We start from the raw sequence: 72,089 nt of genomic DNA, 5'->3' as shown, positions 1-72,089 counted from the left end.
GCCCATGGTCCACATCGCTCACATAAACAACAGTTCATTGTAACATTCTATTTTGTAGCATATGCTATTTCTTTTTAAAACTTAGAACCCCTTTGTGGGGCCCCAGTATTGGTCCGTAGATTATTGTTGGCTTTAACAATTTCGAATCTACAATTTTTTGCTTGTCTACATAGTAATTTCACAAACTGTAAATTTGTAGTTCTCGAAAAGATTAATATATTTCTTTGTTAAACTTTGAACCCCTTTCGGGCCCCAGTATTAGTCCAGTGGTCACAACCTTATTGATTTAGAATCTACATTATTTAAGGATGCTTGCATGGTAAATTCACAAATTGAAGCATTTATTCTACAAATTTAAACTCTGAATCCCACTTCGGACCCAATTTTTGTTCGGAGGCCACCATATTTCAATTATATAAACTAGCTTTTGGATATTTATAAGCATTTCTGGTGATTTTTAGATTTTTAGACATTTTTCCTGCGTATTTCTTTGTTAAACTTTGAACCACAGTTTAATTCGAAGGTCACGATTTTAACAATTTAGAATTTTCAGTATATAAGCAAGCTTTTTTTGTAAATATTGGTACTTCTAATGCAATGCTTCTTGAGAAAAACAAGAGGCCAATTGGCCTTAACGGTCACCTGAGTAGCATATATCCAATACACAAACTTGTCATGGAGTCTCATATATATGCATCTAATTAATTATGTTTCATACTGGAGTAGAAAAATTATAAATTTGTAATGACAACCAAATTTAATTCAAAAAGAATTGTGAAACCTATAATTCTGGTGAAAAACTAAAAGATCTGGTCTACAAAATAATGAATTCAGTTTTCCTTTCAGGTGTGTGGGAGTAAAGAAGATAATTTTTTAACGTTATATGCATTAACACCCCAGGGGACATGAAAATTAAAATTTCAGTAGAGGACTTCCTGGTAAACATAATTATTAGTCGTTTTTTTTATACAGATGTGTGAGAAAAGAGAAGAAGATTTTTAAACATATGCATTAACACTTTATTGCCATATTGCCCCCCCCCCCCCCCCCTCATGTCCTGAACCCCTGACCCAGGGGCCATGAATTTCACAATTTAGGTAAAGGAGATTGTGGATATCATAATCATGTATTCAGTTTTTTGCCCACATGTGTGGGAGTAGAGAAGAAGATTTTTTAAGATTTCAATCATTTTTACTATATGGCCATATTTGCCCCACCCCGGAGCATGAACACCTAACAAAGGGGTCATGAATTTCACAAATTTAGTAGAGAGCCTCATGGACATCATAACCATGCATTTAGTTTTTAACAAATATATATGGGAGTAGACAAGAAGATTTTCTAAGATTTAATACATTTTTACTATTTGGCCATATTGGCCCCACCCTAGAGCCTGAACCCCTGACCCAGGGGTCATGAATTTCACAATTAAGGTAGAGGGCTTCATGGACATCATAATCATGCATTTAGTTTTTAACAAATATATATGATAGAAGAGAAGAAGACTTTCTAAGATTTAATACATTTTTACTATATGGCAATATTGGCCCCACCCTAGAGCCAGAACCCCTGACCCAGGGGCCATAAATTTCACAATTTTGGTAGAAGGCCTCATGGACATCATAACCATGCATTCAGTTTTTTCCTCACATGTGTGGAAGTAGAGAAGAAGATTTTTGAAAATTTCGCTTTTTTTGCATATTTGGCCCCGCCCGTGGCACCCCAGGGGTGATAGAGCAATAAATTTCACAATTTAGATTCTTCTTACCATAGAGATGCTTCACACCAAAAATGGTAACAATTGACCTGGTAGTTTTCAAGAAGAAGTTAAAAATGTAAAATTGTTAACGCACGACGACGGACGAAGACCAATTGCAATAGGTCACCTGAGTGACTCAGGTGACCTAAAAACTTACATATTTTTCCGACATATTTCTAATTTAAAACTTTGAACCCCGCCTGGGGCCCCAGTTTTGGTCTTAGGGTCACGATTTTTACAGTATTAAAACAAGCTTTGGAAAAAATATTGGTATTCCTGGTGTTGTAGTTCTTGAGAAGAAGAGTTTTAAACATTTTACCTTATGTATTTCTACGTTAAACTTTGAACCCCGCATAAGGCCCTGTATTGGTCCGAGGGTCACGATTTTTACAATTTGGAATCTTTACTACACATGCAAGCTTTGGTGTTAATATTGACATTTCTAGTGAAGTGTTTCTTGAGAAGATTTTTAAACAGTTTTCCTACGTATTTCTATGTTAAACTTTGAACTACAACTACAGAAGAAGATTTTTGAAGACACACATCCTATACAGACTATTTTGCAATTATCTCCCTTTAAAAATGGGTTACGCCCTTTTAATTTAACAATTTATAATCCCTTTCCCATAAGGATGCTTTGTACCAAGTTTGGTTAAATTTGGCTAAGTGGTTTTAGAGAAGAAGTCGAAAAGATGAGATAGACAGACGGACGGACGGACAACGAACAACAGGTGATCAGAAAGGCTCACTTGAACCTTTTACTTCAGGTGAGCTAAACATGTATAAAATTTATATTTGCCTTAGAGTTCTGTGAACCTGCAACATTTTTTAGAAAATTAGATCCAAATGTCGAAAGCGAATATATCCAGGTAGTACATGACTGAAGCAGAAATTTGACCATTTCTACAAAAAGTTGTCTAGTGATCTAAAATACGTCAAATAATTTTAAAATATGAGATTAAAAAAAAGAGCCTGACAAATATTTTCTAATTTAAACTATAGTCCCTAATTTATTCAACGCATGACCCCAAAACACAGTTTCTTCTAATATTTAATAGAATATCTTTAAGGTTGCAGCATTTTTCGTAAACTTTGATATAAATACATAAATTTGCGAATTTAAATATGTATATGTCCTTGCAATATTAATTTTTGAATTATCTTTGCATCAGGAAAATCTGTAGATTTATTAAAATTCGCGGGGGCCCATTGTCGTGGATTGCTTAGGTTTTACAGGTTTGGGGGGACGCAATTTATTGTATTCCCTTGTACCTACAAAAACTCTTACTTTACAATTCACCAAAACAATGATGCCTGAAAATTTGTTTAAATAAATATGTTTTAAAGTGTTTGAGATTACTTGACGCGTACAACATTAAGATCAATGACCAACAGTGTGTTTTTTGCGGTATATATTTTAAAAAAAATATTGTTAAAAATATCATCAACTGCTGTGAAACATTTATACCCGTCCGAAGCACAAAAATCAACTGTCCCATAAGTTGGGGACGACTCTCCCATTCATATTGTCGTCTCTGTTGCGATGTGGAATGTATACGTTAATAGTGTATAAAAGTGTACATCAGTTTGTAACAATTTATCCAACAAAGAATTAATGCATAAACATCATACCATAAATGCATTTAAATGTGGGGCATTGTCGGGAGGGGACATATATTCTAATGCATTACATTCAAAATGGTGGATTTTACAATGACGATATCATGTCTGAAATCTACACATGCTTGATTGTTCTTTACAATTAACTTAAGTTTATCATTCTTATGTAGAAAATGTGCTGACTATTTCCGGAATTTTTGTGTCTTTTTTTGGGCGGTTCCTTGTTATGCCTCCCCTTTCAACAGGGACATTGTTTTTGTCGATTTTTTTTCTTCCTTAAAATTTTGTACGGGCCGTCATTTAAATACTTTTTGACATTAATGCTTTCTAACTTGGAACATGGATGATATTAAGAAGGAGTGCACGCCACCAAAACAATTGACCTTGACCTGGGTCTTGAAGTCAATTATATTCTTAAAATGTTTGGTCCATAACACGAGATTCCTTTAACAACAGACTTTAAACTTGTATCAAAGCTGAAACATATCAAAAATTTTTTAAAAATTAATAAAATCAAAGTCAAATAAAAAAAAAAACATTCTCTGACATTTCCTTATTTTAATTTCACAGAGGAACTTCAAACTTTAGGCAAAGAACAATAATAAGATTCTGAGACATTGTGTTGTAAATCTGTTCAGTTTTTCTTTTCTTTTTTCACCTTTGTTTACTTAAGGTCAAGCAAAAAAAAATCCATTTTTTAAGACCATAACTTGACCAAAACCCTTGATAGACTTCAAACTTTGTTTTGTTTCATAATCTAGAGGGATAGTGAACTTTACCAAACTTTTTGATCTTGACCTATTGTATTTCAAGGTCAATCATCATATGAAAATTATTGTCTAGGCCAACACATAAGATAACTTTATCAAACAGTTATCAAAATTATATCATAAATAGATTATACAATACGTTGCAAAATGTTGCCATTTTTATTGTCAATATTAACCTATTCTGTCTTTCGAAGTCGAACATTATCTGAGAAATATTGTCGGGGTCATAACATGAGATTTCTTAATATTTCAAACTCTAAACTTGTACTATATATAGATGGTATAAACCCTGGTTGAACCAAACCAAAATAGTTAACGTTGACCTAATTTTGTTTTAATTAATTTGGTTTAATTAGAAGAAGAAAAAACAATCTGTCATTTCCTGATCATACACTGACAGAACATTGAACAAATAATATTAATAATAATACATTTAGAAATACTGTTGTTAAATTTTTGACGTCAACCTTCTTCTTATCTCTAAGTCAGTAGCCCTTTTCACAAAAAAATCTTACGATTAATTTTTATTGTAAGTAAAAACGTAGGTTTTTGTTTATTTCCAAAAAAAATCTTTTAAGATTTTTACGTGTAAAATATATCATACCTTTACGATAGCACATACACTCTCGTGAGTATTTCAAAACTGTCATTAATAATCGTATTATGTAAAATACAAGATAAACAGCTTAATTTAATGTTTTGAGGCACATAAACCTTTATTTCGCATTATATAACAGTTATTGTTGAAAAATTACACAAAAAAACTCTCCAAAAAATTTTACGGCATATTTTTCTCGTAAGATCTTCATACGTAACATTAAGGGTGTTGTTTAATCAGGGTTTGAGTTCTCAAATTCGGATTGTTATAAAGTTCAATGTAATGAGTAAAATTTGTTAAAAACAAAAAAAGTATTAATAAAATGAATTATTATTGACAAAACATTTGATATTTTTACTTTATTACGGAATTAGGCTTCAACAAAAATATACTTTTAGCCAAACAGAGGTAATTCGGACTAAATTTTGCAGATTTTGTTTTCCGCTAAAACATTTTTGGCAGTACTCTAATATTGAAAGCTAAGATTTTATATTTTAGTCTATATAATTTTTCATATTTTCTGCTGGTTTTACCTCACTTATTCATTAAAATAATTGATTGGCACGAATTGCGAAAATATTTTAAAAATGCTTAAAAACGATAAAAGACACCATATCTCAAAATTTTGATCATTGACCTCATATAAATTTTATGCCAACAGAATAAGGTCAATATAAGTAGTTCAATGCTATAAATGTTTTTGTATTATCATCATTCAATTTTTTGTTAACTTAGATCAAAAATGGGTGAGAACCTAGTAAGTTGCAAGAACTTGTGTTCGACCCCTTTTATATTATATATACAATAAAATATGTTCAAACCAAAAATGGGTAGGAATTTGAAAACTGATAGAGGAAATTCGGACTGGAATATTATTTCGAATAATGTTTTGAACCTATTTAGTGCCACTGCCATTCATAAAATGTATTAAATGTTTTATAGTGTTTTAATTATTTGAAATATATTTTCAATTAAGAAAATTTCAATTGTAGTGTAAAATTTTATAGGATTTTTCTTGATTTTTCAAAAAATATTCAATGGCCATTTACTCAAAAAAGAGGTCATTGACCTACTTTTTTGAAAGTGAAAAATAACACTACAACCAAAGGTCTATAACATACAGTAGATGGGATTTCATTATCATCAGTGGAATTTTTTTTCATTCTGAGTAAACGTCATCCTTAAACAGACATTGTGATTGTGACGTAATATTTTGATTTCTACTACATGTACATCACATTGATTTCACTCAATGTAAGTGGCATATAATTCCAGTTATGCATCCTTTTTATGAGAATGGTGATTTATTCATATGTTTCTCCTATTTTACAAGTGAATTCAGATTGTTGCCAGGTCAACTTAAGGATAACTCGTAAGTCAATTCTGAAGTGAAACCTGTTACGAAAAGCACTTAGATTTTTTGTGAAAAGTGCTATACATATTACGAAAATTATAGGAATATGTTGTCAAAATAAACCTTTTTGTCTGAAAGTCTTCACACTTGAAGCAAAGACTGATGATAAAAAAATGAGTTAAATTTAGGAAATCTGTGATTTGATAACGAATAATTTAGAATCTCGACGTCTTTAATAATTTAAAAAATGTTATCAAAGTACAGGTGCTACATGTACGCAAGGGGTAAACCGTAAAGATATTTCGTTTTTAAAATTTGTAATAAAGAGCGTGAATTAAAGTTTATACGATACTTGTTTGGTATTAGATATGTATATTGTTTTTATTACAAAACATGTCGACATTTTTACCGGGTTTTCCAACGGAAAAATCCGGTTATTAAAATGGTGAAAATGGCGGGCGGGTGGGCGGGCGGCTGCCAAAAGGGTACCCTCATTGTACGGATAACTCCTCCTACAGTTTTCAAGATAGGAAGTTGTTCTTTTGCAGATCAATTGTACATATATCAGAGGTGTGCATATTGCAAGGATTTTGATTTCCGATAATTTATCGAAAAAATACCAGGTTTTGAGCTTAGTCATTTTTTGTCAAAATGTTGCATATAGGGTACCCTCATTGTACGGATAACTCCTCCTACAGTTTTTAAGATAGGAAGTTGTTCTTTTGCAGATCAATTGTACATATATCAGAGGCGTGCATATTGCTAGGATTTTGATTTCTGATAATTTATGAAAAAAATACCAGCTTTTGAACTTAGTCATTTTTTGGCAAAATATTGCATATAGGGTACCCTCATTGTACGGATAACTCCTCCTACAGTTCTCAAGATAGGAAGTTGTTCTTTTGCAGATCAATTGTACATATATCTCATAGGTGTGCATTTCGCTAGGATTTTGATTTCTGATAATTTATGAAAAAAATACCAGCTTTTGAACTTAGTCATTTTTTTGGCAAAATATTTCATATAGGGTACCCTCATTGTACGGATAACTCCTCCTACAGTTCTCAAGATAGGAAGTTGTTCTTTTGCAGATCAATTGTTCATATATCAGAGGTGTGCATATTGCTACGATTTTGATTTCTGATAATTTATCAAAAAAATACCAGCTTTTGAACTTAGTCATTATTTGGCAAAATGTTGCATATAGGGTACTCTATTTCACTGGATACGTGTTGATAGGATTATGGATACAGTTCACATAAAAGAAAACCCGGTTTGCTGTCACATTGACAGCTTTTCTCTTGTTAAAAATATATTTCAATCTCCAAATCCAAGTCTTCAGGAGAGATTCCACATCCAAAGCATTAAAACCAAGAACGTCCAAAGAAATCTGGTCCTAATATTGTTTCAACATAGGAACAAATAGTACCTATTCAACATTGGAACATATCTAGCAAAAAACCTCTTTTCGAGAACTATTTGATTTGCAATAAGTTTAAGGTATCGTGATGAAAGGAAAATAGTCGCCCGCTTTTTTCGTCCCTTTGCCCTCGTTTTCAGCGGGCGTATTCCGATGTCTAAAAAGAACTGTATACAGTACCATTGTCTATCCACCTACTGTAGTCAATTAATGTATATTTTCATTAGATATAAATGATTTGTTCGAACAAAGAGAGATTACTTTAAAATATCTAATTTCATAAAAGAAGCTAACGGATAACGGATAAAAGAAAAAAAGATTTTTAAGCCACCCCCACCCCCATGAAACAAAAATCCTTTTGGGGGAAGGGGGTTAAATATTGTTTTTCAGCATATTCTTACCAAAGGGTTTGTTGTTTCAGGAGAGGAGTGGGGTGGGGCATTAGTCTACAGACCGAAATACATTCCAAACAAAGCACTTTGCTTTGTAACATTTCTAAAGATTATTCAAAAATATGAAATCAATTAAGATAAAAAAATTATTTTAATACCTAGCGTAAGCATGTGATTATTAAGTTTTATGCACATATCGGCCGCTAAATAATATCTTCCTCACATATAGAGACTGATTTAAATGAAAACATATATAGAGATCCCCCGTAAGCAAACTTTTCGTTTAAAAATAATTTGTTGAGTACACATTTTATTTTAATATAAATCAGTAGGTTATACTTTTTTATAGATTATTTGTTTTTTGAAAATCTGACAGAAACTCCGCAGTCCTTATCTCTTTATAAACAACGGTGTCTTTACGAATTCAACACGGGGTAAAACTTTCTTCAAGCGAAAAAAGGGCGAAAGTTACATCGAGTGAAAATAAACTAAAATTGAGAACTTCGGAGCATAAATAAGCCTTAAAGGGATTCAAGGGTGTTTGTAGTAATATGTGGGGCTAAGCTTAGAAGATATTTTTCGTTATATCTACAGAGTAAGAGTTTGTAAAAAAAAAAGAAAAAAAAAAAAAGAAATAATAGCATTCTTATATACATGTAGTTGAACATATTTGTTAAAAAAGTGAAGCAACGTTCATTTCATAAGTCATAATTAATCCAACTTACTTTTTTCGTGTTCAATCTTTTTCTGAAGATCTCAAACAATCTGCTCGATCATTTCAAATGGTCTGATCTTGTTTCATATATACAGATCAATATATAAATACCCACCTAGTGATGAGCAGTCCTTATCAGTATGCATGTAGGTACACGTTATGTACACGGCCGTATACCTGACTGTGCTTACAGCCCTTATCAGGATTTATGTTTACAAAGAATCCAGTCAAACAAGATTGCTAGATTTATAAGCCTTTTTCCGGTAAAAACTTAAGGGACCATAGTTTTTATTGCTGTCTCTCCTATTTTTCACGCAATCTATCTATATTTCGTTTCCTATATACCATTCATTGATTTATTGTGAATTAATTTTAAACCTGATTTGAAGCTGTTTAATGATAAACTCAATGTGACTTGAATATTGTTCAAACTATGCATTTTTTTATAAATATTTTTACCATTGGATTGCCGTTAATTTAAGATCTGCCTAATAATCTGTCTAATAATTTTTTATTGTTTGAGATAGTCAGAACAATGATCATCGCACATTTTGACCGTCGATGTGTTCTGAGCGGTATTATTAGTTATCCAGGTCCAATCAAGGGATTTACCCCCGGTTGTATTCCATACACCTTGAAGCCGCAGGCCTTGGTTGGGCCTGGATAATTAATTTATTTCCTATGTTATACTAATTTCAAAATTATATTGTTTAACCAGTGACATAAGTTCGATACAAAGAACCAAAAATAAATTTTAATTTAAAATTGTGCTGAAAATCATTTATTCACGACAATAGCTAGAATAAAAAGCACTTTCCCTCACAATATTTTGTTTCGCGAGGGGATGCTCCGCTTTGCGGTGCCCTTGTTGGGAATTCTTGTTATTATTTTTATCAAAGACTGTGACACAATTTCTCCTGTCTGAAGCGGAGAATACCAACTACTCCCATTCGTTGGAGAAGACTATCCCATACATTTTGTCGACTCCGTCACGTTATAGGTTGTATAGATTGAGGGTATTGATCAAATAGTTACAATCAATCAATATGCTTAAAACAACGTACTCTCTAATCGTATGTACATGTGGGGCAGTGCCGGTAGAAAACATAAATTATTAGGCATTACTCTCAAAATGCTAGTTTTGATACTGACGATATGTCTGAAATTTACACCTGCTTGATTGCGCTACACTTTTCAATTTAGTTTATCATTCTAATGAAGATAAGTGAACATCACTGATTAAAATGTACTGAACGTTGAAACTGATAGTTTAAGGTGTATATCCATTTACTGGAGAAAAAAATTCCATTCAAGCATGATGTATTTGGGGGATAAAAATCAGGTATGCATAGTGATTTAAAATGCTTGGTGTACGCGGGTTATATATTGTTCATGCAATTTTAACAGCGTATAAATAGAATATGTATGTCTTCAATTTAATTTTACGCTTTATAATAGATACGTATCATAGCGCGCTTTTGTTAGCTCACCTGAACCGAAGGTTCAAGTGAGCTTTTCTGATCACCCGTTGTCCGTCGTCCGTCCGTCCGTCCGTCTGTCCGTCCGTCTGTAAACTTTTCACATTTTCAACTTCTTCTCAAAAACCACTGGGCCAAATTTAATAAATTTAGTACAAAGCATCCTTATGGAGAGGGGGTTATAAATTGTTAAAATAAAGGGCACAGCCCTTTTCAAAAGGGAGATAATTGCGAAACAGTAAGTTTAGGGTGCATGTCTTTAAAAATCTTCTTCTCAAGAACCACTGCACCAGAAATGCCAATATTTACACAAAAGCTTGTATATATAGTGAAGATTCTAAATTGTAAAAATCGTGACCCTCGGACCAAAACTGGGGCCCCAGGCGGGGTTCAAAGTTTAACATAGAACAACATATGGAAAATGTTTAAAAAATGTTCTTCTCAAGAACCACTGCACCAGAAATGCCAATATTTACACAAAAACTTGTATATATAGTGAAGATACTAAATTGTAAAAATCGTGACCCTCGGACCAAAACTGGGGCCCCAGGCGGGGTTCAAAGTTTAACATAGAAATACATAAAAAAAATTTTTAAAAATCTTCTACTCAAGAACCACTGCACCAGAAATGCCAATATTTACACAAAAGCTTGTATACATAGTGAAGATTCTAAATTGTAAAATTCGTGACCCTCGGACCAAAACTGGGGCCCCAGGCGGGGTTCAAAGTTTAACATAGAAATACATAGGAAAATGTTTAAAAATCTTCTTCTCAAGAACCACTGCACCAGAAATGCCAATATTTACACAAAAGCTTGTATATATAGTGAAGATTCTAAATTGTAAAAATCGTGACCCTCGGACCAAAACCGGGGCCCCAGGCGGGGTTCAAAGTTTAACATAGAAATACCTTAGGAAAATGTTTAAAAAATCTTCTTCTCAAGAACCACTGCACCAGAAATGCCAATATTTACACAAAAGCTTGTATGTATAATGAAGATTCTAAATTGTAGAAATCGTGACCCTCGGACCAAGACTGGGGCCCCAGGCGGGGTTCAAAGTTTAACATAGAACTACATATGAAAAATGTTTAAAAATTTTCTTCTCAAGAACCACTTCACCAAAAATGCCAATACATACACAAAAGGTTGTATATATAGTGAAGATTGTAAAAATCGTGACCCCCGAACAAAAAGTGGGGCCCCAGTAGGGGTTTAGATTTTAACATATGTAGGAAAATGTTTTAAAATCTTCTTCTCAAGAACTATAGTGCAACTGTTTGGGATATTACTATGCATACATGTACATCCTTAAGTAATGTAGATTCAAAAAATTGTAACTCCCGGACAATTGATGGGCACCAAGAGGGGTTCAAAATTTAAACATTTTAAAAAACATAAAGGAAAAGTTTAAAAATTTTCTTCTCAAGAACTACAATGTTTTAGTTTGTGGAATTTCTGTGCATGCATCCTTCGCTTATGTAGATTCCTAATTGGTAAAATCGTGACCCCCGGACCAATACTGGGGCCCCAAGATGGGGTCAAAATTTATTATAGAAATATAAAGGTAACATGTTAAAAAATCTTCTTCTCGAGAACTACAATGCTTCAATTTGTGAGATTACTATCATGCATACAACCTTGGATAATGAAGGTTCGACAGTTTTAAAATAGTGACCCCTGGACTAATACTCGAGACCCAAGATGGGTTTAAAGTTAAATGTAGAAGTACCGGTATATATGGAAAATGTTTAAAAATCTTCTTTTCGAGAACTACAATGCATCAATTTGTCAGATGACTACGTCAGCACCCTCAAATAGTGTAGATTCGAAATTATAAAAGCCGTGATCTCAATCTAATCCTGGGGCCCCAAGAGGTGTTCAAAGTTTAGCATAGAAATATAGAGGGAAAATGTTGAAAAATCTTTTTCTAGGGAACTATAATGCTTCAGCTTGTGAGATAACTAGGCAAGCATCCTTAAATAATGTAGATTCCAAATAATTAAAACTTTAGCACTGGACTAATACTGTGGCCCCAAGAGGGGTTTAAAGTTTAACATAGAAAGATATATTGAAAATGTTTTTAAAAAGTTTTTCTCGAGAACTATAATGCTACAGTTTGTGAGATTACTATGCAAGGATCCTCAAATTGTGTAAACTCTAATGTAGTGGAACCAAGAGTTATCTTTCTTGTGTTCTGTACAGTCTGAGAGTTATTCCTCTTGAAGTGGAACTCTGCTACGTTCAGTTTTTCAGGTTGTGTACGTGCGGTCCCACCGCAGTGCTACACATTTTCATTCCTATGTTACTATTTATGTTGTTCAAGCCAACCATAAACCTCGGACCATAACTGGGTCCCCAGAAAGGGGTTCAATGTTTAAAATAGAAAAAGCATATGCTACGAAATGTAATGTTACAAGGAACTGCTGTTCAGGTGAGCGATGTGGCCCATGGGCCTCTTGTTTTTCTTTTCTTTCCACTTCGCGGTAAGTTTTTGATACTTCCTCTTTCTCGTAAACGATTTGACTATTAAATTAATTTCAATTAAGTCATGTATTTTGTTGCTTGAATAATCTTCATTTGACAACAATATCCTTCCCAATGTAAGTGGCTGAAAATCCACATTCACTTAATTTCCCAACTTGTTCTTTCATTATAGACAGGAAAGATGCCACGATGACGACGATACTTGGTTTTATTATTGAAATGCATTCGTATATCATCGACTTTCCACTTCCAGAGCGGGTACCAACAAACACATCACGATCGCATAATACAGCATTTATTTCTTTCTCTTGGGTTTTTTGGTAATTCGACTTGAAGGTGGCTCTATACACCCACAGTGTATTCCAATTTTCAATAGAAGACCACAAAACATATACGTTCTTATCAAATATTAAAATGATGATAGGAATACTATGGGTATTTTTAAAGATTTTTTAAAATGTTTTTTCGTGTTTTTGTAAAATAATTTTTTAAAAGTCAACTATTAACAAATTGAGAGAATTCTTTTTGTCATATGATGGATATTTCCTTCGGACACCTAAAAAAATAATACTTCTTAACATTCAAAAATGTTATTATTGCATGTTTTTTTAGTATTTCCCCAAAACATAATTTTTCATATTTTCTTACTCTGTAGACAAATCATCTGAAAAAGCTGTTTGATTTTATGAGAAAATGTATTTAAATAAATGTGACATAAAAAATGAATGAAAATCATTGCAAATAAACACAAAAAATATATTATTATTTTTTGAAAGTTCCTCAAGTAACGGTTATCGTTCCTAAGTCACAAGGCCCAAACCTTAAGGACTGTTCATTTCTGATTTGAAGAAAAATTCCTAAATATCATGTTGGAATGATAAATACATACATATTTCATTATAAGCCTATATAAGTGAATATATTCGCTTTAATGCAAAACTAAGTCAAATAAATAAAAATTGACTAACAGGATACATGCAATCTAGTTAAAATTAGACGTTCTGAATCCGCTACCGCTTCTCAGCGGTAGCGGATTCAGAAAGTCTAATTTTAATTAGATTGGGATACATGTATCCTAACCTTTAGAGAAATTCAAAGCCACCCTCCCATCCCCTAAAGGTGGTAAGGAACATCTGTCGATATTAATGTGGATTAAAGTATATTATAATCGAAATACTCTCACCGGTTTAAAATTTTCTTTCACAGTACTCAACCAAAAAATACGTTTTAAATTTTTTTGAAAGTTTGAAAATTTTATTGTTCTTAACAAGATTCGAACTCATGACCTACATGTTTGTGTTAAACCCACTAACCCGCTGAGCTACGCTGTAAGGTATCTGTGATGGGAAAATTTAAATTTAATTTAAAACATTATACTTGATTGTATTGTTTATTTCGATAAATAATACGACACAACGTGAAGTTGTCACATACCACATTACTTGTAAGTAATGACAATTATCAAATTAAATCTTTTCAATCAACAATTTTTTTAAAGAGCAGTCCCCATACAAATTGCCTCAGTTTAAATCAGCCAGTACCGGAATTGCATGCTTCCGGATTTACTTTTTTTGCGTACTGCATCATCAAAAGGTGGTGTATGGAGCCACCTTAAAGGCGTCATGAATTCTTTTTTGAGATTCATCGGTCAACATGTTTTCACATTTTGTTTTGGTTTGCCGTAACGTATATGTAACCCGTTATTTCACTGAATAAAAAATAGGAAGGTGCAAGGGGCGCAACTCAAGTTGTTCGCTAGATGGCGTGACCGCATCACCGAGTTTTCGTAATGATATCTGCCAAGGGTTTGTCGGGGAGCAAAGTGGACCGAAAACAAGTGGACCGAAGTAAATACAATTAAAAACAAAACTTTTGAAGTTTAAACAGGTATTTTGCTATGTTACAATATATAAATAGTGCCTGTTTGGGAGGGTAACAGTTGAAATTGACACCCCGAGAAAATCATTGTCAACCGACGCGAAGCGGAGGTTGACAATGGTTTTCTCGGGGTGTCAATTTCAACTGTTATCCTCCTAAACAGGCACTATTTATTTTGTTATACTGAATGTCTTAATTTTTAAGAAAATTTTACTGCTTTTATATAGGAATAACGTGAATTCTACAGCGAACCGTACGCGCATTATTTTCGCGCATGTAATATTTTTTAATGTTACCCGTTGCTATGTGCGTTGCTAACGCTGAGGGTAATAGAAAATATTATTAACTGCGTCTTAACCAATCAGATTTCAGTATTTAACATGAAAGTATAACAATATACATAGACTCGATCTTGGCCTTAACGTTCAACAAAATCCAGAAAAAAAGTCGTGTCCTCCACATTTTCAAATAAGTCGTCTTGCAAAAAAATAGAAGAAAAATATAAAGCACTAGCATTCTTCAAGCGTATATAGTATATCAATACTTAGATGCATTAAAAATCAATCTCGTTAATAGACAAAATGTATTTATCTGATACACATCAAATCTAATCTAATACGATTATCTTCTTCTTCTCGACTTCTGTGCTCTATACTTCCGAATGCAAAATATAGAGCAAAAATGAGAATATCTTCATTTGTTTGCAAATTTGCGGGAATTAGGTCATTTAAGTGACGTCATAGATAAACAACGAGTGAGAATGATGACTAAAATCAAGATTAAAGTTATAGGGATCCTCTTTACAATAATTTGTGAAGATTTCATTTTTATACGATACTATTTAAAAATTGGTTGAAATCGGGGGCACCTATTTGACCATACCGCACATAGTCCTTTGTGACATTAAATAGCATAATAACATGAGTGTTTTCATTGAGAAACTTGATCAACTGCCTTGCTTGAGCAAGGAGAATTTTTTGTATATATGGTTATTGTTGTCATTAACGATTTATCCCTTTGATTCAGTTCATCTAGCAATAGGTCCTCTGCATGTTTGTTGCCATGTGTGTTTTGTATTATCAGAGGAGTGTCTTCAGAATTGATCCTGCAGATTAGATATGTTGTCATTGCCTTGCTCCATCCGTGTTGGTGATCCAGAACTGTCTTATACATATGCCGTATCTTCGAATCATGCTGTATAACATCTGTATTAAAAAAAATTAAGTAAGTTTAGAGAAATATGACCCCCCCCCCCAAAAAAAAATGATATTGAAAAGTGGAGAAAAAATTAAGTAAGTTTAGAGAAATATGACCCCCCCCCCCCCCCCCCCCCAAAATGATATTGAAAAGTGGAGAAAAAATTAAGTAAGTTTAGAGAAATATGACCCCCCCCCCCCAAAAAAAAAATGATATTGAAAAATGGAGAAAAAATTAAAGTATTAAAAATAATTTGCTAAGGCCTACTTCGTCTATTTCATTATTGCATGATTCTTATATCCACCATGTCCTCTACTAAAATTATGGAAACAATGATCCTTAAGACAAGGGTTCAGGTCCTAGGGAGAGGCCAATATGGCCATTTAGTAAACAGGTATTAAATCTTTAATTACGTATTTTCTTCTCTACTCCAAGATATATTTGAGAAAAACTAAATGCATGGTTTTGATGTTCATTAAGTTCTTTATCTTAAATTGTGAAATTCATGGTCCCTAGTTTGGAGTTTTAGACTGTAGGGCGGGTTCAGTATAGCCAACTAGTAAAATGTATTAAATTCTTTTAAAAAAATCTTCTCTCCTCCCATAATTTTATATGTTTCCGAAAAACAAATGCGAGGTTCTGATTTCCACGAAGTTCCCTTCCTAAATTGTGAAATTCGTGATCCTTAAGACGGGGGTTTAAGTTAGGGAAGTGCTAATATGGCCATATAGTGAAAATGTATTTCAAATCTTTAAATATTTTCTTCTCTATTTCCATATATATTTGAGGAAAACTAAATAAGTAGTTTTCATTTCTATGAAGTCCTCTACTTTAATTGTGAAATTCATGGTCCCATGATTAAGGTTTTCATTTCCATGAAGTCCTTTACCTAATTGTGAAATTCATGGTCCCCTGATTTAGTCTGGTACCCGCCCCCGCCGCTGCGTTTTCACTTCGTTTTGGGGTCAGGTAAAGGCCGACGCCATTTTAAAATGGCGACCTCCAGAACTGGAAAGAGGTAGGAATTTACACTGAAGAAATAAATCGAGAATATCTTCTTATAAATATAAAAAATAATTCAAACAACGCATACCGAGTGTAGATTAGAATAAGTTGTATCGAAATATGTAGTTTTTGTAGCATGTTAGAGTCCTTTTATTTATTAATCTCTGTTTTTGACAATGTTTACATACCCCCGTATTAGATATCGGTCTATAATTTTTTAACCAAGGATGGCTTAACTTTCTAAATGAATTGACAAGTTCACCTAAGCTACACACAACTAAAAATCATTGAAAAATCGGCAAGGCCACGCTTACATGACTGAAAATACATATAAAATAGCTCGAATTTCCTCTATGTCAATCATTTAATATTTGATAAGATTTCGTTTGGACTAAATGTGCAGATGTGTAGAATGTTAACTCAGATCATATTCTTTCACAAAACGTAATATTTTGATTAGGAAACGTACTTACGACTTTTGAATTGCATTCAAATAAATTCGAATTTACTCTTTTTTTTAAATGTTTGTAGCATATATCAAAATTGTTATAATTTCATATAAATTAATAAATGATATGAATAAATTGAAGTCTTTTGTCATAATACTGTAACTTTTTTTCTTAAGTTTGTTCATATTAGCCTACAAGCAGATTATGAAAAATATGAATCAGGGTTATTTACACCTTGTTAACACAACTTGAATTCAAGGGTATACTTGTAATTTTCATATCTATAAAAGGTAAATTATCTTTCAGGGAACAAGATGAACGAATACCCTCCTTTCACTCTTATGCAGCGGTTCCCAGAAAGAAGAGGGGTAGGGATATGAGTTCCCCTACGAAAGATACTCCTCTGCAACCATTAAAGAAACAGGAAGTTTGTGTAGGATTTTAAAACTTTAGCTTATTGTTTTAGATGCATCATGATCATCGTGACTGCTCATATGGAATATTTTACACATATAACAAAACATATAATTATAGAGAAATTTATGATACTTATTAATGAAAAATATGATTTAAAAATTTCTGCTATTGTTTTATAGTCCCTTGAAAATAAAAGGAACGCATGGACTTTAGAGGAAAAGGTGTTCCTAGAAACTGGTGGGGTTCCCAATGAGGGGTCAAATTTATTTTGGGAAAACTGTGCTGTAAAGTTAAACGAACATTGTGGAACAAATAGAACTGGTAAAATTCTTTGTTATTTGAAATGCAGGTTTTCATTTGATTTGTTTGCCATTTACTGATAAATACTTTATAACATATTTAATATGTTTTTATACCCAAATTAATAATTAAATTTTTAGGAGAAATGTGCCGCAGTAGGTACAGAAAAGTGAAATCCCTGTTTGAAGGTGCAAGTACATGTGGGGTAGCATCGAGATCAGTCTGCACCCAGACAGAAAGTGTGTGTTTCCACAGACACACATGTGGAAACGCAAACATTACCCGCATTACCCATCAAGAACAAGAAGTAAATGAAATTTTTTAAATTCTTAATTTCTGAAGATAAACATGTTAAAAAATATTTCATATAATCCTAATTAGTAAATTGTTTTCTTTTCTTTTTCAAAATTATCACATGTGGTCATGCTGTTTTGAATATAAAATACGTAATTAAGCTTTAATGAACGTCTGAAGTGGGAGAAATCGTATTTACTGGAGGCTGACATGATGTAGAACTCTTTTGTATTAAAAACCCAAAAAATTAATTATTTTGACGTCACACCATCTATTCCGGTTGAGTTTACATATACAAATGAATGTACACAGTGCTCTGAATATAATTAACGCTGGTTTATGCCTTTCTGTTACTCAAATAATCGACTAAACAAAATTGATAATGTTTGAGTTCACACGTCAATCTAAAGAATAAATACATGTATCATTGTATGCATAAATGGAAGTAAATGACAGCTGTTAATCTGCTATCATTCAAAGTTGAAAACGACCTCGATTAAATTTTTTATTCCAAGTCAAGTTCTTCGCTAACTGATTAAATGTTATAATTGTAATCGGGATGTTTAAAATTCATTCTTTAAAGTCGGAATTACCATGTCGAAATAACGACGGCAGACATTTTCTACGATACTTGGCATCTGTTGACAATTTCCACATTTACGCGAAGATTTCTCCGACACTAACCTCCGCTTTTAGATTTCACCGAACATGCTCCATTTGACGTTTATGAGTTTGTAGTTTGCAAAGGTAAAAGAACGGTCTCAAATCAATATTGTTTCAAATTTTCCACAACTTCTCATTTAGAGCGAATATCACGATTTACTAATACTGAAGTTATGTTGATAAGACAAACCGGAATAGATGATGTGACGTCATAGATTAAAGTTCAATGGCATCCCCCATGGCGGCGGGAAATTTAAATTAAGCGATCGATTTTCTTGATTTATTCATTGTTCCGGGGTTTTTAATGAAAATAAATACGATTTACAATTATAGTAGATGATAATTAATTGATTTATTGTACAACAAATTTTAAGTTTCCTTCCCCTTTAAGGAACTGTTTTCAGAACTAATGGAGAAACAGCCTTTTCTGCTGAAATGTCTTCTAGCAGTGTCAGTCCCTACCACAAAGATGGAAGTATGCAGTTCCACAGAGTACCTGGAAGGTTTAATTCCTAAACTTTCATTTTTTTACAGTAGCCTAATGGCAGTAAGGTTCCACGAGTTGTCTAGACTACAGAAAACTTTATTCATTGTTTTCATGGATGAGCATGTTCATGAAAAGGTGTGTATTAAATCTTAAAAAAGGAAGATTATGATGTTAGATTGTGATGTTAGATTTTCTTTATTAGGTTAGGTTCACTGTCAAACAAAATCTAGAGTAGTAATTGGTTTACAGCAGCCTACATTCTGTTTAATAGGTATCTTAAAATGTAAAAGACATTGTTTGTAGTATTCATGGAAGAACATGAAAAAGTATAGTTTTGCGCAATAGTGCCATGTCTCTTGGGATGTATGTTGTATTTACTGCTGCATTTCAGTGATATGGTAATGTTGTCAAACTCAGTTTTATTACCCGTATTTGAAACAAACTCTACTGAAGAGTTGGTAAGGAAATACATAGTTGAATAGTAAATTTACAATATCTATCTGATATGTTGTAATATGGAAGTAAAAATCAATATTCTTAAAGTAAATGAATTTATCGATGACCATTCAAATATAATTTCAAGATATACTGCTGGGTACTAGTATATCAATTAAATATCACTAAACAATTTAAGAAGACTACAATCACTCTTTGCAGACATGCTCAATGGTGTAAAATGCATGCAGTATTTAGTCATTACATCATCTTTAATTCATTCTTTCAAGGATTTAATGAAAATGAATCACATGTTTTATTAAAATTTACTCTTGTATTTCACATTAGGTATTTGACCGTCTTCAGGTTCATATGCAGGAGCTCTTTCTGTCATGGAAGATATAGGGAACCACCACATGAATGAAGTTGTCAAAGGGGTCCAAAGCAACAATACTTTCAGAATTATTGGTGATAACTGTAATATTAAAGTAGGAGTAAAACACGAGCGAAGTAAACAACATGACAGAATGTTTAATTGGTTTGCATCGGCCATTAATATGCAGACAAAGTCATTTGATAATCTGCCAGATACCCCACAAGGGGATCTTCAATATCTGCCAATGACAGCTTTTCTTCCAACAGCTGAAGATGAGAGAAGAATTAAGAATGATTATAGATTTTTCATTTCTCAGGTTGCAAGAGACTTTTTACCCAACTTGAAATTTCTATTTGAAAATCTTCCATCCCACATTCTCGGAGAATACAACCAAGAACTAAGTAAACAAAATCTTGTTGTCCCACTCCAAGTGTTGCCACTTAATGAGCAGAAGTATGCAGATGTGGTGCAAATACTGGACCATTATGAAGATAAAGTCAGTGAGATTTATGAAGCTGCTGGATAGCCCATAGCTCAAATACCAATAGGAGGTGACCAGTTGACTAGAGAAAGTTTTTCAGGGGCCAAAAGTTTGAGGGCTGGATGTCTGACAGATAAAGGTCGCTACAGCCACTTATATCCCATCACTTTTGAACTTTGGCACTTTTCAAAAATGAATTTTCTTTTGCTGATCTTTAATACACTTTATAATGAGAAGTCTTTTGACAAAGGCACAATGAATGCGTCAGAATCAAGCTCTCCGGGAAAACTGTTAAGAAGGAAGTGCAACACCACTATGACCATGACAAGGACTTTTTCATCAGTTTTCTCCAAACGTACATAGTAGAGGCTTTGTGCAATTTCTTTGGCCTAGAAACTGTGGATCGAGAGCCAACAAAAAAATATACGAAATGGTGTTCCTGCTGAAGAAATAGAAAAATGGGTTGAAGATATCATGGACAGATTTATTGATGAGTATGTGTGGGCCAGGGATTCTGATGCCAGCATGAAGAGATTGTTTCCACACCATTACAACTGAAATTGCCCAAAGGATCAACTGTTGTTATATTTGTCCAGCAAAAACAGAAGAAGAAGGTGCAGAAAATTGAATTTGACAGAGTGAAGCACTACGGGCATACAGTTCTCCAATTAGGCTTACTTTACCTGGAATTTCTTCATATTATCTAGGTACGTGACAGAGATAGATTGATGACAACTTTCAATTACATGATGCAGGTATTTAAAGCACACAACATCCGCAGCAAATATGCATTGGAGATTTTATGCCACCACCAATCATCTTACAGCTTACAACCTGCACACAAGGCAGTGTATGGGCTATTTGTAAATACTGCTGGGAAAGTAGATTCCCATATAACAGCAGACTTAGGGATGGAGCATCTCATCAGGAGAATTTAGAAGCTTTTTAAGGCAACGGGGACAAATAACCTGGAAGGATCAGTTGTGAAAAAATCACGAGCTTTGGCAGGTAAAGCCCAGATTGCTGCTCAATATGATAAATGCAGTGGTGTTCTTGTCAGAGCAAACAAGCACAAGAAGAAGTATGTTCATGAGGATTAAACTTATTGGTGAAATGAAAGAAGCTGCTCCATTTACCAGCCAGATTGGCAGATGTTATGATCAGTTTTCCACCATAATGGCACCGACACACAGTACATTAAATGAAGAGGGCTACATAGCCTGGATAAATTATCACAAGACAAAAATACAGTTTGAATCTGGGAAATGAATTCAAATTGTAATTTTAGCAGTTCAATTTACGCTTTAACATGTATGTGTTTGATTACATACAATATAATTTTTTTGCTTTTTCTCTCAATGAAGTCAAAGGAAAATGTATTTTCTTTGTGATTAAGGGAACATAGACTTGTTAAGATATCAATAACATTTTTTACTTTCCGTTCTGTTTATGGGTGAGCTCAAATCTTTGAAGATTTTTTTTTAATTCCTTGTTTTCTTAAGTACATATATTGAGAGTAGAATTTGTTGAAAGAACTAGGTACGGTTGTAACAGTACACAGGCCTAAAAATTCGGACAATTTTTATGTTGCTTACAAGAAGAAAACTCTTATATAATAACAATAAAGAAGTCAAGTGCAAACTTTTTATCCGTATAAATTACCTTGCGAGCCGTTGCTAAGCAACGGTAACATTACCTAAATGCACCTTATTTACCGGAAATTCACATTTTCCTAATAAATTTGAGCATTAAAATACAGAGCGCAGGCCTCGAGCAAAACCAAACATGATTTTAACAAATATACTAATAAAGAGAAAAAAATTAAACATATATTCATTTTGCTCGAGGCCTGCGCTGGTAGTACAATTTCCCGTTTTGTGACGAGTTTTGGGGGCGGATTCAGTCGGGGTGTACCACGAGATGCAGTTTTATTAGCCAAGTAATGATATATCGAGGAAGAAATCTTGTCCAGGTAAGATAAATGTATCTCCAGTATTTTTCACAAGTTTTTATAACATTTTTGGCAAAAATAAACATGTATATAATCATTTAAATATAACATTAACACTGATTAATATGCACGTCTTGATAACTTATAATAATACTGCAACTTATACTATAGCAAACATGAATTGATTAAAACTGTTTTAATAAGCGTGTTCGAAGCACATGAATACATCCTATTAATTAAGGTGTAAATATGTAGCAATGATAGACTCTTTTGCAGGCAAAATATGTGCGGCTTTCAGAAAATAATTAATCGTCTGCACCGATTGATGGTTTTGTCATTTACGGATATCAAATTGGAAGTTTATACATAGAAATTTATAAATATATTATAATTATGGTGCTTTATTCCTAAAAATTATAAAATTGGTGAAAAATAAGCAGCGTGTGACCGTCTGCTGAGCCGTATAATGTTTTGTTTATTTAAAACTTGGGTTTGACTGGTTCCCATTTTTACATTGCGAACCTACACAACCAGTTTAAGAAAAGACAAATAAAGCTTACATATATCTCCCTAGTCCCTATCAAATTACATAAAACCACATAATTCCTCAAGTATCGATCTAATTTAAAATGTATGGTATGAAAAAAAAAATGAATTTCTATTGTAACCTAAAAATGGGGGGGTTACCGTAACATCGCTTGATAATAAATGAAGAAATCTCCCAATTGAATACAATGCTTTTCATTAGAATATTGTTAATACTTAATACTTCAAGCACAATTTAAAAGTATTGACTTACTAAGCTTACCTCACAGAAGTAGCTAGGTCATTTAGTACACAGCAGAATCCTTGTTTTTATGTATGTGTACACGACACAAGTACAACACATTATTTCAACACCACAAATCATTGTAAACGGCATAAAAACAACAAACTGCTACTGCAAGTTTTTTCATAAACATATCATATGAATTATAAATGTTTTATTTCACGTAATAAACATGGGTGTTCTTACCGTCCCGATCGTGATTTCTAGTTTACCAAAACCAATCAAACAATATATAATCTAAAGATTTATTTTCATAGTAAAAACGACAGGCCTGAATGTACATAAGATTGTTTGTTATAAAATATAACAATTCGTGTAATACAGAGCATGGTTATTTCGCCTTGTGCTACATATACACGCATCTCTAAATTAAATCAATGTTATTTGCTGATTAACATGAACTTTAAATGTCGTCAATGCATTTTAAAGATTAATATTCATTTAATCAAAATAGCTTCTGTTCATTTACGACGCATTTGTTTCATTAGTTTCGCTACCTGCAATTATCTAAACATTATTACGTAATAGGTCCTGATGCACTTTTGCAATGTCATTGAAGCGAAATAGTTTTATGATAATTACCTAGCATTTAAATGCACGAAGATTTACTATGCTATCAATTATTCTAAAAATCATCAAAACTACTTTTACCTGCTCGGTTTTCTAAAGGTCCAATCAAAAATGGACACTTTAGCAGGTCCAGAACAATCTCTTGATTTAGCTATATAGCTTGAAAAAGCTATATAGCTTTATAAAGCTATTCAAAATAGCTTGATAAAGCTATATATGTACAGTTTTTGAAGCAAATATTTATTGTAAGAAATGAACAAAAAATCGCAATTAACTTGCTACTCATATTTGCACAATTGACCATTACAAACTTGACCACAATTAAAGATAAATTTAACACTGCAGCTTTTAAACACTTATAAGCAAAAAATATATTTCCATTGTTTGGGTAACTGTTTACCACTTTGTGTGCAATGAGCATGGATAAGTATGATTTCTTCTCATTGTGATAAATTATTACCAACCAATTATCTTGTTTACCATAACTGACCTCCTTTATATTTTATTCAAGAAGTAACTGTGTGGTCATGAATCAGTTGCCCCAAAACTTTTAGTGCAAAGTCTCTTAAGGAGACGCAAATTGATGAGTATTCTTTACATGCATTGTTCACAGAACAGGTCAAAGTTGAAAACTATCACTGGACTAAAGTGCGATTTTTTATAAATACTGATAAAATTACAAATTTAAGAAAAATGTATGACAAAATAGCTAAATGAAGCTACTCTGAATAGCTTAATAAAGCTATTAAGCTTCTTCAAGCTATATAGCTAAATCTGGAGATTGTACTGGACCTGTTTAGAATACTATTGGTTGCTGTTTAGGTGTTATTTTTCGAACGTCAAGAAACAAGTTAGGGTTATTACACGTCAACATAGTCAAGTATTGAGGCTTGTAAAGTGGTTGCCTGGGGAACAACCAATCTGTCGCATATTCTTGCGCTGTATGTTTTAGTTTAAGGAGTCTCGGGGGAGAATGTTTCAAACATACGATTTCCTTAATTTTTTTTTTACAGTGAAATGCCAAATTATGATAAAACTATGTGCAAAATATACAGTAAATTGGCCGGATAGTTAATCTGTTTGCCGCGCTCAAATTTTGGTCGTATGTCCGATTCATCACCGACATTCTATATAGGATTATATAGGAAAATGAGGGTTTTCATTTTCAATTTTATATTAAAAAAATTACAAACATACGATTTCTTATTAATTTTCAGCGATGAAAGATTAACGTATAAGTAAACTTTTTGCCAAATTAAAATGAAATTGACCGGATGGTTTTTAAGCTATCCGCCCTCATAGTTTGATCCTATAAACGTGCCGTGCCAGCCATTTTACATATAGAAATGTATATAAAAAAGGATGTTTACGAATCAAATTCAATTATTTGTAGTAGAAGATAAATACCTTTCCACTCACACAGAACGTAGAAGGATCGCGTGGATCGCGTATATGTTTTTGTTTTGCAAATTATAGTTTTGATTTTAATTATTGACGCTGCAATAGAAAGTGTACGACGTTTATTTTTGTAAATTGTTACGTCAGAGTATAAACTGACGTCATCGTAAGACGTTGATTCCGACGACAATAACGTCGATTTTGAAGAAGCGGCGAGATGATTAAAATACCTCTGACATTATTCTAACGATTCTTTTTACTAAATATAATTTTTTGATAAGTCATTTTTTTAACATAAAAACGTTACATGATACCTGTATTATTTGAACATTTTACTTTACATTTGCGTTTTACGACAGTAATGCGCAATACCCTGCGCAGAGGGCGCAAAATTTTAAACCCGCTACCGACCTTAAGAAACCCATGTGTAGTGTTTGTAATTGATATTACGTAATTCTTTGCTATCCCCTACTGTGTTATGTTGTGTTATTGCCCTTGTATTATGTGTGACGTTGTTTCGGGTTTTAATAAAGATCTTCAATGACCAACCTGTTTTATTTATGGCCTAAATCTGGTTAAATCCGTGTGTATAGCATGCAAGGACGCTACATAAAATTGGCGACCAGGATAATTAACTCTTACGGATCATCGTACGATGGCAAGTGTTTTGATGCATGATTTGCATGGACTTCAACATATTGATGTTTCTGATGTGACCGGCATCGCATCCAAATAGCAAAGATGGCGTCGGGCATTTAAATTATATGCAACAGGGAAAGGGATAGAGGATGCGGCTCAGGCAAAGGCTTTGCTTCTAAATACACCAAGTATGGACGTGCAAGACATTTTCTTTACGGTACGGGTGATAACGTTTACGCAAAAGCGCTGAACGCTTTGGACAAATTTTCTAAACCCCAAGGAAATGTTCCCCATGAGAGATCTGTTTTTCGAAGTATGGCACAGTCCACAACCGTGACGCAATAGACGAGAGGATACGTGACCAGATTATCTACAAGTGCGTACGTCATAACTTGCGCCGTAAACTACTTGAGAAGGGTAGAGAACTCACTCTCGACCAAGTCCGTGAAATCGCCAGAGCTATGGAAGACTCTGAGAGACAAACCACATCAATTGAAAATCAGCCCCAAGGAGCCAGTAGCAATGTTGTCAACAAGGTTAGTGTTCAGAATAAGAGACGTTTTGTGAAAAAGACTAACAGTAAATGTTACAGTTGCGGTTATGAAGGGCACTTACGGAATAATCCTCGAAGTCCTGCTAAAGGGAAAAAGTGTCGTAACTGTAATGAAGTTGGACATTTTGAACGACAGTGTAAAACCAAAAACTGCAGTACTAAGGGTAAACAAGGGGGAAATCATAACATCACAAAGCAGTCAGATCAAGGCAATGTGTCTGTAATTCTGTGTTAGATGATGGCCTCGTTGTGAATGTTGGGGGTGTTGACCTTAGTATAATTATCGACTCAGGAGCAAGTTGTAACATTATGTGGATGCCGTTATGGAACAGTCTGAAGGACAAGCGCATCGAATGTGTTTCATCCAAAGCTGACAAGCAACTCTTCGCTTATGGAAGTCAAGAGCCCCAGAAGGTAGCTGGAATATTTACCACAACCGTGAAATACAACCAAACCGTTATACCGGATGTGGAATTCGTGGTCATCGATGGGAAGGGACAGGCCCATTGGTCGTGATACAGCTCTACAGTTGGGCGTTCTACAGATCGTGCACAGCGTTAATAATGCCGTCAATGCAGATAACCGTTCCGTGTTTGATAAGTACCCGCAGTGCTTGAAGGGGGTAGGGAAGCTGAAATCGTTTCAACTAGTAATTCCGATTGATCTAGATGTTGAGCCAGTGATTCAACCAATGAGGCGGATACCGTATAGTTTGCGTGACAAACTCGCCAACATGCTAGATGAACTGTTCGACCTGGACATCATTGAACGCGTTAAAGAGCCGTGTTCGTGGGTGTCGCCCGTTGTGTGCGTTCCGAAACATTCAGGTGATGACATCAGATTGTGCGTAGACATGCGCCAGGCCAATACCGCCGTCAAGAGAGTTCGTCATCCTATTCCAACCATTGATGAACTTTTGCATGAAATGAACTCTAGTACTATTTTTAGCAAACTTGATGTTACTTGGGCCTATCACCAAAAAAAACTGAAACCTGAATCCCGAGAAATTACTACTTTTGTAACACAAGGGTTTATTTAGATACAAACGTCTTATGTTTGGTATTAGTTGTGCCCCTGAAATGTATCAGAAGGTCATGCAACAAGTTCTGCATCAAGTTCTGCAACAAGTGTTGCAAGGTTGTGAGGGAGTACACAATATTATGGATGATATCATTGTACATGCAGGATATTGTAGACGACTACGTTAGGTTTGTAGCTGAAGAAGCAACACATATTGCTGTGACAACTCGAGACATGGAGAGAGCGTCAGAGAATGATCCAGAACTTTGTTCGGTTAGACAATGTCTTGTAAATCAGCAGTGGAATTGCATCAAGCTCAAGCAATATTTGCCAATACGGAGCGAATTGTATTCGATTGGAACGTTAGTATTACGAGGTACGCGAATCGTAATTCCAGCAAAATGACGCGATCAGGTTCTTCAACTTGCGCATGACGTATATCCCGGCATCGTTGCAATCAAATCGCGATTAAGAATTAGATATTGACAAATGTGTTGAAACGTTTTGCAGAAGTTGTTCCGGGTGTCAGTAAGTCAACCTAGTAAACCCGAACCGATAAAGCGCACCGAGTTGCCTTCTGCGCCTTGGCAACATCTCGCCGCAAATCTCTTAGTTCCATTACCGAGTAAGGATTACATATTAGTACTAGCTGATTACTATAGTAGGTATTTTGAAGTCGCAATCACGAAAAATATTTCTTCTGAGAATATTATAGCATTGATTTAAAGTTCTTTCTAACTCATGGGTTGGCGTTATCAATCCAGATAATGATCCTCAGTTTGTGAGTCAGCATTTTAAAGATTTCATGTTAGACAACGGTATTGTCCACCACAGAACGACTCCTTTATGGCCGCAGGCGAATGGTGAAGTAATTGCTCATGCTGAAGGTTGAGATTGGAAAGCGGAACTTGATAAATTTCTTGTGATGTATCGCAATACGCCGCACACGACGACTGGTGTTAGACCATCTCAGTTATTGTTTGGTCGCAAGCTTCGCACAAAGTTACCCGAACTTTTGACTACAATGTTGATGATCTTGAAGTACGCGATCGCGATGCGGAACAGAAGGAAAAGGGCAAAATGAATTCCTATAAACGTCGTAGAGCGGTTGAATCCGATATTCATACCGGTGCTAAAGTTCTTGTTAAAAAGATCGCGAACACAAACTGTCCACACCATTCAATGCATCGTCGTTTAAAGTTGTTGAGATGAATCGCAATAGTGCAGTTATTGAATCAGATGAAGATATACAGTACAAACGAAATGTTACACATTTAAAGAAATTCAATGAGAGAGAACGTAATTGTTTGTCAGATGAACCAATATTGATTGAAAATGATGAGAGAGTTGATTAAACTGTAAGACATATCCAAGAACAAATGTAAGTTGTAACTCAGAAAGTCAGTGTAGTTCCGAGTCTGTTAGTATGTCCAATGATACAAGTAGTGACACTGTTGGTGTTCAAAGTAGACCTGTAAGAAATAAGAAACTGCCATCAAGATTTGAGGGATTTTCTATGTATCAATAACTTCCTGGGAAATAACTGTGAATTGGCATTCTGGTATTGGTAAAATGTAATAGGAAATCTTCATGTTATATTTGGAATATTTTATTATGTCTTTGTCAACACAAGTAATTGATTTGTGCCAATGTACAAATTAGTATGGCACTGCTTATGTGATTAGTTGATTACTTTTTAGAAGTTATTTCATTTGGAACATAGTTGCATTGCGAGAAAGGAAGGGATGTAGTGTTTGTTATTTACATTACGTATTCTAAGAGAGATAACTCTATGCTATCCCCTACTGTGTTATGTTGGGTTACTGCCCCTGTATTATGCGTGACGTTGTTTTGGGTTTTAATAAAGGTCTTCAATGACGAACCTGTTTTATTCATGGCCTAAATCTGGTTAAATCCGTGTGTGTAGCATGCAAGGACTCTACACCATTGATGTGCAATTCTTAATTAAATAACAGGTATATAGATTCTATTTTTATACCCCCGCTCCGAAGTAGAAAGGGCTATACTTTTTAACTCTTGTGTCTGTTGTTCTGTCTGTCTGTCCATCCGTAACAAAAATTTCTATTGCTTTTTTCTCAGCAACTATTTATCTTAATCGCAGAAGCTTGAAATTTTAACACACTATTTGTTTAGGCATGCCATATCGTGGACGTTCACTTCCTGTTAAATGACGACTTTGTTAATTTTAAGCCTAAATTTTCAAACAAATTATTGTCAAAGATTTCTCAGCAGCTTTTTATCGCAGATGCATGAAATTTTAACACACTACAAGTTTAGGCATGCCATATCGTGGGATTTATTTCTGTACCAATCGGATGCCAACTTCAAGTTAAATGTCGACTTTGCTTATTTTGCATATTTACATCAGAGTGGGGTTATTACTAGTTATCATTGGCTCACAGATATCTTGTTAATGGTGTCTATGCACTTCAAAGATTATTTTCCTTTTCTTGCCGCTTCTGATTACAAATGATGTTAATGAGAAATAGTTTGTACAATAAGTGTTCCGATTTTTTTTTACTTATTTAACACCGGTCGAGCGTTTTCCTTACACTTTCCTACTCAAAAGAAAAAAATAACTTTGTTTTTTATTAGACAAATTGTGCACGAACTTTTCACGTCGGAATCTACCTGTTATAAAATGGTTTAAAACTATTATTTTGAGCACGAAAAGCACATTTGTGTCAGGTAGGTGCTGGCACGATATAAAACCCACTGCTGATCGGCGTTTTCAATCAGGCATATATAGAAAAACAATTTTAGATTTTTTTTTCTTGAATTTCTTTGATTTAAAGAAATAAGTTGTTATCAATCTCTATTTATGGTTGGTTGTTATGTACATCAAAGTTAATTCTGCATGTTTTTTTGTAATTTAAAAGAATACGATCGAATTCTTTTTTCCATACAATATTCGGACAAAGCAATGCAGAGTTATATCTTGAAACTTCATTGCGTGGACCCTGACGCAGAAAATATATAAGCGAGGTTAAACCGGATGCTATGGGGACAATTCAACCTGCGCAAGAGCTAGCCTGGTTCCTGTGCGTAATGGGTAGCTCAGGGAACCAGTCTAGCACACGTTTATCTGAATCGGGATCGGGATTCCGTGCCATATGCACACAGAAGTTCAAAGGCGCTATAATTGTAAAGTTGTAGGTAAACAGTACAGAAACAAAGTATTCCTTTGAAAGAAATTGGCATGTGATATGAACTATCAGTATTATGAAATATGTTAATGTTATGCCGAAACTACAACATGCATCAAATAGCATAATTTGCAATGTTTTGTTGTTTTCCGAATACACATGTAACTTAACTTTACTTTTATAGTAGGCGAGGCTAGAGAACTTCCCGGTATAATTTTTAAAGCATTTAAGTATGATTGAATAATTATGTCACTGTATAAAAGTTTAAACCTAAGAACAATGCATCAAAATATGAAATTTTTAAATTTCCACAAAGCTGTCACTGCAGAGTTAACAAAGTAGTGCGAATCGTAATTTGTGCGCAAATAGTAGAATTCACCGAATGCCTGAAACTATACATGCAAACTTTATTCATAGATAGATCATAATTATTTTAGTATGAATCCTTTAAATTCTGAGATAAAAAGTCAGGGCTGTACATACATTTATACGTAATACAACATACAAAGAGCTAGAGCCACGAAGCATCAACATTGCCCTATCATTAAAAATTACCATATTTTGGTAAAATATAGGGTAGAATCTTAGCTTTTCATAACTCTTTTTCTTTTTTCGATATCTATCATACTTTTTTATAAACGGAGTTTACAATATGGCATTGTTTTGATGAAAAATGTAGAACAGACGTCATTTTTGTTAAGTAATGTCACGAAATGATAAAACTACGTATGACTTGAATCTAATAAAATAAACAAAAAACAAATAAAATTATCATGTAGACATTTAATTAATTTATGAAAATAAATTTATTGATGAAAATACCATGAAAAGCTTTTTTACAATAAAGTTTCAAAAATATTACAAGGACCAGTGCTGAAGGTCAATATTACAGCGGTACATTTAAATATGTCGGTGTGTTAAAAGTTCTTTTTTCTGCAATTTGAAACTGCCTGAAGTAATGCTGATGATGCGCAGTGTATAACTGAGGATGAATCATTGAATTCAGATAATATTATATTTAGGCTTATAACAATACAAACATGTAGTTTATTGTTATTATTTCCTGATTACCAACGAAACAATACCGCCCGGGCACTCCGAATAAATCGTTCATCTTGCGTTCACATAGAGTACATATATCGTTCAACGTTCACTTTGCGCTTGCGTTTGCGCTCTGCGTTCGCTCACAGTCCACCGTTCATAAGCCCTATCCAAATTCGGCTCAGTGTGCACTCACCGCGTTCGTTTAGAGTGCACTCACTGTGCGCTCACCGTTCACGAACTGTTCAAGTGAAAAATAAAACCTTTTAGCGACTGTATATGTAATGGATATACTGGTATGCCGAAAGCAGTTCTGTATCAAATAATATAAAACAATTTCGAGGCCCGTTATAGGGCCGAGAACTGTGTCTGTGATATTTTTGATACATAAGTGTTTGAGGCATATATCGTACTTAAATCACTCCATTGAATATCATTGTTGATTCCTGAGACAGTCCGATTTTAAAGAATAACAGTATTATTAAGAAGCTCTTTAATAATCGGACTGTCACAAGTGAAAATTTTGACTGCTGGAACAAGGGAATGACATTACAGCAGTGTTTTAATGTTCATTAATTAACTGAAAAAAGGATATCGATTTCTTCAAAAATATTCTTACGAGTTAATTATTCCTTATAAATGCCATAACGTCTATTCATTCACATTTCATTTTTTCTAGTGATATTCATGTCTTTTGAGAATTGTTCCAAGTGATAAGCTATCCGTAAGAGAGAGAGAGAGAGAGAGAGAGAGAGAGAGAATGTGGGTTTACTATTTTGAAGCGAAGATAGGTTAAAATGAACATTTTTATTTAAAACATCAAGCAGTAGCACATAAATAATGTCGTAAAATTGTCTTGAAAAGTCGAATTCATAGCAAGCATGTAGAATTTGTGTTATCATATATATAGATTTGTAATGAACCCGGCCGTAAATCCATTTTTTTCAGAGGGTAGGGAAGGGGGGGTTGAATGGAAACAAATACCGTTTTAAATCTCTCTGTACTCATCGCTTTTTTTTTAAAGAAAGGGCGCGGCAATATGATTTTTTTTTTATATGCCATACAAGAAAAACTTTAATTAGATTTAATACGCATTAATTGATCAAAGATAATTTTAATCGAGAATTTTATAGGCAAAAGTAAGTCACCGATGTACACACATTTAGGGTGTATTTTTTATTTTATTGATGATCAACAAAGACATTGCAATTAGGATTACACTTCTATGTAGTGCACATGCTAATAAAGTATTCTAAGCTGTGTATACCAAAAGCCGTCTTCATTGAAACGGACACAATCGATCTTTTAAGAGAGGAGTGTAACTGCATGTAACGGTTCACCGGAAATACATTGACCACGCGACGAATCAACACTGATCAATTAAATAATCAAGTTTTTTGACGGAATAAGTTAAGTTTATCATATATGTAGGCCTACATGTTTACACGTGATGTCGACTGTCTTTCTCCCGCGGTATTCAGGAACACGTATTTGTGTAAAAAAAAAAATCGCTTGCATCTTTCCTTTCGTTTAATGCATTTCACCGTTTGACAAAAAACCCACAACTAGCTACTTATACATGCTATCGCTTATTCTAAAATTATAAAGGTATAGGAATATATATTTACTTACGTACATACAATGTTAACTTTGCCAATTTAATTTTTTCTGTTTGTTAGAAATGTTCATCTATCTCATACTCTACTGCAATCGAATATTACCGTGGTACATAGAAATAATGCTTTTTAAAAATGCAGACTTTACTGGTAAATTCTATTGGCAAAATACTGAAAGAACTCAAGATTCCATGTACAGATTCAACTGACGTCGCAAACGTCAAACTATGACGTCATTGATGATGCACGTTGTAAGCATGAATCCAACAGTATAAAATTACTAGATAAAACATGGTAAAGTTCAGTTTATATGCAATTCTTCCTCAAATATTTAATAACATAATGATTTTGTAAATAATCACAAATAATTCTTTATCATTATTAATTAAATTCTGCTATTTCAATAAAAAGGAAGCAAATAATTACCCAAAATAGAGTGGTCTGTTTTATTTTCTGTTACTAAAATTTTCAAAATTTGTAAAATACACATTGGCCACACTTGAGTACCTCTACGAAATTTTGCAGGCAGAAGCATTTATGCAATATCTCTCAGTTTTAAAAGTTTCAAAGAGGTACTCAAGTGTGGCCACATTCAAAATTGGCAAATACTGCAGTAAAATCTACAATTTTCAGCTATTTTTAACGATCATAGTATGTTTGATGATACGCATGTGCTAAACGGTGGGGCCGAAGTGAAAAAAATTCAGATGCATAGATGCAGAATATTGTGCCCTACATTATAAGTAATTACAATTTGTATTGTTTTAAACTTGAGTTTTGTGAAAATTTTAAGGCACATTTTGATGCTTCGTGGCTCTAGCTCTTTTAGTGGTTAAAAGCAGAGGGCTAGAGTCGGTGGAATCTCTGATAATCTTAAGGCTTTCACGTTTTCGTTGGAAACACATGCAAATGGTCCACGTATGGTAGTCCTTTTTTAAAGGACAGCAACTTGTAACAAATTTTATTAGACCCTTAAATGAAAAATGTGACTGATTTCTTGCTTTTATCACCGTGTGAAATGTACCCCTTGGACATGACACCTTTTCCCTTGTCACTCACGTTGAGTGACTTTGATCTGGACTCCCTTAATTGACACTCAGTTTATCTAAGTAATCCGTTAATTGAAAAAACTCTCTATAATTACCATTCTATTATTTTCTATTGTTAAGACTGTGTTTTGTTATCTATAAGTATTTGTTGGTCATGCTTATTATTCGGCAGTTGGAGAGCAACGGTCAAAGCGCTCGTACCACCGACTCCCGACCTCGCGGAATAATGTAATAAGTTTGTGGAGTTGTTGTAAAACGAATACCGATCAACTTATACATTTCCGTGGGTCACAATTGGTGTTCGAATCCGGCGTATAAACTTTTCAGCTTGATACACGATTCCATGAAGTACCTCTCAGCTAAATTCCCCCAAAGTGATTCGTACCAGTGCTCGTATGGACCAGCATGGACCACGCCTGTGAGTTACCCGACGCAGTACTTCGTACATAAAGAGAATCCTACTTGTAGAAGGTGTGGACTTACTCATTACGTATGAAATTGTGTGCCCGGTTTTCTATCTGCTTTAAATGTGTAAAGAATGGACATTTGGCGCGGATGTGCAAGACACAGAAAATTTACCGCCAAAGTGACGTTCACGCCATTAAAGTCACAGAAAGACGGATAACTCAAGCCAGACAGAGAAAAGAAAATCAAAGAAGAAAATTTAACGCGAGAGAGACCGGATCAGAGTTTTCAACGAAAAACGTTTATTCCTTGCGGGACTTCCTTTTTTCCAGGATTAAAGACTCTCAATTCAATGAAGAGCTTACTAAGAATAAACTGGAAGATGCGAAGCAGAAAATAAACGTTTTGCGTGAAGATATTGACCACAAAACTGCAAAAGCAAATCTCTTCGAAAACCGCCATTTTGTAGTGCTGGCTGAATTACAGAAGCGAGACAAAGAAATTCAGCACCTGGAAGAACAAATGCAACACCTAAGCAGATACGAGAAAGAGAGGAAGAACTAAAGGAAAAGGCAAAGGAAAGTGATTTAAGGGGACACTATCGTAAAGCTGTGGTGAATTCGACCCATACTCACAGAGGTTTGAGTCTACCAACAATTGGAAGTGTGATGTACTCAATTCCAGAATGGGCCGAGGAGGAACAAGTACTATGTTCCACAGCAGTACGTTTCTTCGGAACACGGGGACGTGTTCATCGGGAAGAAGAGGTTGCTATCACCGTGTGAAATGGTACCCTTGGACATGACACCTTTTCCCTTGTCACTCACGTTGAGTGACTTTGATCTGGACACCCTTAATTGACACTCAGTTTATCAAAGTAATCCGTTAATTGAAGTAACTCTATATTTACTATTCTATTATTTTCTTTTGTTAAGACTGTGTTTTGTTATCTATAAGTATTTGTTGGTCATGTTTAATTATTCGGCAGTTGGAGAGCGACGGTCAAAGCGCTCGTACCACCGACTCCCGACCTCGCAGAATAGTGTATTAAGTTTGTGGAGTTTTAATAAATCTTGTAAAACGAATACCAATCAACTTATACATTTCCGTGGGTCACACTTTTGTAAAAAGGGAAATCCTCATTGTTGTGGAAAAACTGAAATATAAAATAATTGACATGATCAGTAAGAGCCAGCCAAACTCTAGCTGCAGCTCCGAAGTTCCTGGTCTAAAAAATAATCGAAAAGACGACCTGGGACCTGATTTTCTGGAAAATTCCCATTCCTTGCTTACACGTATGCACGTTGGCCAAATACTCACAGAGGCTATTATAACTGGTTGGTATTTTGTATTTTAACCTAAATGAAAATTATTGATTAAACATTATCGAAAAAGCCTCCGTCCTCCCCCTCCCCGGAAAACAAAATTACTCCTCAGAACCCCGGGGAAAATTTTCAGAATCCCCACACATACACGAAACTGTATTTTCGGGAGTTGAACTATGTTCAACCTTCATTGTCACGCAAACTCAGCGCAAGAATAATTTGTGTGGGGCAAACTACTTAATATAATGTCAATTTAGTAATACTAATTCCGCTTTCAAATAATCCGTGTTAATCGATTTTGGTAAAATACACGAAAAGATAAAAATGATGTTAATAATATCAATTTCATTTTTTCTATTCAAATTCTTATTGAATTTTAGATAGATATCTGGAGTATAATGAATTATCGTTTTTATCCCCTCGCGCAACTTGTTGCGAAGGGGATATAGCATCGCTACCGTGCGTGTGTGTGTTCGTATGTGTGTGTGTGTATGTGTGTGTGCACTCCATTTCAATGTTCTAGTAAATTTAAAAAAAAAACCCTTCCAATAGAATTTCCTCAACCTGCATGGTAATGCATCCCTACACATTATAACGCATGTCGCGAGGGATGCACCGCTTAGCGGTGACCTTGTTGTTTATGTTTTGCATCTCAATTTAAAAGACGTTCGGGATTGGACTTCAAGAGATATAGATTTCAATTTGAAATATGGAGTTACCCCTGCGAGATGATCATGAACAATTCATGATTTTCCCTTGAATGATTCATGAATTATATTCATGAAATGTTCATGAAAAGTTCATGAGGATCCCATGAACTTATTATTGGACATTTTAAAGTCATGAATTTTTGTTCATGAAAAAAAGTTGATGAATATTCATGAACATACTTTTTCATGAATAATTCGTGAACGGTTATATTCATGAAGCTTCATCATTTGATGAATGTCCAATAATAAGTTCATCGGATCTTCATGAACTGTTCATGAATAAGTTTAATGAATCCTCATGAACTGTTCATGAATATCATTATGAATTTTATTTATGAATAATTCATGAACTATTCATGAAAATTCTTTCCTTCTACATTTTGTATATAAAAAGGGTCAAATCTCCTAAAAAATCAAATATAAAATACTTTATTATAATAAATTGAAGAATAATGAGACAATATCTTAAGTATCACATAATTCTTATGTACTGACTATCACTTTAAATAATCAGCAAGTTTAATAAAGTTGTTTTAAAAAACAACAGGTAATGATATCAATACTAACTCATTAGCTTTAAAGGAATGTTACAATATTAGACTTGACATACCAATATGCAATGATTTGAAATATAAGCGACATCAGAATATGATAACTAGTTGATAACTATCAATATGTTCTTTATGAATCTTCCTTTGTTGCATCTTCTTTGCCTTTGCTCATGTTGATTTCACTTGTATTCCATATATTGCAATGTGCATTTACTGCATGGTAGGTAAAATGCTCCATCATTTAAATGATTATTTTCTACAAACCCAGAGTGTCTTGGTGACAATACTTCTTGGTGGCAATTCTTCAGGCTTCACATATAGCCCCTTTGGTGGTTGTACCTCTGCACTGTACAAAAATAATATGACAAATAGCAGTATAATTATGACATGTCGTTTAAAACACTTGGAACATCAACTAATCATTCAATCCTCTCATTAAATTTTTATTTCAAATATTTTTATCAAGTAAGATAATGCTGAAATTGCACTAGAGCTTAAGAATGAGAGTGCTTACCCTAGAAAAAGTGATATCGCAGAAAAAAAAACAATAGATGAAACAAGATGCAAAAATTCAGGAGAAAACATAAATAGGCATTATGCCTGCTGTTCAATCCCTTTCAATGTATCTATATACTTGAATAAAATACTTCTTAAATTAATTACGATGAAACTATAACTGTTTTCAAATTTGTAAATGATACTGGCCATTCTATTAGAAATTTTCAATTACTTGCAATAGCATTTATTTATTACTTACTGAAATTTATGTTCCATGATCACTATCTTTAGGGCTGTCCAATATTCTGGTTTTACTGCATAATTCTAGAGTAAAAAAATAATTGTATTAACTCAAATGACATCAGCATATAACCTTACCTTGTAATTGCATCGATTTAGGTATATCAAATGTGTAATTTATTATCAATTATGTAGTTTAAACTTATAAGTTTGTCAAAAAAAGAATTTCACTACAAATTTAAAACCGCCATTTTGAAATGTTTTGAAAAAAACGAACAAAACTTAATCTTACGTTTTGACTCCCTTATTACATAAAAGTTATTTCAACATATACATATTATATTACCTTTAATACCATTACTTTGAACTACATCTGCTGCATTATCTTCTTGAATGTTCCATGCTTAATTAATCCATCGCTCATGTTGAAGATCCGTCTGCTTTCATTCAAAATGCGTAATCACTGGGCGGAAGTGACGTAATAGAATCAAAACAACTCGCTGACTGTGTATTCTGAGACTCTTTCATTTGGTTAAATAATTTTTTTTTAACCTATGTTAATAATAATCAAAAAATATCTTTAAATGAAACTAATTATAAAATGCTTAAGTTTTCATTATTATATTTTCAGAGATTGAAGAAACGTACGATTTAATATCGTTCGGTTTACACAAGTTGTGTCAGTAAAATTTCAACCCCCTCCGTTTTTGAACCCTAAAGGTTTTGGAACTTAAAAAATAATTTACACTCAATTAAATATTCTTTCATACTTTATTTCTATAATTTTGCATTAATGTTTTAAAGTAATATTTTCATTATTGCTTAACATTAAATTAATTGACAAATTGAAGTTCAGTGTGTTCTTGTAACGGAGGCGAATCGACATGACACCTCATAAACAATGGCGGACTCCTCGAAACTCGGAGTGTAGTAACGGTAGTTGTCTGAGTTTAAACAGCTATCAAAAATTCATTGTTGGAAGTTCTCAACGGAATATTTACGTAACGGATTCGTAACTTCTTAGAATGAATCGCTTTCAAATGTGTACAACAGTAATGCCTTTTACAAGAAACCGCAAAGGTTCTAAACTCGACGGGGGGTCCAAATTTCAACCGAATGTGCTCGGAACATTTTCTCTGTCGTTCTCCCAGGAACAGACGCACTTCGTCTTGTGTGTATTTATGCTTCTATGATAGACTGACAACCGACCACGTCTTTAATAAACATGATATACTTCAAACAAGTCGGAAATCAACGTATACTAAATCTTTTTTCCAAAGAAATATGCAAATTTTTAAATTATTTCACTTTTTCAGTTTAGTTTACAAGATTTTTACAACATAAAACAGCCAAAATGTATCATCTGCAAAGACTGATTATTCACTGATAAATTATGTAATTTTTTTAAAAATATGAATTGAACAATGAAGAAATTAAGCGTCAAATTTAGGATCTAGTAATGAGCATTTGATCATGATGTCTGAGACCTTAGTTGTTGTCAATGAATTTACATGTTTCTTAGAATTGAATAAATAATGAAACTATAATATATTGCATCTTTCTTTTTCAAAATTAAAGATGCCACATTTATATAGGTGTTTGCATGAATATTCATGAATGTTCATGAAGACTGTGTTTTAATATTAATATTTTAAGATGTATAATTTTTTTTAAAAAAGATAATGTTCTGAATACTAAAGTAAACTATGTTATTTATAAAAGTATTTGAAATTAATTATATATTTCGTAAATTAGAACTTCATGAAAATTCATGAATGTTCAATACCTAGAACTATTGAATACCAGGTATTTCCTGTATTCTTGTATATTCATAATTTGTTCATGAATTACATTTTAAGAATATATTCATGAATAAAATTCATGAACCACCTTTATGAACCAGTTATGAACCAGTCATGAATACATCATGAAACTTCATGAACGGTTCATTAAAGTTCTTAAAAGCATGAATTTCATCTCGCAGGGGTAAGCTGTATCAGCACGTTGTCAGTGTGCTAAACAATATCTATTTAAGGTGGAAGGCTACATCGTCACAACATGTCTGACTTCCGTTCGAAACGCCATTGTGTTCCGGATTGATAACATTATGTCGTGGTACAAAATAGCTATACACCGTTTAATTGAACTCTTCTAACTAAGGAGATAAGATAGGAAATCACCAAAACGCTTAGAAAATATGTCAATTTTCTTCCTGTTTAAAGCTTTTAACTAACTTTGATTATCGGCTGTTTTGTACGGAAAACGTGGAATCTAAATAATATACAGTTTCCCTGCTCTGCTGCTATATTGGCAATACATTTTTGTCATGTCATCTGCAACAGACGATCATACATATGTGACGGATTATCGATATAGGTAAGCAGATGTCAAATTTTCATTTAAACTATATATGTATGATGAATATGAAACGAAAGTACCGTAGTACGATCTCTTGAATTGATTCTAACTTTCCAAATTAAAAAAAACATTTGCAGTAAAAGACTTTCATTGAAATTTTGACATTAAACTAATGTATTTTGATTAACATAAATACAGCTAGGTAGCAATAGCAGTGGAAGCCCGGATTTGCAAGCCAAATGAGGGAAAAGGAGCATGTTTTTCATTTCCACACATGCATGTGTATCACTATGGACATCTAATGTATGTATTAATATGCGTATGGTTGTTGTTTATAATTGCTATTGTATATAAAAAAGTAAAAGGCAATTTATAATATAATTAACTACTTATATTTTGTTTTAAAGAGTTAAATATATATAATGCATTCATCAAAAGTATAATTTTTCAGCTTCAAACATTATCAGAAGCACTACTAATCTTATATCTACATATTTAGCATAGACTTGTTCCTTTTTTTAATTTTTCTTCGTGATTTTTCTTAATTAAAAAATTGATCCCAAGATATTTGAGACCATGTAAAATAAAGAAAGACAACTCTTAAACAGGATCTTTCATACCAAGATTTTTGCAATAATTAAGTATTTCCTTTAATTTTTCAATTTCATTCAATTTCTTTTTTTCATCCCATTGACCGGAGAATATTGTTTATATTTTCAGGCTTTTGTGGGATTTTGTCCAGCAGTTTGCCTTAAAAGAATTTTTTTTATATTTTAGTTTCATATTTATGTGGATTCCAATAAAAATCATACAAACTTTATTCATGATTTTTTTGTTTTTCATTTCTAAACTTAATAACATTTCACTTTCATAAGAATTTTAAAACAGAAATGTTTAAAATTTTGATAAATAAGGGGTTATCTGGAACCAGACTGATATTTTAAAAATTCTCTAGAAAATAGTGTACTGTATTTTGAGGTCTATTATTGTTGAATACTGTGCCTAGTATTGGTAACAAATACATGCAACAAAAATCTGCTACACTTATTTGGTGTAGAGATCCACCTTAAATCTAAGTAATCTGAAAATTATTTTTGTTTTAAAAACACATTGCTAAGATGCTTAGTCTCGTCCACATTCTCAGGCAATATAAGTGAATCATTTGTGGGAAAGAGTCCTGTTCTTTCCCTAGAGTCTGCTATATATATATGTGTTTTATTGAATCGTCTCGTACAGATATCATTATTTGTGAAGAAACGTTCTTAGCCAGCTGGAAAAATTTCTAACTTATGGGTCAATGTCAAACAAAATTCTTTGATTTTTTTTTTCATTCTATTGTCCATTATTTAAGCAGGGCCCTTTGAGATGATGACCAACTCAATGTTGTCTAGTTATTAATGTATATCGTACAACTACAGATGCAAGTTCAACTCCCATGAGTACTTTCAGTACTTTGGTTATAATAAAGATTGATTGGCGCTTGCTGTGTTTGATAAAAAATGCGCCTATGATGATTATATAGAAAGTTTCTCAAAATAAACTGCAAATGCAAAAAACAACATGCAAAGAATCAAACTAAAGATAGCCTTTTAAGATCTGCATTTGCTTTCATGTATATAGTACAGTACATTTAGTATACATGTTCTTTTCATCAATCGCCTTGGCAAAAATGCACAAAAATAGTACAATATTGTTCTAAGGAACAGGGGTGACCAGAAGTTAGACAACAGATGTATATACTAAGCTCCAAAGAATCTCCGAATAATTGATAATAAATGACTAACTAAGGTGGCATGGGACAGTTCTTTTGATACATTTTATTGTAGCTAGGAGATGTGTGTCTTCGGAACTCTGGTACTAAAGTTTCCTCAGTTCCCATATAGCACAAACACTTTTAATTCACTCTTTATTAGGCCAATCACCAATTTCTGAAGAAAATTACTTGTCAAAACCTGGAAAATTTTCTACATACCGATTTTTATGAGATTTTGACCCTTTCATATTTTGACAATTTTTCATGATTTTTCAGCTTTTTAGACCTCCCCCAGCCAATTCCCTGCAAATGGTTGCACATCACATGTCAGAAACTTACTGGAGTATAGTTTACAATGTCCCATTGTACCCTCATTGTACGAATAACTCCTCATACAGTTTTCAAGATAGGAAGTTATTCTTTTGCAGATCAGTTGTACATATATCAGAGGTGTGCATATTGCTAGGATTTTGGTTTCTGATTATTTATGAAAAAAATACTAGCTTTTGAACTTAGTCATTTTTTGGCAAAATATTGCATAAAGGGTACCCCCATTGTACGGATAACTCCTCCTACAGTTCTCAAGATAGGAAGTTGTTTTTTTTTTTTGCAGATCAATTGTACATATATCAGAGGTGTGCATATTGCTAGGACTTTGATTTCCGATAATTTATCGAAAAAATTCTAGCTTTTGAACTTGGTCATTTTTTGGCAAAATATTGCATATAGGGTACCCTCATTGTACGGATAGCCCCTCATACAGTTCTCAAGATAGGAAGTTGTTTTTTTGCAGATCAATTGTACATATATCAGAGGTGTGCATATTGCTAGGATTTTGATTTCTGATTATTTATGAAAAAAATACTAGCTTTTGAACTTAAAAATATTGCATATAGGGTAATCCATTTCACTGGATATGGGTTGACATGGATTATGGATACAGTTTACATTAAAGAAAACCCGGTTTGCTGTCACATTGACAGCTTTTCACTTGTATTTGGCTTCCTTTAGATAAACTGAATTTTTTATTCAGGTTGAACAAACTAACCATATATGAATCAAAACCAGATAAAACACATCAGCATGTTAACCAGTCGTCTTTTTCCGCAGCAATAACAGTTCTCACGTGATTTTATGGGATTTACGCTTGGAGTTTTGATGGGTTTGATAACGTGAATGTCAGTCTAAATAATCGATCTTACCTCGTCTTATAACTAAAACATCATTTAAGAAAATGAGGTATAATGGAAAATTCATATTTAACGCCCTCATTATGTTTAAAAAAATGCGAATTCTTATATTCAGTGCAAGATCCGCTCCTGAATTATCATTGGCTGTCCCAAAATAAAACCGGTCAAGGTCAGTAAAGATGGCGGACAGATTTAACTTGCGTAGTTGACATACACGAAAAAATAACCGATATATGGACTATACTTTATACTATACTAATATTAGCAAAGCGATTGAAAAATATTTTATTTCATCAATAAGTATATATTTTCTGCAGATATTAGAAGATACCAATACGGGAGAGATTATACGCAAGGCAAAACATTGTCCGATGACATCAGGGAATTAGTCATCACATGTTTGTGTATATGCTAGACAATATAAGCAATGAACGCGCATGTCTATTCTTATACATTCACTTAGCGAAAAAAAGTGAATTTTTTATCTGGGTATAATTTTAATTGATTGAATCGGAATTTGAATTCTTCTCTATGAATAAACCTTGATTCAACAATGGCCCCACATGATTTCAGACTTGTGACTCTCAGAATTGGCGCGCCCCAGCTATTAAAGTTTGACGAACGATATCTATTTATATGTCTACCCTCTGTACAATAAAATCAATTTCATAATCAAAGTCAGTTGGTTATAGTATAGAGGGTAGACATAGATAGCGTTTGTTATTGACAAAATTAGCTGGCGAGCGCCTATGATTCTCTGAAGACATCAAGCAATGTTTTGCCTTGCGAATAATCTTTCCCGTACTGTGATCTTCTCATATCTGCTGATTATTTACTTATTGATAAAATAGTACAGTTTCAATGCAATGTTTTCTCAAACGTCCGCGTCATTTCTCCCGCCAATTCAAATGTTTTGACTGTAACAGGTGAAACTGACGTAAGCTGTAATTTCCAATATCGCCAGTTAATGTTCTGCGGTCTTAAGACGAAAAGTACATGTATTCGCCTAATTATGCTCTATGGATTATTAAAAATATAACAAAACACATCGATGGTATATCAATTAACTTTAATGAAAATGGCTAGAAAGCAATTGTACTTTACAAGCAAATAATTATGGAACAAGCTATTATGTATATCGAAAGCATTTGTTTCTTTAACTAAGTTAAATCTGTACATCTAACATTGTATCATAGCTGCGCTGGAATATTTGGTCGTTGGATAAAGCTTTACAAGGTTTTGTTTGGCTTTTTATTTTATTTTTATTGTTGTGTAGATTGAACTTTATGAGAAAGTCAATTACGTAAATATTAACCTCAACTATCTTTTCAGTAAAAAACAAAACAATTTATATAAAACATGAATATTCAAATGCAATATAATCAATAAGTTAAGTAAACGTTAGATTTGCAATGACAGTAGTCATTCCAATTTAATAGTATAAATTTGTTTTCCTTTGAACTGAAATGTCACACTTTCATGGGTTTTAACGTAGCACTTGATTGCCTCATATATTTCTATCTTGGTTCTGTGAGAATTATTATTAGGCATTTCGACATTTCATATTATTTTACTCATTTAATACAGAAACCGCATGCCGTAGGTTCTTAAAATATTAAGAGTAGTTGCCCTTTGCAATTCTTTAAAATTAGAGTAGTTGTCCTTAGAATATTGACGTCACATACGAGGGTTGTCCCAAAATAGCGTAGACAAGTGGCGTTATTCAGTTAATCGAAGACAGAGGAAGATGAAATTTGTGCCACAATGGGTTCAAGATATTTGCATTCAAATAATGTTTTAAAATCAAATATTGTTTGAGATTAAATTAGTGAAATGAAAACATTTTAGATCAAAAATTCAACATGCGGCGCAATGTCAAAAACAAAAAGTTAAAATCAACATAATGAAAAAAAAATTGCGAGGAAAAATACTTTTTAAATGACAAAATTCAAATAAAACATACCTTTATATTTGATAATAATTCTATTAGTTACTCAGAAAATGTTTGGGCTATAACAAAACTTTTAAATATTATATAGCGCGTTTTGTGACAAGTTAAAAGTTATCTCGTAATAAAATGATGATTTCATCAGCGCTTAAGGCTGCGAAGCAGTAACTTATACAATTTTGTAAAAACCATGAAATAAATCCTAAGCGGCTTTGGAAGTAAATAAAATTAACAAAATCGATTAGAAATTTGTTTTGTGAATAAGTAGTTAAACAACATTGAAAATAGTTGAACAAGTATGATGACAATAAGTGAAAAAAAGAAACCCCGAACGATATCAATGAACGTGAAAATGCAGAATGACACATTTCGGTAAGACAGACGTTAGATAACAAGTAAAACAGGACAAGTTTGGAGCCGACAGATCGTTTGTACTTAGAAAATAAAACGTAATACGATGTGAAGGGTTTAGCAACAACGTAAAACTGGATTTTTTTTTCGACGTCGCACACTGCGCCGCCTGACAAAACTTGTTGTAAATAATTATTAATTTTCTCGAGAAATAAATAAAGTACAGATTTGAATTTTTCAGTATTGTTTGCCAAAGGGTCATTGAAGAAAACATAGAAGTCTAATGAAATTGAAGTGAACAGATTATAAATTATGTGTCCTGTCTACATTATTTTGGGACAACCCTCGTAGTTGTGTCTGGACTTTGCTTGACCATCTATGAGATTGATTCACCCAGTATATTTCTATAGTCAGTCAATAACAAATCTAACAGGTAATAGCTTTAAATACCTCTTGTAACAGTTGTTACTCTGTGTATATATTCCAAGTTTAGAGCTTCTGATCTCTTTTAACGCTAATTCAGTTATCCCCGTAACGGCCCTCTGTTCATATATTTTTACTTAGTCTACCCTATGTATATCTAGGTAACTAAGTCATAGCAATGCACGTGTATATAAGTACAATGATATCTTTATAATTTTAAATTTAGTAATATACATGCAACAATATTTATTTACAAATAAAAGTTCTTGCTATAAAAATAGTCTAGTATAGCGATATTAAGTCGAGATTGGGCTCGGAATTACAAAAGTAAACGATGAAATTACCCGGTAAAAGCTAGACAAAAGCAATGTTTGGTGCATTTTCCTATACAATTTACATTACAATGGGACTATCCACAAATCAACCCATCACCCTAGATATATTTAGAAAGTCAAGGTCACTAACAGTGACGAATTATTATCTATTTTGTCTGATTCTGTGTAATAACGAGCGTTGAAGAGAGAGAGGGAAATGTTGGGTCAAAAATCAACTGAGCTCAATCAGGGCTGTAAGGAAAACATCGTAACATTGTTACAGGGTGGTAAAAGCTTTGGTGAAGTTGCATGTTTGTTGGAAATACCTAAATACACTGTAAATAGTGTGTGGAAAAAATTTAGAATACACTGTTGAAAATAAACACAGGAGTGGACGCATTAGTGGATGAGCGTGCAGCACGGAGACTTGTTAGACAGACTCGGGTGGATAGGAAACGGTCTCTATCAGATGTGTAAAGTAAGTTTAAGGAGAACAACAATGCTAGTGTGTCATCAAAAGCAATGTGGCGTAGTTTGAAACGTTATGGTTACAGAAGTTGTGTATCTTAAAAGAAAGTACGAATTCGGATGGCAAATCGTGTGAAACGAGTGCGATAACTTTGGTGTGCAAGTAAAAGAACTTGGACCGTTGATAATAACTAGAACAAGAGGCCCATGGGGCCACATCGCTCCCCTGAGCAACAATGGGCGTTCAAAAGACATTGTTCCATATGGTCCCTCGGTAGAATAACAAAAAATAAATATTGTAAAGTATTCGAATTTTACACTTATTTTTGCATACACGTAGTCTTTGACATTGTACCTTCATGAAATACTAATTTTTACCAGAATAAGAAAATCCTACGCAAGATATAAAACTAAACATTTGGTAGGGGTACACTGTTAAGTTGTTAACTTCCAATTCCCTATATTTTCGTTCTGCCCCCCCCCCCCCCCCCCACACACACACTTTGTAAAGCGATCATATAGAGAGCATATAGGTACATGTTTTCATCAACTACTTACTAGTTATTGTTTTGTTTTTTTAAATATAATAGTTATTGTTTTTTATTTAAAAAAATCCTACATGTATAGATGTGAAAAAAAAAATTGTACTTCAATGTGCTCAATTCCTCAAATTAAAAACATTCAAAAATTTAATTTGTCTTCTCCATTATAATTAAATGACTGCTATTTACCTCGCGTACAATCCAGGATAATTTTCCGCTGTGATATTTTCTTAGGAATAGCAATAATTACTCTATCCCCGCAACAGAAATGTGCAGGAACTATGGAAACTTTTTTAAAGATGTCGTTTTTATTTACTCGTGTCTGAAAAACTATCAAAATTGATGTAAATTTCACATTATTTATTGTATAAAGAGGGGGCCCCCAGAGAGTAGGTATATACATAATATCATTCTTTTATTTTGTTTGTACAAGTATTTAACATACTATAATTCATATAGAATTTCTAATGTTCAACCAAAATTTCAGTGTCAATCGTAGAATTTTAAGCAAGATACAGAGCTCACAGTTCGCCTAGGTTTGAGTCATATTTAGACTTTAGACTCGGTAGTTCTTGAGAAGAAGATTTTTAAAAATGCACCCCCTTTTTTTCTACAGTTTCAAGGTTTACTCCGCTTTTAATACAGATCGGACTTTTATTTCTGCAATTTATATCTGCCTTCCCATAAGGATGCTTTGTGCCAAATTTGGTTGAAATTGGATAAGCGGTTTTAGAGAAGAAGTTCAAAATGTAAAAAGTTTACAGACGGACGACAGACAAAATGTGATCAGAATAGATCACTTGAGCTTTTAGCTCAGGTGAGCTAAATAAGTAATGTTCTCTGATGAAAATGAATTTGTCATTGGAAAATACTGTAGGGTTTTCAAGACATTTCCCCGATAACTATTTATGGATGATAATGAATCCGTTCACCTTTCTCATCTTTCCACAGCTTACAAAAATTAACAACATCCCAGAGTGGCAGCACAAAATATAAAGATAACACATTGTTTCTTCATTTTATCGATCTTTCTCATACTTTTAGATGTTTCAATTTATTTGTGCAATCCAAATAGTACAAAAAATATGTTTTATTACCGGCATTTGTTTTTGATAAACAAAATGGCCACCGTCATCGTGCGAATACTTTAGCCCACAGTTTTTACCAATGAGACACCATCAAACAGTCATTAAAACCTAGATACTTAATCAAACGGTATTATACTTATCAGAATTTTGATCATATCTGGCAAAACCGTAGAAACAAGTGCAGTAGCAACGTTTACTCCACAACTCCATCCCTTTTTCTTTAAAGAAAATTTCCGCCAATTTTTTGATAAAAAATTGTTTCTCTCTTCTTTTGAAAGATAAAAGCGATATATTTGTACTGACGTCACTGAACCATACTTGTACAATACTTTAAATCAAATACACTTCGTCTTAAATGATCTTTGATTTGACACGGACACGAAAGCCACTGAAGCTACATTCAGCTTTTTAATAATATTTTTTAATTCCGTTCCATGGATCAACATTTTCTTTTAAGTGAATAAGATCATTTTTAATGTTAATGTCTTCTGTTTTTCGGCTTCTATCATGGTTTTTCGCCTTGTTCTTGGGGTCCGTGATCTTGGTTTCAGCGTACGTTATCATTCTTTGCTGACAATCTTCAGTCAAGCCCATGACTTCGTGTAGTTCTCTCCAGACATCCTCAGTAAAAGCTTCTATTTTGCAGCGGTTATCTTCCAGATTCATCAGATCCCTCAGTCCTTTGTAATTATCTACATGTTCGTCTTTATCAATGTTTTTCATATGTCGTTCGTTTTGCGTATCAGCTTTGTCTTGACAAGACCTCCGTCTTATGTTGTACAAGTGAGTGATATATAAAGTCAAATGAATATCCTCATTTTCTTCTAAGTAATCTTTAAATTCATTAGCACAAGCAGCACAAGGGGAGTTGTTTATATAAACAGTAACCTTTTTTTGTAGCAGTCTCATGTCTTTCAGAATATCCACCAGTTGCTTTTCTGCATGTTTTCCTTCGTCATTTCCTATTATTATAGGCTCAGGCACACCGTCTATTTTACAGACCAAGTATGTTGTTTTTGCAAGACTTCCTCCACGTTCACTGTATCCGTATCCGTGATTTAAAACGGTGTTCCACATAGTATCTAGTTTTTCTAAAAAAAAAAAAACCAAAAAAAAAAACTTATTAATCTAAAATCAGATGATCAAAAAATTTAAGTCCCATATAATTTATACCTAATTGATTCAGCATAACGCAAAATATAGCAATTACTTTCAAATAATACCAAGTGTAAATGAAGACATTAGATAGATAAAACACAAAAGTTCACCACGTGATTGTGATCAGAATGCTGAAGGACGTTGGATCCTGTGATCAAAAGTCTTAAAAAAAATTTCTAAGGTATTTTTAAAAAAGCTACACACATAGCTTAATCAAAGTTAAAGACAAGATGTTGGGGTCTATTATAAAATATAAGTTAATTTGCCAATATTTGTCGATAAGAATATTAAAAAAAAAATTTCGTTACAAAATCAAGATATCCTAATGCACAAACGATCTGGAAATTTTGTTGAAACTGAAAATAAGGAAGCTAAAGTGACGATACTCTAAAAAAAAACGGAGGTATAAAAATGTTTATTTTCCTCTTAAAAACCTTCCGCCACAAAATAGTCTTATTATATTAACTCTGTAAATATGTAATTTTCCATTACTATTTCATTTAAGTAACCCCTTGACTTCTATTTACTGTGAACATGAAATGGACAAATAAATTATTGCGTGATCTAAATTCAAATGGCATTAATAATCCACGGTGATAATTGGAACACACACCTTAAAGTTTAAATCCCAACCGATGCGAAGGTGAATCTTCTATCATATAATCAAAACTATACACAAGGTGTCTTGACCTGTGGATAGCACTCTCTAACAAATTACAGTGCATGAAAAAATTGTCAAGAAATAGTCACGCGAACAATAAAAATGTCAAACTACTATTCCCTTCCTCAGGGCGCAATATTGTTAAAAATGGTAAAATAGGATTATAACAAGAATAGAATTCCTGGATCCCCCGCCGGTCAAGCAGTATACTATTATCGACCAAGGCTGATTTAGGAAGTCCCATAACTCCAACAAAAAGTATCGACAAATGCTGATTTTCAAACTTGACCAAAGTATTAGTGGTATAAACATTTGGTATAAATTTAATGAAAATCCGTCAAAATTTGTAGGCATGAGAGCGCTTACAAGGTTAATTTTTGGATAAAACGGAGTCATTATTGTGGTCAAAGTCCCATAACTCCAACAAAAAGTATCGACAAATGCTGATTTTCAAACTTGACCAAAGTATTAGTGGTAAAAACATTTGGTATAAATTGAATGAAAATCTGTCTAAATTTGTAGCCATGAGAGCGCTTACAAGGTCAATTTTTTGGATAAAACGGAGTCATTATTGTGGTCAAAGTCCCATAACTCCAACAAAAAGTATCGACCAATGCTGGTTTTCGAAATTGACCAAGGTAATAGTGGTATAAACATTTGGTATAAATTGAATGAAAATCTGTCAAAATGTGTAGGCATGAGAGCGCTTACAAAAAAGTGTGACGGACGGACGCCCGGCATTTCTATGTCCCCGCTCCGCGTTGCGGCGGGGGACAAATAAGGGTACATGTAAAGTGCAAAATCGGAACAAAACAAACGAATCCGAACGAAACTAATCCAACCGAAACAAAACTATTAGTCGATACAAAATGAAACCAACGAAACAGTTTTTAACAAAACCAAACATAACTAGTAGACTAATTGTTCATGGAACAATTAGGAGGTCTTTACACCATTCATTTGCCCTCTTGTTTTGTTCAAATCATTTGCGGGACATCTGTAAATGTGAAGGGGAAAAAAAATGGTTCCGCACAGTGGTATCGATCCGAGTGCCCTTAGATTCCTAGGCGAGAGTGTTTCCACTACGCTATTTCGCTCGTTATCTGATCGGAGGTAAAATATGTAGAGTTGTGTAGTGAATTTGGATGATGATAGAAAGAAGAGATGAAGCATTCTTCTGTCCATCTAAAATTGATACCCAACGCTGAGGAATCTTTAGAATAGATAGGGGCTTAGCGATTGGTTGGGAGGGCAGTATTTGTTCACCAGTTTATTAATAAAAATCAGTGCCGCTTGTAAACAATGTGGCCGGATAACGTCGACTAAGAAATCAACAGGCCAGGTCAAACCAGGTCGCCAGCGGGTATTTGAAGGTGTGGGAACATTTGTTGGAACTCAGCTGATGCGAATTCTCCTTGTGAGTTGAAGTGCACGTGCTTAGAAATCGATTAACTGTCATGCATTCGTGGATTACAAGTACGGAAAATCGGAACTGAATTAAGGCCAGTCATGTATTTCAGCCAAGTCGGAAAATAAACAAACTGAAAAAAAATGTAAATTAAATTCATCTAAAATCGGGGTCTGGGAAGCAAGAGTTATCTTTCGTTGCACTTCAACACAAGTCGTCACAGGTTGCTGATAGAAATGTAAACACAGATTTTCAGTGAAATTTGAGCATGAATTTATTAGATACAAATATCGAAGCGTTGAAATTTCGTTTCTCGGGACGATGGTTCGATGCCGCTGAGGTGGATAACTTTCTTAAATAGGGTTTATTTCGTTTGAAATTTGGCAGGCAATTAGATTCAGGTGTGAGAAACAGTCCCATGAATTTTCGCCGAGTTCTACAGAGTTTTACTGGAGCTGGAATTTTTATTTGGAGGCGTAGTCTAAAACGCGGTCTGGAGTCAAATGGCAGACAGTGTTTCACCTTTTCAAAAAATTCTGACAAACGGTTGTAACACTTTTTTAGGTTTTATTTTAAAAGGGAATATTGAATTTCAAGTTCAAATATCGAGGGTCATGTTCATATAAAAATTCAATCCTTGTAAAAAAGAAGGGGAGGGGGGGGGGGGGGGCAAATTGTACATATAACTAAATCTGATATATATGTTGCATACACTTATTACTCATTAGTTCTAAGAGGTCAAGGTCAAAGTTCAAGGTAAGGTCAAAGGTCAAGTCAAACCTAAATATAAAGGGGTGGGGGTGTTTTAAAGAGCTAATTACACATATAAATGAATCTGAAATGTATATGTTTGATATACTTGTATCGCATCAGTCCCTAAGGACAAAGGTCAAGGTCAGGTCAAAGGTCAGGTCAAAGGTCAAGGTCAAACCTAAAAATAAAAAAGGGGGGGGGGGTGTTATTTTGTATTTGATAGTGAAATCAATGAAATTCAAAGGGGAATTACTGCCAGAAGGGCACGTTGGACCCTTTTGGGATCAATAGATTGAAGAAACTTCTAAGTGTGCTAAAGACATTGGTAAAAGTTACAAGTCTCTACCTGATATGGTTTCAGAGGAGTAGCGATAACAAGCGTATCGTACAAAAGGGGCAATAACTCGCTAACTATTACAAGGTGGGAGCTGAAGGGCTACATTTTGAAATGTCTTAAGACGTCCTACTACATCCTTGATAAAATTTCTCTATATCACCCTAAACAAAAGAGATACGAAAACTCATGAATACACAGATTTTCAGATGACCTTGATCTTTGACCTTGACCTTTGGTGCAGCCAAAAAGTTCCTGGAAGCCATCGCAAGTGGTTTCGCGGCTCTACCTTTAGTCGTTACATTTTTTTTTTCATGAGAATTAAAAAGTTTGAGAGGCAGTCGTTCTAAGAGGAGACTGCGAAACCTTCTGTCTTTCGGCGAGATGCAACTACACTTCTGACCGACATCATCCGCGAAGGTTTGCAACTTGCAAGTGTCGCGGCTTCAGAGGAGTAGCGATAACAAACTTTTACGTGCACGCGTCAATAGTAGCGAAACTCGAGGTGTTTTCAAGACGCAGGGTCAAATGCCCTTATCATTTTCCAAAAGCAGTAAGACGTGAATGAAAGCGTTTCGATAAGTCGCGAAACAAAAAATCATTTTTGCTTACGGAAGGAAAATAAAAAGAAACAGAACAATATCAATAGGCCTTTACACTGTGGTTTAAAGACCTAACTACAAATCAATATGATGACTACGTTTAAGATAGCCGTATACAATTTTTAAACCGCTTACCCGGTATTTGCAAAAGTTATATACTGGTGTAAGTAACTGATGTACACTCCTACATTTCTAATAATATATCGAGATCGGATATACGATGATATACGATATAAACAACAGTATTTCACTATCATAAAGTACATGTACCAGTATAATTATTTTGTACACTATGCATTGAATGGTACGATGTTCATATATATTGTAATCAATTCTTTCTCCTTTAACATATCTATGCTTTTAAATTAAGGCATTTCGCAAATAAGCGACACAATGTCTGCACCAGAGTACTTGCTTAGACCTTTAGTATTTCAACACATGTGTGATGATGTCCGTAAAAAATAATTGAATTTCTAAGTAATGAGTTATTATTGTGAAATTAATCAAAAACCTACTTTTATTTCCTGATATATCCAGCTGACTCTCAAACAGTGCATCTAATTCCTCGTCACCTGTAATATATTGATAAAATCTACTTAAACTGAGGATTTATATATATATATATATATATATATATATATATATATATATATATATATATATATATATATATATATATATATATATTTGTTTTGCCTCGGACTAGAATGTCGCGACGTCATTGGATGAAACGTGTCACGTGGCTGCCTTACAAATTTCTTTAAAAGGCAAGCGTAAAAATTTATAGCGCAACATGGCGGAGGTAACGTTATTTGAACTGATTTTCTACACAAACGTTTGTTTACATATCAAACTTTAGGTCCTCGACAAAACAAAACACTTATTAGGTTTGTTACTGACTGTTTAAAGAAATTTGTGGGGTCGGTAAAGTCCATAGAAGGCTCGGCTCCGCCTCGCCTTTTATTTTACCGACCCCAGATGTTATACAGATTATGTGGACATAAAGTATTTGAGAATAACCTTTAGGCAGACATCAAATTAAGGCAGACAAAAACGTGTCTTCCTGATTTTAAATGCAATAATAAACGTTGTTATTATTATTAATTAACTTTCTTTACCATTTTTATGCAATGACTAAACACAATTAATACATGGAAATACTTCTGTGTTTATTGTTTATTATTGGTCAGAATGAACCATTTAAAATGTTGAATGTATGTTTTCACAAATACGCAGCATACTCTTTAGGTTAACAATGTTTAACTTGATAAAAACCACACTTTTTAAGAGTATGCTTCATGTTTTTAAACCTTTTTTTTTATCAATTACTATCATGTTTTGTCAAATCCCATGCTTTTTTCCGAAAAAAAGTTATGACAAAAAAGTCGAAATGTTTGTCACCGTGCCAAGTCTGCATTTGAAATATATTTTTTGCCCAATAATGTACCTCGGTTTTTTACGATGGGTTGCGAGGGCTTCCGAACAAACTTTGAGTTACAGCAAGAGATGCGTAAGTAAGATCAAGCTTATATAGACTAGCTTATTAAGTTTTCATCATGTTTTCATGATATTTTTACTTTTTATTATTAAAATTCTTTTGTTGTCATACTCAATTCATGAAATATGACGACAAAGAACATGTTGAATTGAGGAAAACATTTCAAGGACTTGACAATTAAACAACAATTCATCAAAACTGATTACTAAATAATTAAATAAAAACAAAATATGTGCAGTTTTAAGTCAAGAGACAACTCATTCTATGAGATGCATGCATTTCAAGACAGTAGGTTTTACATGTTAGATAATATGACGTCATGGTTGATTTTGGCGTCACAACAAAATGATTTATTGTGAAATGAGCTAATCTAGTGTAACGGTAAAGAGATAACCTCATTTTCATAATAATTTTATGCATAATATGTATACTTTTCCAGCTAAAAGCAGTCCTAGAAAACGATATAAAGAAAAAAAAGGTCGGAACATTTATTAATGTAAACAAGCATGCCCCACTGTATTTTAACCTGATACCTAACATTATAGCGATGTTGACCATGTTGTCTCACTACTGTAATGTCGCAAGAGGTTGCTTGTTAAATTAAAGAATAAACCTAAATCATATTAAAAATTTGGATATTTATATTGTTTTGGTTCAAAATGGAGGGGTGGGGATGGTTATTTAGGAACTCTTCTGTTTATTGAGGTAATACTTTCTGGTTCACTGAATGGATGTTGAACCTCGTCCGAGTAAATATCTTGTAATTAATAACATTTTATCTTGAATTTCAATAATATAACTCATAACTTGAAAGTTTGTTCTAAATATGTATTATTATACTAGGCCCTATATGTATTATGTAGTGGAGATTTTGAATATTTTTGTGTAATTCGGTGTGTTGTGAATAAACGAGGCCAGTATGCATGGTATCATGATATGTGGTCAGTAATAATATCAGGCATCACTTGTATCATTTTTTTATCACTTCTAACAAATAAGTTATGTAAAATAGTGTCAAGTAATGTGTGTACATATTTTTGTATTATTACAATCCTTAATTATTACAATCCTTAGGTGCTTGTGGACTGGACCGTGCACTACCCCCCCCCCCTCCTTTCTAATTTTTTTCAATTTCTTTTATTAATTATCGTTAGTAACCCCTTATATATGTCTCCAGTCGAAAAACAAAAGAAATATCACGACTCTGTGGCATTTTATACTACACTCGTTTCCCCTTTATATAAAAAGAGAGAATGTTTATTAAACAAAATGTTGGTATTGATTATTTTATCTACACTGGAATAGTGGTTCTGTGAAAACGGCGCGAAATTGAAAAAACAGACCAGAGGAAAATCAGAAAATCAATATCTTTTTATCTAAGTCATTGACATATGAGTTTCTCCTTTTTCAGTGAAAGTATAACATTTGTCTTTTTTCATTTCAGTTCAAAAATAAAACTTTAGATAATATCAAAACATATTTTTAGACCATTTTGCATTGAAAGTTAATACAAAAAGCAACCCATTTGCACCGTGTAAAGGAAATTCGGTCGCAAATTGTAAGAAACTGAGGAGGCTTTCAGAATTTCTTTTTTAATAAATCGTTCTTCTATCAATGTATTATTAATTGTATACAAGTAATAGCTTTTCAAAAAGCTTGCTTGACTTAACAAAATTATTCAATGGAAGCATGGCATTTTTAAAAATTTCCAACCATATGAAATATGAAAGGGTATACAAACACGTATTGTTTTTGAAAGTGTGTGGGCAGCTTTAACAAAATCATCTTGACAAGCAATTAAAAAAGGGTGAATTCTCAAATTCATGAAAAAAAAACCTAACTGTAACTTCAATTCAATTAGAATTCCTTATTTGCAGTTACATTTTATTACATGCTCCTAAAATAAATGGGGGGGGGGGGGGCAAATCCATGATATTTCCATTTATTATATAAAGTAGTAAATACGTGTCAGCTGCCAAAAGAGTGGGGAGGGGGAAGCAGCCCCCTCACCCCAACCCCCGATATCGATGCTACGTGTCTGTGATGTAACACATGAAGAAAACTGAAAGACATCTTTCAGTAACTTGTCAGAGACCTTTCAGCCACTGAATGGCAAAACAATTCAGTGGCCTTTCAGTTAACATTCAGTGACCGTTCAGTTAACATTCAGTGACCTTTCAGTTGACTTTTCAGTCACCTTTCACCCAACATTCAGTGACCGTTCAGTTAACATTCAGTGACCTTTCAGTTGACTTTTCAGTCACCTTCTTTAGTTTCTTTACTACCTTTTATTTGTAAATCATTTTTTTCTTAATTTGATTTATTTATTTTCATTTAATTTTATCTCTTTTTAATCAAAAATCGAGTCTATATCATAAGTGCCGTACGAGTTAACAACGGGGGTTCAAATATTCATTAATTAACTCGTGAAGTTGGCAGTCGATTGATTACTTTAGAGCGATCGGCGACAGTAGCAACACCTTCTTTAAGAATGTGAACAAATGTTATTAATGTAGCTGTTCTTTTTTATAGTTTCTTTAGTAGTTTAGCAGTAGCTTTAGATTTTGTTTTCTTTGTTTTGTACTCATGTAATTTATTTTTTGGTCCTGCAGAAGGACTGGTTGTCCCGAAAATTTGACAATTTCTATAGTTCGTGTCGTTAGCCATTTCTAGTGCTTTATATATATATATATATATATATATATATATATATATATATATATATATATATATATATATATATATATATATATATCCTCCTGAAATTCTTGCTGCGATCGCATGAGAAGTTTTCAAGATATTTGGGAAAAACGATTTTACACCTGAACGATTTTTGAATCAAGCCGATTTGGCGCGAGATGAAGAGGACGTCACGGGGTCAACGCCCTACATGAGAAACGAGAATATGGTATGAAAACTGTTCGTTTTCTTGCATTGTAAAAATTTGCAAGCTTTTTCCGATTTCATAATGATTCGTTGTCAGTATACATGTACTCATTTAAGCCATGTGGAGTTGAAGAGTTAAATTGCTGACCATAGGCTCGAAAGAAAGTTGCACTTAATTAAATAAGAAATTAAGACCATTGCCATTACTTCCGAAACAATTACTTGATTATTTTTTTAAAAAGGTTTAAATTGTTAAATTGTAAATTTTGTCATTAATCAAGTGATTCGATAAGTAACTTAAGGCCTTTATTTTGAACATAAGTTACTTTTTGATAGTCTCATGCTTCATGTGCATGATTCTTTAACCACTGATTGACGGACTTAACACATGTCTTGGCTTATGAATGCTTGATTTTACACAGTCTAATTTATTTTTCTGTTTTATTTGATAACAATTGAGTAGCTAATTATACACAAATCAATTTACCAGTCTGGAGGTGTGAAACCCCCTCTTTGTTCACCATACTCGTCCATGTGTATACATACATGTACATATACCCCAGATACACACGTGTCTGGAGCAGTAGCTTTGTTAGTTTAAAAATAATTATTTGAATTTATATTAGCTTGAAAACAATTGTTCTTGTAAAAACCTGCAGTTTTTTGTCAATAATATTATTAATATTCCCTTTCTTTTAGTTTCATTGTATACATCACTTTCACTGCTAATAATAAAATTTATTGAAACAATAGTTATTAAAATGCTTTTTTGGTGATACATGCTAGATATGAAGGTCGCGATATAGCAGACAAATACACAATTTGCGTTAGCGGTTTTTTTTTTTAAATTCTGCAATGATCGCTACCTTCACAAACAGCATGTTTCATCGAAGAAAGCATTTCACTGTTTAAACGGATATCTTTTTTTAGCAAATAAATACATTGATTGCAATAAGTAATTTACATTCAATTTATTATTGTAAATGCACATTAGTGCGTTAGGTTAAAGAAACAGCAAAATAACTAGACACGATCTCGTTGCGAGCAACGAGGAGGTCTTCCGTCCGATTTTTAGAAGAGGAAATGACCTTGCCTTTTATCTTCATCAACGAAACATATCAGGAAATGCAGATGTGATCTCTTAAAGAGCGATGGATGAAGAATTATACACCCCGTTGGATCCCTAATTTAAAGGACCAGCCCCATTTTATTTCATATTAAATGAGAGGTCTTTTGACCTAATAACACGTCTAATAACCTGTAATGAAAAGAAACCGAAGAAAAAAAAGAGGATCTTCCTTTGTAAACGGAAGACCCTAATAACAATAAGAATAGAAGGGTCTTCCGCTGAAGACGGAAGACCCTAATAATAAAAGACTGTTTTTGTCTAAATCTTAATTGAAGAGTGTTTTTCAACTTGAACTTTAGCCCAACAACCCTTTTATGTTGAATATTTTAGTTAGAAAATTAAATATTGGTAACAGTAGAGGTCATTTGAAATATTGATGCGTGTTTGTGTCTGGAGGGGGGTGAAAAGACTTGAGCTTGATTTTCGTCGTAAATAAATCGAAAATAGAATTTTGAGGTGTGGATCTCGAATTCGGTCATTACATGTACAGTAATCTAGAATTGAACTAGGTTGAAAATAAAGGTTCAAGATGAAAGATCCAGTAAAATCAGGCCAGAAAAACTAAATGATTTTGTAAATAGGAGGGGGGGGGGGTCGGTGCGTGTACTGTGTAAATTTAATTTGCCGGTATAGGCAGACATATTTCGCAGACAATAAGAATGGTGTCCGAGGTTCATTTTTACGAATTTTCATTAGGATTGAGTGAAGAGCTTGGGGGTTATAATTTTTTTTACAGTACATGTCAATCACGACAATTGAAACTCAAATGCCAAAAACTTCATAACTCTGTTAATAATGAACTAATTGGTCTGGTAATAAGTACAGTAATCTAGAATGGTACTTAGTTGAAATTAAAGGCCCAAGATCAAAGATCAAGGAAAATCGGGCCAGAAAAACTAAATGATTTTATGAATGGGGGGGGGGTCGGTCGGTGACTTCTATAATTAAACGTAGAATATCAAATTCTAAATATCACATATTATACAATTTCTAAACAAAATACGTATGTTAGAACAATGTATAAGTGTTGTTTGAAAGATGTAACTATTGATTTTTTAACATCTGTTTATCTTAGGCTCAAACACTCATAAACGGCTGGTCAGTTTTCAAACCTTGTCGCAGTCACCCGTTCGTTTGTATAGTTACGTGTATAAACTTTGGAGGTTTTTCTTAATCCCAGACAGGCAACATATTTGTATCAGTATATAGACATGCACAAAAAAGGAAAAAGTCCACCATCTTTAATAAAAATGACTTTTTAGCGTTGACTTCCAATCAGTATGAAGACAATCATTAAACATTGAATTTCAAATTATATGAATCCAAAGACATTAACTTGAAATAAATACATGTATACTTTTTGGACGCCAATGTACATTTAGCCTCTATCCAATTTACTACATGTTACCTGTACTAGTTCTTATTTAAATGCTAAAACATTTTTACTTGAGAGAGAGAGAGAGAGATTTTCTAGTTTTCTATAGTGTTTAGGGAATCAGTATATTAGCAACGTATGTCAATAAACACATTTAGATACATGCATGCGTGTATCTATATATGTGAATAAACACTAATCAGTCCTCCTTTTAAGGTCATGTTGAATACTTACTTAAACGTGGGTGCATTGCTAAATATTGTGTGTGTCATTGAGATGGCGGCATTTCTTTGATGCCGGAAAAGCGACCCAGCGTACTGCAGGGGTACTTTGGTGGCACGTCTTTGATGCCTGCGATGCGACGAGCATTTGAATTTAGCGAACTGCTGACAGAAACAAGCTATCTATTTGTAATTTAAAAAAGCCGCTATTATTTCTATATATAATAAATATAAATAGGAAAACATTAAAATCCATCATTTTAAAGATAACATCGTTAAACAAAACAAAATTAAGAAAATGTCTTTGATACCGGCAATGCGACGAGCGTCTAAATTTAGAGAGCTTCTGACAGAAAAGAGCTCCATATTTGTACTGAAAAAGCCGCTATTATTTTTAATTATGACAAAAATAAAACGAAAAACATTCAAATCCATCATTTTAAAGACGAAATCATTAATCAGAACACAAATAAGAGAGAAAAAACATTCGGCACTCAAGGACTGAACTCGGGTCGTCTGGGCACAAGTCCAACACTCTAACGACTGAGCTACGCGGACCTTCGCTTCAGGATTTTGGGGTCCAAAATCTCAAGAATGCGTGGATCGATTTTAAAACGAATTTCATATTTGGAAGTTTTGAGGGCGTCTTTATCGAATGAAATAATAAAATAATTCAAATCCCAAAAATTGAAAAATTTAGGTTTTTCATTTCCTTCCGGTGACGACCGGAAGTGACGTCGGACGTTCGGATATTCGTAATACACTGCGGCTGGACACTTTCTATCATCCCTGAAAATTTAAAAGATCTATCTTAAATACTTTTGGAGAAAACTCGTGAACAAGCAAAAACATAAAATCTTTAATATCTCGGGACCGGAAGTGACGACCAAAAAAATCCCACGTACTTTTCTTACAAAATTTCTCATAAACAAGATCTGAAAGTTTTATCAAAATCGGCTGAAGCGTTTTTGAGAAAACGTGGGAGAAAAAAAAAAGAATAATAACTAGACTCTTGTTGCAAAAGCAACAAAAAGGTCTTCCGTTTTGATATACATGAATCAATTTAACCGTAGACATTGCTTCTTTCACATAGAGAAAATAGTTGATATGATAATTATTGTGAATGATATATCTAGACGTTACTTCCATGTAAAACAACGAGATAGAAAAAGAAATCAATTTTTGAAGTACTCTCTGTGACGACCGGAAGTAATGCCGAACTAAACAAATATTTGTACAATCATAAGTCAAATTTTTCTCTCAAAGTTGGGTTGTTAACGTCTCTGCCAAGTCTGAAATCTCTTTGAAACAATACTTTTTGTCTGGAGACGGGAAACGGACGAACGGAAGTGATTAATAAATAAAAGCTGGTACTTTTCGTACATTTGCTAAGCGTACATCACTGTTTATCAGGCTACATGAAACACCCAAGAAATTCAGTTAAACTTGTTGAAAATATGATTTATTTGAATCCTTTCGGTGAAAACCGGAAGTGACAGTTGACAAAATAAAACCCTCTAAACATATCATCAATCAAATGTCTATCATTCATGAAAGCTTCGTGTCTCAATCACTTACAGTGACAAAAATCTTGAAAGCATCAAATTTGTAAAAAGGAAAGCTACATAGAGATATTTGAGATATCTCACCGGAAGTAACAATTATTTAAAAATTTAACATTATAAAGATGATACATCTAAGATTGTATACTGATATATTCATTCCATGTAAAAAAATTAAGTAAAGAACAAACATATTATTTGTAGTACTTCTGGTGACGACCGGAAGTTACGCCGAACAACATAAAATGGTTTAAAAACATGAACATATATAGGTCTTTCATCCCACAAAGTTTGATTGTTCAAGTCGACACCGTTTATGAGATCTCGTCGAAAAAGGGTTTTTTGTCTCGGGACAGGAAACGGACAAACGGAAGAGCTCAATGTAAATTGTATTAAATATTTCTTGTATACTTGCTTTTTGTAGATTATTGTTCATCGAACTCACTACAAATATCAAAGAAAAATAGTTAAACTGATAAAAAGTTCAATTTGTTTGAACTCTTCTTGTGTGGATTGGAAGTGACGGAAGACAAAATGAAACCGGATAAACACATCTTCAATAAAATGTCTACCACCCATGGACGTCTTTTGCTTTGATCACTTACAGTTTCTGAGAACTCGTTTGTACAAAATGTGTTTCAAAAAAGCTACCTGAAGTATTTGAGATATCTCACCGGAAGTAGAATTTTTTTTTTTTATATAACATTGCATTGATAATTTAAGGTAGCTTATATATCTATTCTATGGCAAAATAATTTAATGCGTAAAAGAAGTTAATTTGAAGAGCTTCCGGTGACGACCGGAAGTTACGCCGAACAAAACAGAATAGTGTAAACACATGTTCATACATAGGTCTATCATCCCACAAAGTTTTATTATTCATGTCGTCACTGTTTTTGAGATCTCATCGAAATAAAGTTTTTTGTCTCGGGACAGGAAACGGACAAACGGAAGTGCTGAATGTAAATTTTATTAAATATTTTTTGTATACTTGCCCTTTGTATTTTACTGCTCATGGAACACACTACAGATATCAAAGACAAAAAGTTAAACTGATAAACAGCTCATTTGTTTAAACCCTTCCTGTGTGGACCGGAAGTGACGGAAGACAAAATGAAACCGGTTAAACACATCTTCAATCAAATGTCTATCATCCATGAGAGTCTTGTGCTATGATCACTAACAGTCTCTGATATCTCGTTTGTACAAAATGTGTTTCAAATAAGCTACCTGAGATATTTGAGATATCTCACCGGAAGTAGAATTTTGTTGTTGATATAACATCGCAAAGATTACTTTTGTGTAGATTTATGCTTAAATATTTATTCTATTGAAAAGGAATTTAATGCATAAAAGTAATTAATTTTGAAGTACTTCCGGTGACGACCGGAAGTTACGACGAACAGAACAAAATAGTTTAAACACATTTTCAACTATAGGTCTATCATCCATCAAAGTTTGGATGTTCAAGTCTTTACCGTTTTTGAGATCTCGAATGTACAAGCTTTTTCAACGCGGGACAGGAAACGGACGACCGGAAATGATTTTTGACAAAATGAAAAAAACACCTCCAGATATTGTCATTATCTTTTATTCTAGAAAATTTCACAAAAATCTATCCAGCCATCTCTGAGAAATCTTGTGGACAAAAAAAGGGGGAAAAAAATAATAATAACTAGACTCTTGTTGCTATAGCAACAAAAAGGTCTTCCGTTCCTCATGTATAAATCTGTACAAAAGATCCATTTCTCTTGTAAACAGAAAATGGATATTATTTATACTAAAAAGGAATTCCCAAGAAATGAACAAAACAAAAAGACAAAACGTCATTTTTGAGTACTTTCTGTGACGACCGGAAGTTACGCCGGATCATACAAAACATAGTTAACATATCTTCATACATTGTGTTGTATTTCCTCAAATTTTGGATGTTCAAGTTTTTGTTAGTTATAATATCTCGTTGAGAAATGGTTTTTGTCTCGGGACCGGAAAGGAACGAACGGAAGTGATTAAGAAATTGAAAATACGTATTTTAGTACATTTACCTATGATAAGTTATTGTTCGTCACATTGAGAAAATGCTAAAAAAAAATCTAATTAAAAAAAAACAACAACCTTTTATTGCTTGAACACTTCGAGTGAAAACCGGAAGTGACGTACGACCAAATGGAACCCGTTAAACACATGTTTATTCAAATGTCCATTATCCATACAAGTTTTGTGTCTTGATCTCTCAAAGTTTCTGAGATCTAGGGGGTAGTTTGTTTTTTTAAAAAGAAGGCTACCTGAGATATTTGAGATGTCTCAACGGAAGTAGAACTTTTTTGGGTTTTTTTACGATCTGTGGATGACTTCCTGTATTTTTATAACTAAAAAGTTACTTCCATGCTAAATAACCAACATATTTTTAAAAAATCCGAACTTGGTGTACTTCCTGTGACGACCGGAAGTGACGCCGGATGAAACAAAATAGTGTTACACGTGTCCATACACAGGTCTATAATCCTACAAAGTTTGGTTGTTGAAGTCGTTACCGTTTTTGAGATCTCGTCGATATAAGGTTTTTTGTCTCAAGACAGGAAACGGACAAACGGAAGTGCTTAATGAAATTTAATTTTTTTATATTTTGTAACTTTCCTTTTTTACATCATTATTCATCGAAGTAGCTAAAACAATCAAATAAAAACAGTTTTATGGATAAACAGTATGATTTGTTTTAACTCTTCCGCTGTGGACCGGAAGTGACGAAAGACAAAATGAAACTGTTTAAACACATTTTCAATCAAATGTCTATGATTAGTGAAAGTTTCGTGTCTTAATCACGTACAGTACCTGAGAACTTGCGGGTACAAAATATGTTTTAAAAAAGCTTCCTGAGATAATCGAGATATCTCACCGGAAGTAGATTTTTTTTGTTTATTTAACATTGTATAGATGACATATGTAAGGATCTATACTAATATCTTTATTCTATGGGAAATGAATTAGATATGTAAAAACAAAATTTTTTGAAGTGCTTCCGGTGACGACCGGAAGTTACGCCGAACAAAACAAAAATGTTTAAACACATCTACAACTATAGGTCTATCATCCCACAAAGTTTGGATGTTCAAGTCTTTACCGTTTCTGAGATCTCGTTGGTACAAGCTTTTTCAACGCGGGACAGGAAACGGACGACCGGAAACGACTTTTGATAAAATGAAAAAAACGCCTCGAGATATTGTCATTTTATTCCATTCCAGAAAATTTCACATAAATCTATTCAGTTATCTCTGAGAAATCTTGTGGACAAAAACTGGGAAAAAAATAATAATAATAAACTAGACTCTTGTTGCTATAGCAACAAAAAGGTCTTCCGTTCCTCATGTATTAATATGTACAAAAAGTCAATTTCTCTTGTAAACAGAAAATGGATATAACATATACAGTAAAAGAATTCCAAACAAAAAAAAAAAACCAAAAAGACAAAATATCAATTTTTGAGTACTTTCTGTGACGACCGGAAGTTACGCCGGATCATACAGAACATAGTAAACATATCTTCATACATTGTTTTGTCTTTCCTCGAAGTTTTGATGTTCAAGTTTTTGTAAGTTATAATATCTCTTTGAAAAAAGGTTTTTAGTCTCGGTACCGGAAACGAATCAACGGAAGTGATTTAAGAAATTAAAAGTAGATATTTTAGTACATTTACCTACGGTACGTTTCTGTTCATCAAATTAAGTAAAATATTAAAACAAATCTAAAGTTAAAAAAAAACTTCTATTCCTTGAACGCTTCAAATGAGAACCGGAAATGACGTACGACCAAATGAAACCCGTTAAACACATGTTCAATCAAATGTTAATTATACATATAAACTTTGTTTCTTGATCTCTCACAGTTTCTGAGATCTTGTGGGTACTTTGTTTTTTTTAAAAAGAAGGCTACCTGAGATATTTGAGATGTCTCACCGGAAGTAGAACTTTCTGTTGTTTATTTATAATGTGTATATGACCTTTTGTATTTCTATAGCTTAAATGTTACTTCCATGCTAATTAACCAAATATTTTTAAAAAATCAAAATTGGGTGTACTTCCTGTGACGACCGGAAGTTACGCCGGATAAAACAAACTAATGTGAACCCATGTACATACATAGATCTATCATCCCACGATTTTTGGTTTTTCAAATTGTTACTGTTTTTAAAATCTCGTCGAAATAAGGTTTTTTGTCTCGGGACAGGAAACGGACAAACGGAAGTGCGCAGTGTAAATTGTCTTATATATTTCTTGTATACTTGCCTTTTGTACATAATTGTTAATCAAAAAACTTAAAATATCAAAAGAAAACAGTTAAACTTATAAACAGCTTGATTTTTTTAACTCTTCCTGTGTGGACCGGAAGTGACGGATGACAAAATGAAACCGGTTAAACATATCTTCGATCAAATGTCTATCATTCATGAAAGTTTCATGATTTGATCATTTATAGTTTTTGAGATCTCGCGGGTACAAAATGTGTTTTAAAAAAGCTACCTGAGATAATTGAGATATCTCACCGGAAGTAGAATTTTTTTGTTGATATAACATCGCATAGATAACTTATGTATAGAATTATAGTTTTATGTTTATTCTATGGAAAAGAAATTTAATGCTTATAAATAATTATTTTTAAAGTGCTTTCGGTGACGACCGGAAGTTACGACGAACAAAACAAAATAGTTTAAACACATCTACAGCTATAGGTCTATCATCCCACAAAGTTTGGATGTCCAAGTGCTTGCCGATTTTGAGATCTCAAGGGAACAAGGTTTTTTTATGCGGGACAGGAAACGGACGACCGGAAATGAATTTTTAAAAAATGAAAAAAACGGCTCGAGATATTATCATTCTCTATCATCCCTGAAAATTTCAGGGAAATCTATCAAGCCATCTCTGAGAAATTCTGCCGACAAAAAAGGGGGAAAAAAAAGAAAGAAACAAAGAAAAAACATTACAATCACTATAAGGTCTTCCGTTGAAAACGGAAGACCTTAAAAACCTTACAATCACTATAAGGTCTTCCGTTGGAAACGGAATACCTTAACTAGACTCTTGTTGCTATAGCAACAAAAAGGGCTTCCGTTCCTCATGTATTAATCTGTACAAAAGTCCATTTCTCTTGTAAACAGAAAGTGGATATAACATATAATGTAAAAGAATTCCAAAGAAAAAAAAAACAAAAAGACAAAATGTCATTTTTTGAGTACTTTCTGTGACGACCGGAAGTTACGCCGGATCATACAGAACATAGTAAACATATATTCATACATTGTTCTGTCTTTCCTCGAAGTTTTGATGGTCAAGTTTTAATTTAAGTTATGATATCTCTTTGAGCAAAGGTTTTTAGTCTCGGTACCGGAAACGAACAAACGGAAGTGATTTTAGAAATTAAAAGTAGATATTTTAGTACATTTACCTACGGTACATTTCTGTTCATCAAATTAAGTAAAATATTAAAACAAATCTAAAGTTAAAAAAAAAACTTCTATTCCTTGAACGCTTCAAGTGAGAACCGAAAAATGACGTACGACCAAATGAAACCCGTTAAACACATGTTCAATCAAATGTTAATTATACATATAAATTTTGTTTCTTGATCTCTCACAGTTTCTGAGATCTTGTGGGTACTTTGTTTTTTTAAAAAGAAGGCTACCTGTGATATTTGAGATGTCTCACCGGAAGTAGAACTTTTTGTTGTTTATTTATAATGTGTATATGAACTTTTGTATTTCTATAGCTTAAATGTTTCTTCCATGCTAATTAACCAAATATTTTAAAAAATCAAAATTGGGTGTACTTCCTGTGACGACCGGAAGTTACGCCGGATAAAACAAACTAATGTGAACCCATGTACATACATAGATCTATCATCCCACAATGTTTGGTTGTTCAAATTGTTACCGTTTTTAAGATCTCGTCGAAATAAGGTTTTTTTCTCCCGGGACAGAAAACGGACAAACGGAAGTGCGCAGTGTAAATTGCATTAAATATTTCTTGTATACTTGCCTTTTGTACATAATTGTTAATCAAAAAATCTTAAAATATCAAAAGAAAACCGTTTAACTTATAAACAGCTTGATTTTTTTTAACTCTTCCTGTGTGGACCGGAAGTGACGGAAGACAAAATAAAACCGGTTAAACATATCTTCAATCAAATGTCTATCATTTATGAAAGTTTCATGATTTGATCATTTATAGTTTCTGAGATCTCGCGGGTACAAAATGTGTTTTAAAAAAGCTACCTGAGATAATTGAGATATCTCACCGGAAGTAGAATTTTTTTGTTGATATAACATCGCATAGATAACTTATGTATAGAATTATAGTTTTATGTTTATTCTATGGAAAAGTAATTCAATGCGTAAAAATAATTATTTTTGAAGTGCTTCCGGTGACGACCGGAAGTTACGACGAACAAAACAAAATAGTTTAAGCACATTTAAAACTATAAGTCTATCATCCCACAAAGTTTGGGTGTTCAAAAATTTACCGTTTTTGAGATCTCGTGGTGACAAGTTTTTTCAACGCGGGACAGGAAACGGACGACCTGAAATGAATTTTGAAAAAATGAAAAAAATGCCTAGAGATATTATCATTCTCTTTCATTCCAAAAAATTTCAAAAAAATCTATCTAGCCATCTCCGAGAAATCTTGTGGACAAAAAAGGGAAAAAAAAATAATAACTAGACACTTGTTGCAAAAGCAACAAAAAGGTCTTCCGTTTTGATATACATGTATCAATTTAACTGTAAGACATTGCTTCTCTTACATGCAAAAAAAGTTGATATGATAATTATTGTGAATGATATATCCAGACGTTACTTACATGTAAAACAACGAGAATGAAAAAGAAATCAATTTTTTTTAAGTACTTTCTGTGACGACCGGAAGTAACGCCGATCTAAACAAAAATGTTAACCATTTGTACAATCATAAGTCAATCTTGCCTCAAAGTTTGGTTGTTCACGACTCTGCCAAATCTAAGATCTCTTTGAAACAATATTTTTGTCTCAGGACCGAAGCAGACGAACGAAAGTGATTAATAAAAACAAAAGCTGGTATTTCTCGTACATTTGCTTAATGTACATCACTGTTTATCAGGCTAGATGAAATTCCAAAAAAGTCAGCTAAACTTGTTAAAAACAGGATTTGTTTGAACCCTTCCGGTAAGAACCGGAAGTGACAGTTGACAAAATTAAACCCGTTAAACACATCCCCAATCAAAATTCTATCAAACAATCTATGAAAGATTCGTGTCTCAATCACTTACAATGACGAAAATATTGCGGACATCAAATTTGTAAAAAGAAAAGCTACATAGAGATATTTGAGATATCTCACCGAAAGTAAAATTTATTTGCCAATTTAAAATTATATAGATGACATATGTAAGATTGTATACTGATATTTTCATTTTATGTAAAATGAATAAAACAAATTTTTGAAGTGCTTCCGGTGACGACCGGAAGCTACGCCGCACAAAACAAAATAGTGTAAACACATGTACATACATAGGTCTATCATCCCACAAAGTTTGATCGTTCAAGTCGTTACCGTTTTTGAGATCTCCAGGAATAAAGGTTTTTTGTCTCGGGACAGGAAACGGACAAACGGAAGTGCTCAATGTAAATTGTAATTAATATTTTTTTGTATTTCCCCTTTCTACTTAATTGTTCATCGACTTCACTACAAATATCAAAGGTAAACAGTTAAACTGATAAACAGCTCCATTTGTTTGAACTATTCCTGTGTGGACCGGAAGTGACGGAAGACAAAACGAAACCGGTTAAACACATCTTCAATCAAATGTCTATCATCCATGAAAGTTTTATGCTTTGATCGCTTATAGTTTCTGAGATCTCGTTTGTACAAAATGTGTTTCACAAAAGCTACCTGAGATATTTGAGATATCTCACCGAAAATAGAATTTTTTTGTTGAGTTAACATTGCATAGACAATCTATGCATAGATTTATACTTATATATTTATTTTATGGAAAAAGAATTTTATGCGAAAAAGTAGTTATTTTTGAGTGCTTCCGGTGTAGACCGGAAGTTACGACGAACAAAACAAAATAGTGTGAACACATCTACAGCTATGGGTCTATCATCCCACAAAGTTTGGATGTTCAAGTCTTTACCGTTTTTGAGATCTCGTTGATACAAGCTTTTTCAACGCAGGACAGGAAACGGACAAACGGAAGTGCTCAATCTAAATTGTATTTAATATATCTTGTAAACTTGCCCTTTGTACTTCATTTCTCATCCAGCACACTACAAATATCAATGAAAATAAGTTAAACTGATAAACAGCTCGATTTGTTTGAACTATTCCTGTGTGGACCGGAAGTGACGGAAGACAAAACGAAACCGGTTAAGCACATCTTCAATCAAATGTCTATCATCCATGAAAGTTTTGTGCTTTGATCACTTATAGTTTCTGAGATCTCGTTTGTACAAAATGTGTTTCAAAAAAGCTACCTGAGATATTTGAGATATCTCACCGGAAGTCGAAATTTTTTGTTGAGTTAACATCGCATAGATAACCTATGCATAGATTTATACTTATATATTTATTTTATCGAAAATGAATTTTATGCGAAAAAATAGTTATTTTTGAAGTGCTTCCGGTGACAACCGGAAGTTACGACGAACAAAACAAAATAGTTTTAACACATCTACAACTATAGGTCTATCATCCCTCAAAGTTTGGAGGTTCAAGTCTTTATCGTTTCTGAGATCTCATTGTCCATAGCTTTTTGTCGCGGGACAGGAAACGGACGACAGGAAGTGAATTTTGAAAAAATGAAAAAAACGCCTAGAGATATTATCATTTTCTATCAGTCCTGAAAATTTCAAAAAAATCCATCCTGCCATCTCTGAGAAATCTTGTGGACAAAAAAAGGAAAAAAAAAATAATAATAAGAAACATTACAATCACTATAAGGTCTTCCGTTGGAAACGGAAGACCTTAATAAAAAACCTTACAATCACTATAAGGTCTTCCGTTGGAAACGGAAGACCTTAATAAAAAAAACATTACAATCACTATAAGGTCTTCCGTTGGAAACGGAAGACCTTAACTAGACTCTTGTTGCTATAGCATCAAAAAGGTCTTCCGTTCCTCATGTATTAATCTGCACAAAAAATCCAGTTATCTTGTAAACAGAAAATGGATACATGTACATTTTGTCTTTCCTCAAAGTTTGGATGTTCAAGTTTTCGTTAGTTATAATATCTCGTTGAAAAAAGGTTTTTATCTAGGGACCGAAAACGAACAAACGGAAGTGATTTAAAAAACGGAAAGTAGATATGTTAGTTCATTTACCTACGTACGTTACTGTTCATCACATTGAGTAAAATGTTTTTAAAAAAGTTAAAAGTTTTAAATAAAAGTTCTATTGCTTTTGAACATTTCAAGTATTAACCGGAAGTGACGTAGGGCCCAATGAAACCCGTTAAAGACATGTTCAATCAATGTCCATTATCTATACAAGTCTTGATCTATCACAGTTTCTTGTGGGTACTTTGTTTTTAAAAACGAAGGCTACCTGAGATATTTGAGATGTCTCACCGGAAGTAGATCTTTTTTTTGCCATGTGTAGATGACTTTTTGTATTTCTATAGCTAAAACGTTACTTCCATGCTAAATAACCAAAATATTTTTAAAAATATCTAAATTGGGTGTACTTCCTGTGACGACCGGAAGTTACGCCGGATAAAACAAAATAGTGTTAACTCATGTACATACATAGGTCTATCATCCCACAAAGTTTGGTTGTTCAAGTCGTTACTGTTTTTGAGATCTCGTCGAAATCAGGTTTTTGGTCTCTGGACAGGAAACGGGCAAACGGAAGTGTTCAATGTAAATTGTATTCAATATTTCTTGTATACTTGCCTTTTGTACAT

At 33.5% G+C, this 72,089-nt stretch overlaps 1 protein-coding gene and 1 long non-coding RNA gene across 2 annotated transcripts; one reads left to right on the top strand and one right to left on the bottom strand.

Moving 5' to 3' along the window:
• The first annotated feature begins 40,170 nt into the window (after positions 1 to 40,170).
• On the top strand, positions 40,171 to 41,525 carry LOC128173402 (uncharacterized). Its single transcript, XR_008242500.1, has 3 exons — positions 40,171 to 40,512; positions 40,693 to 40,797; positions 41,215 to 41,525. It is a non-coding gene; the product is annotated as an uncharacterized LOC128173402 (long non-coding RNA).
• A 6,036-nt stretch (positions 41,526 to 47,561) lies between these two features.
• LOC128173362 (uncharacterized) lies at positions 47,562 to 49,656 on the bottom strand. The gene has a single exon (XM_052839044.1). The coding sequence runs from the start codon at positions 49,646 to 49,648 to the stop codon at positions 48,980 to 48,982; it is 669 nt and encodes a 222-aa protein (XP_052695004.1). The 5' UTR covers positions 49,649 to 49,656; the 3' UTR covers positions 47,562 to 48,979.
• Positions 49,657 to 72,089: the final 22,433 nt, after the last annotated feature.

The sequence above is a fragment of the Crassostrea angulata genome, chromosome 2, assembly GCF_025612915.1.
Source record: "Crassostrea angulata isolate pt1a10 chromosome 2, ASM2561291v2, whole genome shotgun sequence".
NCBI classification, from domain to species: domain Eukaryota; kingdom Metazoa; phylum Mollusca; class Bivalvia; order Ostreida; family Ostreidae; genus Magallana; species Magallana angulata.
The sequence above is the reverse complement of the archived record's forward strand: the minus strand, read 5'-3'. Positions and strand labels throughout refer to the sequence as shown.

Coding starts and splice junctions, on each gene's coding strand:
- LOC128173362 (XM_052839044.1), bottom strand. CDS start 49,648: ATGTGGAACACCGTTTTAAATCACGGATACGGATACAGTGAACGTGGA.